This window comes from Pygocentrus nattereri, chromosome 8, assembly GCF_015220715.1.
Source record: "Pygocentrus nattereri isolate fPygNat1 chromosome 8, fPygNat1.pri, whole genome shotgun sequence".
Taxonomy (NCBI): domain Eukaryota; kingdom Metazoa; phylum Chordata; class Actinopteri; order Characiformes; family Serrasalmidae; genus Pygocentrus; species Pygocentrus nattereri.
Window position 1 is genome coordinate 21,482,475 of NC_051218.1, and position 60,948 is coordinate 21,543,422.

The following is a 60,948-nucleotide window of genomic DNA, read 5'->3' on the forward strand; positions in this document are numbered from 1 at the left end:
TTTGTTGTCATGGGCAGCTCTCCCACCCTCTTCTCCCACATACCGCATCCTCATCAAGGGCGTTGGGATTAAGAGGCCAGGCCTGTAGATGACCGCTGACCTGAGGCCTGGCTTTGATGACCGACCTCGCGACCGAATAGCCAAGGTCTGGAGGCTGATGGGAGGAACGACCTCCGACCTGCCAAAGTCACCGCTGAGCCGCAAGGGTTAACAGCTATCAAGGTCCAGTGGGTGGAGGCAAGCATTGAGGGCCTGACGATCCCATTCCACAAACAACACCAGCAGCTCTTTAATCAACAATCAGGCCATTAAATCACTGTTTCAGAGAGCCGGGCCAAAGAGCAGTCATTTCCATTTTAATGAGGCCATCACAGCCTAGATACACGCTTGTTTTTCACAGAGCAAGAACTAGAATTATGAAAATTCAAAGAGTGATTAAACTGTTTAGGAACTAATATGATGCAGCGTATTTGCATAGAAAAGTACATTATCGATGTGTACAAACGCTTTTAATTAATCAAATCTAATTTGCATTGATTTAGCAAGTAGCAAACAAATTAGGAAACAATGATAATAGGGCGTTGATGCACAGATGGAGATAGCGGCAGACAAAAAGAGAGATACGTGAGGGAGACAGAAAAACACAATCAAATGGACATAAATCTTGCCAAAGTGCTCCAACCTGATCTTTTGCTTTCTTTCACGTTCTAGTGCTTCTTCGCTACCAAGCCTCGGGAAGGAGCACTGCAGCCTTTTCCAGGAGGCCAGGCTGAACGTGCCATACTTCACCAGAAGGTCCCAGAAGGCTTCAAGTGTCTGGTGCGTGTATGAGTGGGTGAGTGGTTGGGGGTGTAAGTCATATAGATCTGGTGCCCTGAAGCACTAAGAATGATGAAGAGCCTCACTTGCGAAAACAAGGGCCCCAAAGACGGAGTGGCTTCCTCTCCTGTCCACCATGTTTCATATCCACACAATTAAAGAAGTCAGCTCGACTGCGCAGGTCTTCACAGGGCGAGCTTAAATTCAACACTCGTCTTATCTGATCCATTATTAGCAACATTCTTCAACCTAAACAGCACAGCTAACACAACGGCTCGATAAGGTTATCTGATAGCACAGAGTGTTTACATGCGAAGTTAAGTCTGTGGGTGAATGAGGGAAGTATGGAGGAGCATAACTCAAGCTGGGTTAAAAGAAGGACGGTTATGAGACTCCTAAGAGATAGCTTAAGTTGGAGACAGACAATTCATAGCATAGATGGTACCTCAGGAGAAAAAAAGAAAAAAGGGTGGGCAGGGAAAATGGAGAAATACACAAAGAATGAATTAGACAGAGCAAATGATTTAATCATAGATTTTAACAAGCTCATTATGTTAGGCACTTAAACAGTCAGGAAAAATGCTCAAGCCTATTGAAAGATACTATTTGTATGTAAAGGCACCCTTAAAGGGGAGATCCACCAATTTTTTAAAAGGTCTGCCTAATTGTGATGTGAAATGTGCTGTGTTAGAGAAACTTACTGAGTCACTGAGAACTTTTCGATAGGAACCATTTAATATCTTTAACGATGTGCTCTTACTTGGCAAACTTACCTAGTGCGATTACTCCAGTTCCGCACTTTGTTAGAACAAATGTGAACCGTGGTGCACGCCAGATAAACTGACTGAGACCCCCTAAGGAGGTCAGTCTCAGACTGCTTCCAGGTGGACTCTGGAGCAGTTTCTTTGAAGTATGAACGCAAAATGGGCCAAAGCCGTCTTTAAGGACCATACAGAGAATGAACAGTCATCTCCTCTCTAGACACTCACAAATGCATAGAGTCAGTTTAAAAACTGACTGAGGAACATTCAAAGTGGCTGTTATACTCCGTATACACACACATAGACTTCTAAAGTCATGACGTCGTTCTGCAGTATGGTGTTAAGCTGATTGATATGTTTTGCCGTACATTTTCCTCTGAGCATCACCAGATGCTCAGAATTAGGTCAGTACTGCTACCAGCAAGCTAATACTGCTGTGCATAGAATCGTTTTGGTAGTTAAGTTGTTTTGACAGTAGAAGTCTAAAGTTTGAGTAGCTGGTGTTATTTCATACCATAGCTTAACAGGAGTTTCTTTAGTGCAATGTTATTTCAATGACCAAGATTGTTAGCTTGTTTGTAGACATAGGAAAACTTCACACCCCCAGTCAAATTACATATACTGGTAATTTAAAATAAGCAGTAAAAATAAATGAACGCATTTTCTACAGGAGGCAAACTTAAATATAACATTTTTCTGCCAATTTTATTGCACGATTACTGCTCAGTTTAACATATTGGGGGCAAAAAACAACATGGCAAATGTGCCATACCTTTGGCACAGTCCACATTTCACATGTTATTTTTTCAGTATGTTAAATTTAGCAGAAAAACAGTATTTAAATATTAAACGTATAAAAATGTACTTATTTTTACTTAATTTGATGAAGGGCAGTCAAACCTTTGTGACCTCATAATTCAGATCTGGTCACAGTTGGGAGCGGGACAGGGGGGATTATGTATACCAAATAAAATGTTGGTAACATTTTTTTACTACAAGATGCAAAACCAGCTATTTTTGAAAAATGTAATCTATTTTTCTACTAAATGCATGACTCAAGACTGAATTTACTCCACGGGAAAACCACAGTAATGCAGTCTTTCAGTGTGTTGCTTTCTAATATGACAAGACAAAGATAAAAACAAGACAGATAAAATCTACAAACTCATTTAGTCTAGAGTACAGCACGATTCCAAAAGATTGCCAGATATACGTCAAAACAGCTGGAACTACATTCCTTGTGAGTGTCAACATACAAAGAAATCTGATTCTGATAAAAATCTGGCCAATCAACTGTGACTTTTTCTGCTTATAACTGCATGTGTATTTACAACTTTTGGTTCAGTATCAAATATGTGAGCCTGAACGCTACGTGAACAAGAACTAGTATGCAACTATGTGGACAATTTGGATTAAGGGAACCAAACTTACAGATGTAAAGTCATCCCAAAAGTTATTACACAAAAATGATTACAGATATGTGGCCTGAAGACAAACATTGTTTTACACTAGTTTTGCAGTTAGGCATTGGGCTGAAATGCATGCAGATCATTGCAAGGACAAATAGTACCCAGATTTAACACCATTTTTACCATTACCAGCCTAAGTTCACTGGTCATTTTTTACACCAAATAAAATTGCTGTGTTTTGTGTTGTAGACACCACAATCCCTGGTTCCCATCAGCAGCCTGTAAAGAACTCCAGAACTTAGCAAGTTTCTCTACAATAAACCATTTCATATCAAACCACTCTGAATGACTTTGTTTATATCTCAATGACTGAACAATGCAGAAATAAAAAAAAAACAACAACATGAATTCACATCAAAACAAGCCAATTAAATGAAATAATGGACACTATAATAGATATCCCTGAAACAGGCTGCTTCAGGGCTTGAGTGTGTATAAACAAGGCTTACTATCAGGAGTCATCCAATAGTGTTTTGGACAGTGCAGACTAGGACAAAGGTTAAGAGGATGTAATTGGTCAGAGTTTGAGTGTGGTGTGATGAGAATCAGCAGGCGATTCAACAGAACCATACGTAAGTGAGTGGGTGTGTGCGCATGAGCTGTGTTGTAGAAGATTGTGAGGGTGTGAGTTGGCCAGTGATTCTGACCTACAGATCTCTAAGGCATAATCTCAGACAGAAACCCTGATACTGGATTCTTGCCTTGAAAATTCTGGATGCTCATCTTAGATACAGATACAGAACCTCCCACCACCACAGCCACACTGCACTTTCAGGACTGTCTTTCAGGACCTGAGATTACATGCCACTGACTGTTGCAAGCATTATCAATGGTCTGGAAAGACAGACCAGATGCCATTTATCTGTTGTTGGAGGTCTGCATTTGCTCAAATGACTGCGTGTCTGATGCTTGGCCTTTTTTTAGCTTGTCTGACTCACTTATACGGCTGAAGTAAGTTTATATTAGCTTTTCACTTTCTGCATCAATCCACAGGAGAGCGTCTGTGTCTGGGTCTCTCTCTCTCTGTCCCCACTCTTGTCCACTCACAGGTAGCAAAGTCTCTCCTCCTCCTCCTCCACCAAACCCCTGGGACACAGAAAGAAGTGAAACAACTCAAGTCACATTGCAGTTTTTTTCCATCCTAGCCCAGGGCAAAGGGACACTCATGGCTGAGCAATGTTTCAAACTTCATTCCAGAACATTGACTTCAGTCACCAGCCAAGTTTGACCTTCTCCAGAGCAGTGTTAGGGCAGTGAAAGTCCACTCAAATAAAACAGAATCTTATTGTAGGTTCAGAATCACAGTGACCACTCTGAAAGTGGCCAAAGTATGGTGTCACTGGGGTCTTTAGAGCCCAGCTGTCTAAAACAAAAGTCTTGATACACTATGTGTTCCAACATATCCAGACAGCTGTCCTAATTAGTAAATCAGCTTCTTGAAGGTGCACCCATTGCTCACATGGGTGTTCAATTGCACACCCAGTTAATAATAACCAAGGAAAAACATTTACAATAGAATAGAGCACTAGAATAGCCCCACATGAGCCAAAGATCACCATGTCCAATGACATGGTATATGTCCTCCAACATAAAACTGTAATGGAGCATCATCAAACACCTTTGGGATAAGCTGGAGTTAGAGTGTTTCAATCCAGATTTAATCATCCAACATCAGTGCCTGACTTCACTAAGGTGGGGTTCTCACTGCATTTTTCTGAAGATGGACATAATTTTGCCATTTCATAATGTACAGGCAGATTTTTAAACTACTGCTCAATAAGCCAGTGTAGGGTTGCTAGCAAAAATAAGATAAACAAAAAATAAACTTTTTGTTCATGTCGTGATTTCAATCCATGTAGGACTGCAATCACTAGTCCCTCGTCCATAAGAATTTAAATCCCATCTTAGCTTTCATCTGATTGGTTAGCACAGGACAAAAAATACACTCAAGACATAGACTATTTGATCGCTTTAAGATGAATTTTCTCAACTCAGGGTGCCTGGATAGCTCCACACAAAACAGAGCACATGGAATGAGAGGCGTCCAGTGCACAAAAACAGCTTGCAAAAGACGTCCCATCCACTAAAAACAACAAAAACAGTCTGAACCACAGTTTCTACTAATGGTTCTACCTAATAAGGGACATAAGCAGCTGCTTAGGGCCCCACGCCCACCAAGACCCATAACAATTTCTGTGTTATTAATGTTGCTGTACCACTTTGATACTCCAGTGATGGGGGAAAAAGCAACTGGTTAATAATGTATCAAAAAACAATAAATGCATCTGGAACTGAGAGACAGAAAAGAAGTAGAGGAGGTTAGGAGAAAAAGCTTAAACATCAAGTTGTTATTTATTTACTGTTTTTGTTTTTTTCAATGTTATATATTGTGCCATTTTGTAGTTAAACAAGTTAAGTTAACAAGAAGTAGTTGATCTATTCGACCATTTCTTTCTAAATCTCTTCGAACACAGAGCAGTTGCTTTAAGTACTTTATAATGGTAAAAAAAGCAGTGCTGTGAGCCCATTTGCCTAAGACCACTGCTCATGTCAGCTACGCACAGTGGTGTACAAGTGTTGAGTAACACTGGGAATATGCCTGATTCAACTGAAGACCGTTACAGGGCGCACAGCCATGCTGACGTGCCTTTAGTCAAACAGCTTTCAGGAAATTTCGTTGGTAATAGCTGTATGGTGTAACTGGGGTCTTTAGAGCCAACAGCTGTCTTATCAAGGCAAGGGTAAAATAAGTTGTTCATGCTTTTAATCACGGATGACGGGGTTTTTTTTCTCTTTTAAATAGCTTGCCTTTGGAGCACACTGTTTAGTACAGCTTTGTGGTGGAGCTGCATTTTGTTGTTATTACAAAAAAAAAGTTAAAGTAAATTAAAAAGTGCAAGCCTTGTGTGTTGTGCCTTAGTTCTTTCCTAAGCTTATAAGGAATGAACCAAAAGAGAAGTTATTTTAATTTGCACTAACAGATGCTCTAAATGTTTTGTCCTTCTCTTATTAAGTTTTAGAGATACAAAGTTTTCTTATGTCAGTGTAGATATGCACAGAGCTGTAACATGAACAATCTGGCTGGCGCGAGAGGAGGCTGCTGGCCCGGACAAGCGAGCTCCCCCGTCCATATTAATGAGCCATTGTGTGCAAGGTGGCCACATCCTGTGAGGAGGATCCTTTGGCATGTTTCTGCTACCGTCTGGGGGTCACCGCAACAAACTCCTTTTGCAGGAGGTCACAAAGGGCTGCGTGCGTCATGCGGCATACCAGCAGGTGAGCCATTCACAATAGAAAGGTGGTGTAGAAGCACGCGCCTTCAAGGATACAGGAAATGTCATCACGGTTTCTACGACTGCACATGGGTGTTGTTTCCTGCGATCAGCCTTGGCTTCGGAAGCGTGACTGTTATTCTTAAGAATGCCTTCATCCAAACAGTGGTTTAATTCAGGTGCTCTCTTAAACAATGACCTCATCTTTCCTATTCTCACTCTCCCTACTGGGAATCTCATTTTAACACAGCAGGAACTTGGATGTTTCCTCATATTTGATGGAAAAAGATACTGTACTGAAAACAGTAAATACTATATTTTAAAGAGGAGGGTTTCTTTGTGAGGAATCTAAAACAATATTAGCATTTTATACAACAGTTAGTTCACACAAGCTCATTTTTTTAGTCATAACATCACTATCACTCCACTGAGTTGCTAAGCTCCTTACTTTGCCACAAACAGAAAATCGATACTTTTAAGATCACATTTGACCGACAGCCGATTTGGTCAGTCTCTGAAGATGAGACTACACTAAATTCCCAAACTGTCAGCTGGTCTGTGTGGAGCTGGAGAACGAACTGCTGGCTGTGCAGCGAGTGGTTGGAGCTCGTTACTCTGACGTAGCAACAGGCTGCTTATTAAGGAGCTATAACTTGGCGGGAGGAATCGCTAACATTAAAAGATTAAAAGAAACGTTCACGGCCCAGTTTATCTATTTATTATTTCATTTATGTAACTGTATAACAGCAATAAACACACAAGGCTGTGTGTTATCGCTATAACATCAGGGCTGTGAGGATCTACTACCACAGCCGTTTTTGCGATAACACACTCCCTCTAATGTTCTATTGCTTAAGTAGCGCGAAGACTAATGTACTAGTACTTATATTGATTGTTACCTGTAGGCAGCAATTTCTATGTCCAGTGCCATCTTCTCATTGAGTAGCTCCTCATAGTCTTCAGTCTGCTCTTTTATTTGGCCTTGCAGGTCAGCTTCTTCTTCGTCCAGCTGGCAGATGCAGGCCTAAAAAGACACTGTGTGTGAGCAACTGGTTCGTGTTAGAACACAGCAGTCTGGATGGTGTCAGTGTAATGGTCAATGTTCTTACCTCCAGGTCCTCTATCTTCAGAAAATGAGCCTCTCTCTTTGCTTCAATCTCTGCCTCCAGTTCCTCACTGTACTTCTCCAGCTCAGCTACTTCCTTCTGCAGTTCAGCAATCTAGACATTTAAAATGGTTATACGCAGGTCTAGGCAATAAAAGCGTAACAGTGATTACTGAATCCGTTTTATGTAGATAAGCAATTTAGCTATTTTTTTTACTTGATTATGCTGTTCTTAGTCTGGTTTATGAATGGCAGGGTTTAAAATGATTTGACTTTTACTTGAACAACTGAATAATTGCTACACATTTGTGACACATTCCCTAGACGAGGTGGGACAACAAGTCTACCTGTTCACTTGTAACAGCACAAACAAGTGTAGCAGGAGGGTTAGGAGAGTTAGCTAGCTATTTTCAGTGTTGAAATTACCAGGAGTGTCAAAAAGGCAATACGTTGAGGTCTTGGAACAAATGAAGGCCATGTGCTCTCTAACACAGAGCAACATAGAATAAGGCTTTTTTTCTTTTCTTAGTGTGTAAAAACACTACTCACTTTAGAAAATGCCTATAATATCATCAGCAATAATTTTTGAGTACAAATAGGCTTGTGAGTTTGCATACAATATACCATCATCGGTGGGGTGGACAAGCCGGAGCCACTGTCCAAAAAAAACAAAAAAAACAAAAAAAAAACAACACCACAGCTTATGTGGTAACACCACAAAATCCTTCTTAAAACAGAGAAAAATACATTTCAGTTTCTGCTCAGAAACATGTAGGCCATGTAAACTTTGTTCTTGGTATAGTTTGGTAGTTCTTGAGCTTGTTTGGTAGCCTTTGCTATACTCTGTATAAATCGCTTCTTGTTAAAACAATAATGGTTAAAGCAGGACCATGACATGCACACACCCACTCATAAGACTGTTATCAATACTCGTAACATTCAATCCTCTGTCCGTCCGATTCTGTGTATGTAGCTTTGCACATGGGATATAAATTGGTTTTTATAGTCTTGCACAGTGTCACTTTAAGCATATCGCTGTTGTCGGAAGAAAAACTTGTCTCCAAATATCCAAAAGGTAACTTTAGATCAAGTGACCCTTATTAGTCCCAGAATGGGGAAATTTCACCTCCGCATTTAACCCCTCCATGAAGTGAAACACCACATACACTCTAGTGAGCACACTTGCCCGGAGTGATGGGCAGCCCAATCCGCAGCGGCCGGGGAGCAGTTGGGGGTTAGGTGTCTTGCCTAAGGACACCTCAGTCATGTGCTGTCGGCTCTGGGGATCGCACCGGCCACCTTACGGTCAGGAGGCTGGTTCCCTAACCTCCAGTCCATGACTGCCCTAACTTTACAGGAGAAGGAAAAAAAAACCTACTTTACTTTTAATGTAAGTCAGTGGAAACAGAAGTCATTCTATTCGTTTCTGTTCTATGAAGTCAGACTACTGTTATATTGTAGCTTTCTTTTACTGTTGCTTTAGCTTATTATAATCATTACTATGCTATTAATAATGGTAAATGGCTTTGTCTTATTTGTTTTTATTAACTTTAATGTAACCACAATCGTTTAACCCCATTCATGTTTTGTGAGGGAAGCCGTGCCATTTGTGGAAAGCTGCAGCATGGTTTTTAACAAGCATGGTCACAGTAAAACATAAAAATGTGTTGCTACAGAAGCCACACAGGAAAATGATGTTGAAGTCAAAGATTTCAAGACAAATAGGATTACTTTTAGTAAAGGCACAGACATCACGTTTTCTCACACTTTCATTCACCTAACATGATTGGCAATCACAGCAGATGGAGTCTCCTAGTGATTCATGACACTATTGGCAGTTGGCTTAAGCCTAATAATGAATGATATGGAAAAATATACCGTTTGATGTTTTGGCCGTATCGACCAGTCCTAGTTATACAGCTAGGCTACTGCATAGAGTGCAAAGCAATACAGTGTTGACAATGCAGTTTGTTTGTCAATGAGTGATGCCTAATTCATCAATACAAAGGAATGCATGTGCATATGAAGCCCACTGGAATTTCAGGTTGCCTATCCTCCTTACAACAAACAGAATGCAGAGAGCTGTCTGCCCCACCTCAGGGCAATCCCTTGCTGTGAGTAATTACTGTAATCAGGTAAGCTAAACAGTCAGCTGGCAGAGATGGATGGAGAGCGTGGGCTCTGTTTCTCTTTCAGGTAGATCACAGGAGGCTCTGAGCTGCCTTATTAACGGGCTGATGAGCTGCCCGGCGGAGGTGGCTGTCCCTCTTCTCTGGGTTTCAGGTGTGATTGGTGAGATCTGGCTGTCTGCCCTTTGTCTGTACAGGCAGAGAAAAATACACCAATGCCTCCTTCATAAAGTTCAGTACAACAAGAGCAGAGCAGGCCTAATTTCACCATTAGCAGTTTGTTTAGCCAAGCTATGTCTCAGTGAGAAACCAGCCTGCAGACATCCATCACTGACCACAGGATAAGAGACAGAGACAGAGAGAGAGAGACGGAGAGAGAGAGAGAGCAGAGAGAGAGAGAGAGAGAGAGAGAGAGAGAGAGAGAGACAGAGGGAGAGCGAGCGAGAGCGAGCGAGAGCAGAGAGAGAGAGATGGGATACAGAACAAAGAAGGTGCAGAAAGCACGCTAGAGATAAGGAGGATGCGAGATGGGTGACGGCAGAGAGTAAGAGAAAGTGAGGGAGTGTGTGAGTGCAAGGAGAGTAAGACGGTAAGCGAGAAGGAAAGGAGGAGTGGAGGAGAGGAAGCAGAGCAAGGCAATGCAGGCTGTCCATCATGCTGGTCCGCGTGTTGCAGATTAAGAAAGAACATGCAGTGTTATGAGTGCAGGCAGTGTGGTTTCAGAGGAACCGTTTATTTTCGGAGTAGGGTATGACCACAGCCAGCTTAATTAGAACCAAACCACTGTGTTTGTTATTGCAAATGAAAAGGTGTCAGCTGTGACCAACTGATGATTTTTCTGCCCTCTAGAATGTAAACTGAGGGCGATGAATGGTTCCTAATCATGTCACAGTGAAATTCTTCTCTGAGAACTCCAATGTGAGTAGAAGAGAAGCGACTAATGATCATTTCCATAATTGATTCATCTATCAACTACTATTCAACTAACTGAGTACTCCAACGATTATGCCCACTTCTGTTCCTCTCCCTATGCTGCCACAATTGATTTCTGCTTTTCTGGTGTAACAACACAACAGAAGCTGTTTCATCCCCAAAGGCTTCTTGTTAGAACGACTGCATGCACAGTACTGTATAAAAGACCACTTTGTTTTTTTCATTTCCATGCAAGACAGCCACTATATACAAGTTATTTAATTTTAAGCATTAGGAAAAAAGGAGAAAGTATATATTTAAAACAATTACATTTACTGTGTCCAACCTTTGCCTTTATTAAATTTTTTTTTTTACATTTTTCATTTCCACAAGACTTGCATAGATATTTGCAAGGAAATTTTTTCCCACCCCCATAAGATCAGTCTTAGAAGTTTGTATTCATTGTGTTTTCTGCTTCTCTTGATCCATGTGATCTTAAACACATTCAATGGTGATGAGATCTGAGGCCTGAGCTCTGGGAGGAGCACTGTTCAGAGAACACAAGCAGCTTCTTTGTTTGATTTGCACATTTTCTTTTTTTGTCTATTTCTTCTTGGGAAAAAAAAAAAAAGTTTATTGACAGCAAAACATCTTTTCAGACACATGTTGTTGAGTTCTCACAGAAGAAGGATGGACAGAAATACCTGTCCATTTTTTTGAAGCAAAAAGTGATGCTTAAACTTCTCCTGTTTCAAAGAAGAAAGCTTTAAGGACTGTATCTGATGACAGTTTTGGGGCTTTTCCAGGTCTAGAAGTTCTGGAAACTTATGATGATATCTAATCTAATCCAAAATATCTACCTAATTGCTGTTTTGGCTAAAAATGAATGTAAGTAAATGAAGGGCAATCTCTTACTAAGACTTGCAGCACTAGTGAATAACACTAACGTGTTACTACTTTGTCTTCTTGCTTTTTCCTCTTTCCCTTAAAACAAAACTTCTCCGTGAGAAAGTGCAGTTGACAGGTGAGGTTTTATTACCGTGCCTCTCCTGAGACCCTGTTGGAATGTGTGAAGTTTATGAAGTTTACTGGGGGGAGAAGAGCTGGCAGACTATGAAATGTATTGTTCATAATGGAAGACAGTGAGAGAGATAAACACTGCAGCCCTCACATCTCCCAGCGCTATCTCTAAGTGTAAACACAGCGGTCAGCACGAACACTGCGGTCTTATTCCCTGCCTGTCATTCTTGCTGACGGCCAAGCACAGAGGAGCCCCTCCTCACCTATCATAGTTCCTAACCGCTCATTTACACGATTACACCTGAGACAGAGACGGACAACCGTTGTGTCCAGGAAGAGCTATGGTGGGCTCCACATCAGGGGAATCATTTGTGTGAAAGGCCAGTTGGCTCGAATGCAGAGTCACTCACCAAATCTTTCAGAGCCTTCATGTCAGTCACTTTGGAGACATCCTTTATTTCCCCTCCAGTCCGTTTTTCCAATTGCTTCCCCTTCTCCTCCCCTCTGGCTGTGATGGCGGCAACTGCAGAGGCCCTAGACTCAAACTGTTAACACAAGTGTGCTGCATCAGTCCAGCCCAATTGCTCAGATCGACCTACTGCACAAAATGACTCTGGTGTATACAAAGACGGATAATGTGGACGGATAATTCATCTCCACTTACACTAGCTCACTCTCATTCCCAATTAACACAAGCGTAAATAACAGTGAAAGGAAAGCAAATGAAGCTCATCAGGTAAGCCATTGTGATGAGCCAAAAATCAGCCTGTAATCATCATTAGTCCAAGACCCAATCGTTATCAATTGTGAATGACACAATTGTACCTTGTGCAATGGTAATGAGGCCCAGACCCAGCGCTAGACCCTGGGTCCAGCTGGCACACAACAAGAGAGAGGAGGGCAAAATGAAGCAAAGGCAGGAATTCGAGAAGAGTTTAAGGTACGTGTTCAGTACAAAAGCTAATGTCATTATCTTGACCTAAATCTCTTTCTTATGCACACACACAAAAGTTTCTTTGTGAGATTCATTTCTTTGTGGGATGTTTCCATTCAGTTCAATCAATTACTGTAGCTAAATGCAGCTATAGTACCCAGCCTTAACCTCAGAAACAAAAATCCAATCTTTCTGCATCTTAAAGCTGCAATTATGGGGGGCTAACCAAATGTTCTCACAACTTCAAAACCCACAAATTTTATGACATTTTTTACTTTTTGTTCCATCATCCTAGGGATATTTGGTCTCCACAAAGAGCAAAATAATAGGGCTGCAAATTACAAATACTTTTTTTTATATTAATTGACTAACCTAACAACTATGTTCCAGTCAGAAATATTTACTTAAAATTTATTTAAAATGTATTTAAATTTTATTTAAAATATCTGAATTTGAAAATTACCCAGTGAAACATTAAAATGCTTTCATTTACATTACTGCTATAGTTATTTTTTAGTTGAAACTGTTGCTGAATCAAGTATGATTAAATAAGTGAATAGTATGAATAAGTATGATTGAATAAAAGAAATTGCTGAGCTCAAAAAATAAATGTTCATTTTTATTTACTAGCGCCTCCAAACAATAACAATCTAAAAATAATTTCATATTACCTCTTTGTTTATCAATTAGTAGTTATTTGGTAATATCTGATACATAATTGGCTGAAGGCTTCTCCATAAAACATGTTTTTGGCTGGCAATAACTCTGGAATTCCTAATGCTCAAAAGTACCATAAAAAAGATTTAGGATCGTCTCATGCACTACTTTTATCCTGCCTGGGGCAAATGGATGGAGTGTGGAGCATTATCAATTCATTATTGAATTGCTCCTTCAGTACGACTAATTACTACTCTGTGCTTACCATCACTGAAATGCTGATCTCTTTCATGAGATATTCTGTTTCGCAAACATGTAGCCTAACGTTGCATTTCCTGGGCTGGCGTCAGCTACTAGGCTTGTTAGTTACAGCATGCAGAATGTGTTGGAATTCGTGTGCTTTCATTTAGTTTGTGCATCAGAGATTTAGTGTTGTACTGCAGAGAAATACGTCTGCTTTGTATATGGTGCACTGCACATTGTGATATGCCTAAACATTTTGCATTGGGGGCCAAATAGTGGGCCAAAAATACAAAACAAAACACTATATTTTGTTACTAAAATCCTTACAATATAATTGAAAAGAAAAATAAGAATTAAATAAGTGTAAAAGTATGTTTATTGAATTACTGGTTGAGGGGGTGGGATTAGGTTAACTTAAATTAAATGTCCTGGCCAACTTTGCCCTGTAGGACACACTGCTCTGGACTCTCCTGCAGCCAGCCTCCCAGTGCAGCAGCTCTCTTCCCTCTCAAGGCCCATGCCGCCAAGGAGCCTGGGAAGGAGGCCAGAACCATGATTACTGGCTGTGACCCCGGTGGAGAGCAGTCATTCTTGGGGCAGGCAAGGTCAGAGGGCACTGGTGCTAGAGGATGACCTTTGAAGAGCCCCCTCTCCTCATAAGCCACTGAGCACACAATAAAGCTCTGTGCTGGAAAAGAGCAGTGGACAGAGCTCCTCTACAGCGGGTAAAGTGGGAAAGAAAACACACATGCCAATCCCTCCAAAATGTGTGAAAGCTCACGTTTAGACTTGGTGTGGGTGCTGCTTAGTGCTGTAACACTGAATATACAGTAGGGAGAGTGAGGAGACTTATGAGGACAATAAAGCATTTTGCATGTTAAGATATTTTCTATGTATATAAACATGGTTACATAAGAATGTTGACAACATAACCATTTGATTTTGTGTATTTCAGATCTGTGCAATATATTGGATAGTAGAATTGAGCCAGACATAGAACTAGAATTGTAGTGCAAAGAAACTATGCCACAGAACAAAGAGACATGCCTCCATAAGAAGAAAATGTCCCCAAATTTCAAAGTATGCTTATTTATTTTCTATAAGTCACGCCATTGATTCTGAATACAAGCCGTAGTCTACCTAGGTTTCAAACATCTACTAAACAGCGGTAGCTCTGTGCCAGGACTCTACTGGCAGTGTCACTGTAAAACTGATACATACAAGAGAAAAAAAGTGTGTCAACATCTGTTACAGGCTTCAAATAAAACACACAGAATGTCTTTTTCAAGCTTCAACAATTTGTGTTTATTATATAAAGCCTAAAAAAATGTTTGTGCCCCTGCGTCAGTTTAACACTGACACAATATTAGAAATGTGTTAGAGGAAATTAACACTTCCATAGGACAGTTTTGTTTTTCTTGTTTTTTCCCACACTTTATGGCCTCACCAAAGGCCTCGCTCTAATAATCATGGGTCACCAATGGAAATAGCTACAAGTCAACCAAATTTGAGTCCTAATGTAGGCTAATGTTGAAGTGTATTATTACCATAGCTATAGTCATGGGTGTAAAACTGCACTCATGCAGTCCAGTAAAGATGTTAGGGGCTAGGGGCTAAATTGCAGTTTGACTGCCCACCTGCACTGGTATTACGCCAAAGGACTGAACAACTGTAGTAGGTGTAGAAATCTTAGTATCAGCATAGAGCAGACTATAAATGCATCCATAATGTACCTGTAGGCTATCAGCCAGCTGGCAGTAGTACTCCTTGATATCCATGATGGCTGGAGTGATGTCAATGGAGGGGAACTGCAAAGCCACAGTAGGAGCTCCCTTATCTCCAGTCTGAGGTTCAGACAGGGTCTCAATCCTCTGTGGACCAACGCAACATTAAGAGGTTACATGTTTGTCTTCAAGTTGCAATACGTGGTCCTCTAAGAAAGACTGCCATGTTCATTAATCTTGCCTGAATGCAGCACTCGTGAAAAGAATATGCAAACTAGCACTCAGCCTGGACCCCTAAACATTAATAATAAGCTTGCAGCAGATTCATCAGGGGAGTATGGGGTGTTTGGAATATCCCGATAATGGTAGCTGTCAATTATATTCAACTGCATGTCTGTTTTCATTTAATATTCCAGAACAGTTCTCGGGCCGTGAGTTATGGAGCGTGCCGCTAAGGGAGTGTGTTAAATGTGGGATGCCACAGTGATGCGGGGAGAAAAACACACACTGATGAAGTTTCCTCTGCCTCAAGCACTCCTCTGCCCCTAGCTCCCAATGCTGATATGAGGGACTGGGCTGTCTATCACCTCTGGAGGAAAAAGGAAATAAGGGTGGAGAACGAGAGGTGGGGCGAGAGAAAAAGAAAGAGAGAGAGAGAGAAAACTGGTGCAGCGGAAAAAAGGTGCAGAAGGCAAGGTAGAGATAAGGATGATGAGAGGTAGAGAGAAAACCTAGGAGAGACAGAAACAGAGAGATAGAGGAAAAAGGGAGGGTTCAGGGAAAAAAAGGTATAGAAAGCAAGGCAGAGATAAGGAGAATGAGAGACAGAGAAAGAAGACAGAGAGAAATCTTTCTTGTTATGTGGGCCAAAGCTCTATTATCTGTGACATCTAACTCGCCCAGGCCAGCTCTTGGCTGCTGTCTACTCTCTCGTTCACTCTCTCTCATGTCACCCTGTAATGGAGCGCGCTAACAGCTGATGAGAGTGGCCACTGAGCACAGTAGCCAACTCTTTGGACATGTGGATGGGCAAGTGGTTATCTTACATATAGTGCAGTCTAACATCAGCCAAAGGTTTACTGTCCAATGAAACAACAGCTTCACTGTACATGCTGCTTTGAGGGTGCTACCCACCACTTACTAGAGTTTAAATGTTGCGTAATGAATGTGAATTAGAGAAAATGCCACACAATCATCTACTGTTTGAACAAGGCTTACAAAACAAAGTTGAGCGGTAATAGCGAAACTAGCTTTACATTGATCTTATAATCTTTACTGGCATGTTTACATGTGTTTATATATAATCTTTAGTGAGATGTTTACATATGTTGCTTATTATTTCAACCTCAAGACCGCTGGTCTTAGAAACTCCCTGCACTGAAAAACACGTTCTTTAAATGGTTGATTCCTCTTGGTATTCAACGTAATGTTCAATATACTAACGTATGCTAATATAAGAGGATTAAAACGTGGTGACAGGAAAGTTAGTGCTACAGAGCAAGCAGTAACATACCCAATGCAATATTTGAAGTGTTTGGACTGGGTAGATTGCTAAAATAGATGTTTATAAATTATGTTTTTTTAAAATTATGATGGTGTCACAAGTATGTCTAATAAACTTAACAAATGTGTTAAAACTTAACAAATATGGCCTGTAGAGCTGTTCTCTGCAGGTAAGAGTAGTTTAGGTTGCTGCAGCTTAACACACCACATCACAGGTTTGATTCTGGCCCACTGCAGCTTCATGGCTCCCCCTTTTAGACTCAAATCAACGGGAAGAAACCAATGTTTTTGTGTGTGGGGACATTAGCTTAGGTACTCTTTCTCCACTATACTATCCTAGTTAGCATCAAAGCATGCAGATTAAAATAGCTCCATCCACCACAACATATGTTGAACATATGCACGGTTAGAGAGTAAAGACTGATCAAGTGAAGTCGAGTGACAAGTGTTGGATTAAAGAACAGAATCTACTCTGTGGTGAGTTTCTAGCCTGTTAACAAGCACTATAATAATCAGCTCCACTGTGCTCTCCTCTAGTTCTGCACTATTAAGCAACTGTTACTGGTTTAACATTTTTTGGTCAATGAATTACTATCAGCAGGGCAGGGCTGGGAATTGTTCAGAAAAAGAAATCATTCCTTGAATCTGGACAATTGGGAATCAATTGGACTCAATTCCACAAAGTGACGTTTAGGTCCAAATCAAATATCATTCTCAGTGCCAAAACGGTGACTCAAATGAAGGAACTGACAGGAGAATCAGGTAAATAAGCTAAGCTTATTTAGCTGGCATTAACACTCCAAAATATCCTTGCTAAGGTCAAGAATCTTATCCATATTGAAGTCTTTCTGATGTCTTGAGATTATCGTGTAGAACAGACTCGTTGCGTTCACTCCAATTCCCTTCAATTGGAATCATAATCAGAGTCAGCTACAAAATTATAATCAATTAGCCTTACTGCAGGGTAGTGGGGGAAGAGGTGGGATTGGAAAACTACAATTTGCATAATTATGTATATTCATATTTCTTCACATTCTTTGTTGTACAGGTTCAGGAATGCTTTTGTGTCATTGTGGTAGTTTCCTGACATGACAATAACACAAAAATAAGTTCTATTCCATTCTATTACATATTATATTTTAGCTGTAAAATCAATCTGAAATCAAAATGGATTTTTTACCTTTGTTAATTCCCGGTCAAAATTAATCATTTAATGTATAAAAAAATGTGTGTGTGTGTGTGTGTATTATTTATTTTACTGAACCTGCTCATAACTCAGAGAAACTCAGCACAGGAAAAAAAAACATAAAAAAAGAATAACACATACATATATATATATATATACATACACATATATATGTGTGTGTGTGTGTGTGTGTGTGTGTAATATATATATATACATACACACACACATACATATATACATACACACACACATACATACATACATACACACACACACACACACACACACACACACACCCACCCACACACCAACTTACCAGCTCTTGCTGTCTTTCCATTTCAGCCAGCTGCTCTTCATAGATGGCCACTTGTTCTCCGAGTGCTAGGCAGTCGGTAGTGACTTCATCAACCTCCTGCAGGGGGCAGCAGAGATTAGCAAGCAAGTCATTGTACACTCAAACACATACAATCGTCAGTTCCACCGCCACTCTGTGCCTAGTGCTGAGCTACCACCTCTCCACCACCTGCTGTTGCACACTGCAATGCAGGCAGCTCGAGCAGGAGGAGCTTTGGACGCATGGCCAGCAGCCACGCACACAGCCTGTCCTCCGCCCGTGCGAGACAGAGCCGTTTTTATTTAGCTCATCTGGGCTTCTTAAGTGCCTGATTAATTGGCAATGAATTCAATTACTCCAAGCGAACAGCATTTGCATGTGAATGTGGCTGTGCTGCGGCAGGCCGCGGGAAGCAGAGGAAGCGCGTTCCCCCACCCACCACCAACACCCCCAGCCTAGAGCTGGCACAGGGGGCGCTTCTGCACCATTATCTCAGTCCGAACACGAGCCTAGGACTGAAGAGAGTCTAGACGCTGTCTTAGCGCTGGGGCTGAAGCCTACATGATTAGCTCTTCTCTTTATTGGTGCTACGCTTCAGCACCATCCTCATGTGAGCAGCCTGAATGCTAACCAGGCCAGCGCCTGCAGCCATGTTTTCCATTTCAGCTGAATGCGGTCATTAAATCTTCAAGGCAGTGACAGCTTCAAACAGGAGACGGGGGAAAAATCAGCAAGAAAAACGCCTTTGAAATTTGACATTTCATACAATGGCCGAATCAGCTGTGTGTATTAAACGGTATATACCGCCCTTTCACAATTTAAATAGATTCATTTCGCTCTCTGTAGTTTGTCCCTACTTTCTAATACTAACCTAATTACCACGTGTTATGATATGGGGGATTTAACCCGTTTCTCAATCGTTCAGTACAGCTGAACCCCTGCCGCCTCTGTTTTTCACTGCTCGGAGTCTCCACCAGGTCTTTCATTCTCTGTGTATTTTATAGCTCTCTCTCTCTTTCTCTTTCTCCCTCTCTCCAGCTGTCCTCCATTCAGACCTCAGCCCAGCTCCACTCCGTACTGCATCTGGCAGCGAGATATGAGAGCCTGCATGAGTGAATTATGAGACGTAGTAACAGCTTTCCCACATCTGCTCTTTTACTGGAGGAGATGTGCGCCGACATGTGTGGAGTGACAGGCCGCTTTATGCAGGCAGCAGCTCGTGTTTCAGCATGGCCGCTGGCCCAGAGTCAGCGTGAGACTGCTAATCAACATCCTCCAGAACAGAACTGTGAACAGCAGCTGTGCTGAGCCACTCCTGGAGCAGGCAGTCAGTCTTCTCTACTGGAGGCAAGCCACAGGCAGGGCGATGTCGCTGATCCCAATGCGCAGGCTAATAGTGCCATCTACTGGTAAGAGTCATTTACTTACTGGATGTCACAATAGCCTCGCTTAAAATGGCAAGTTTGGATGATCAATTCTACACAGTTTCTCTTACCCCAGACAGAGCCAGTCTGCCGAGAATGGTTGGAGACTGAAGTTTGCTTCTTTAGCTTTGCAACGGAGCAAGGAGGCAAAATAACATCTACCACAGCATTGTGCAGAATGCCTGAATATACTCAAATCCACATCAAATAGTCCGAAACAGACTTATTAATGAGGTTCCTGGTGCTGTATGACTAACCTTTATGTACAAAAACGGACAAAAGTTGCTAAGAACAGCAGCAAACCCGAAATGAAGCATGCATTTTTAATGAGGCCTATTTATCACACCAATATAAAGCCCTATTCTGTCTTTTCTTGCATATTCTTTATGCATTTTCAGTTTGATGATTTCTTTGGTTTATTTTTAAATTTTTCTCCATATTGTCTATAATGAACATGAGTTAAGATGTAACTGATTTACAAGTAAAGTTTCTAGCCTACTAAATGTTCCGCCAATGTGTTACAAATAATACTACGAGAAAACAACCTGTTTTCATTCACTAGTCACAAATGTTATGCAACAGCACAACAGTGTACTGTCAGAAACGACATAGTTCTATTTGAGATTAGTGCCTCGGTGTGGTTTAAAACAAGTGTGTAGTGATGTAGCATTACGCTACACTGGTGGCTATGAGCCTCTGTTACTTGTTAGCTATATAGCTACACTGGACCCTAATGCAAAACCTTAAACCAAACAAGTTGTGTCTGATAAACTACATGGAAAATTGCATATGTTTTTTTTTAGCTTAACCATTGCATTAAGGCTATGGATAATAGACTCTTGTATGAATGACATGTAATTATACTGGATGTAAAGTCAGAAGCTTAAGCCTCCACAGGATTACCACAGCAACATCCTCACGCTCCAGCTGGATGAGACTCCGCTCCTCCACAACCTTGTCATACTTTGTCTGCACAGTCCATAGCTCTGTCTTCAGCTCTTCTGTGTCGCATAAAATCTTCTCCTAATTAAAGCAGATGGAAAAAGAACCCCATATAAGACCCAGCTCAACAACATGGGTTGCCTACCTAAGGGCATTAATTAATACCCCATTTATTAGTCTATGTTTATATGAACTGAAAAACCTCATGGGAAAATGTTAGATGGAATAATTGCACTGCACACTTCCTTTTAAATAACCGACTCCTTTTTTGTTAATTGTATGAAACTACACTGCTCATAAAAATAAAGGGAACACTCAAATAACACATCCTAGATCTGAATGAATGAAATATTCTCATTGAATACTTTGTTCTGTACAAAGTTGAATGTGCCGACAACAAAATCACACAAAAATCATCAATGGAAATCAAATGTATTAACCAATGGAGGCCTGGATTTGGAGTCACACACAAATTTAAAGTGGAAAAACACACTACAGGCTGATCCAACTTTGATGTGATGTCCTTAAAACAAGTCAAAATGAGGCTCAGTATTGTGTGTGGCCTCCACGTGCCTGTATGACCTCCCTACAATGCCTGGGCATGCTCCTGATGAGGTGGACTAAAGCATCTGCCAACTCCTGGACAGTCTGTGGTGCAATGTGGCGTTGGTGGATGGAGCGAGACATGATGTCCCAGATGTGCTCAATCGGATTCAGGTCTAGGGAACGGGCGGGCCAGTCCATAGCTTCAATGCCTTCATCTTGCAGGAACTGCTGACACACTCCAGCCACATGAGGTCTAGCATTGTCCTGCATTAGGAGAACCCAGGGCCAACCGCACCAGCATATGGTCTCACAAGGGGTCTGAGGATCTCATCTCGGTACCTAATGGCAGTCAGGCTACCTCTGGCGAACACATGGAGGGCTGTGCGGCCCTCCAAAGAAATGCCACCCCAGACCATTACTGACCCACTGCCAAACCGGTCATGCTGAAGGATGTTGCAGGCAGCAGATCGCTCTCCACGGCGTCTCCAGACTCTGTCACGTCTGTCACATGTGCTCAGTGTGAACCTGCTTTCATCTGTGAAGAGCACAGGGCGCCAGTGGCGAATTTGCCAATCCTGGTGTTCTCTGGCAAATGCCAAGCATCCTGCATGGTATTGGGCTGTGAGCACAACCCCCATCTGTGGACGTCGGGCCCTCATACCATCATCATGGAGTCGGTTTCTAACCGTTTGTGCAGACACATGCACATTTGTGGCCTGCTGGAGGTCATTTTGCAGGGCTCTGGCAGTGCTCCTCCTGTTCCTCCTTGCACAAAGGCGGAGGTAGCGGTCCTGCTGCTGGGTTTTTGCCCTCCTACGGCCTCCTCCACATCTCCTGGTGTACTAACCTGTCTCCTGGTAGCGCCTCCAGCCTCTGGACACTAGGCTGACAGAGACAGCAAACACTTCTTGCCACAGCTTGTATTGATGTGCCATCCTGGATGAGCTGCACTACCTGAGCCACTTGTGTGGGTTGTAGAGTCCGTCTCATGCTACCACGAGTGTGAAAGCACCACCAACATTCAAAAGTGACCAAAACATCAGCCAGAAAGCAGAAAGGTACTGATAAGTGGTCTGTGGTCCCCACCTGCAGAACCACTCCTTTATTGAGTGTGTCTTGCTAATTGCCAATAATTTCCACCTGTTGTCTATTCCATTTGCACAACAGCTGTGAAATTGATTGTCAATCAGTGTTGCTTCCTAAGTGGACAGTTTCATTTCACAGGAGTTTGATTTACTTGGAGTTATATTGTGTTTAAGTGTTCCCTTTATTTTTTGAGCAGTGTATGAATGTACAAGCCTAAATTGGCCAAATGAGCTGTTTAGTTATTTTGCTTTGTAGCTGTCGACACTTAGAAAGTTACTAACTTAAGTTACTCTTTTTTTTTTTTTTTTTAAATCCGCTTTATGATAATGCTCCTTGTATGTTTGCCATGGATAGCACCAAGTTAGCGGGGTTAGCTCAACACTGGACTCAGTTTTGATTATTTTACATACAGACATTTTAAGCTGGCCATGTATCCTAGCAAGGTTCCCAGGGCCTTTGGAGGAAAAACAACCCCAAAATATCACAGATCCGCCATCATACTTAACCGCTGGATGAGGTTCTTTTCTACTCTATTTTTGTTTCATCTTACCACAGAACATGGTTCCAGTCAAAGCTCCAGTGGCACCTTGTGAAATCCAGGCACTTACGTTTTTAGTTAGATAAATGAAAACGTTCTTGGGCATGCCTTTGTTGGCACAGAGGAGCATCTAATTGCTATTTTGTAGAGCTAGTGGTCCCAAAATGCTATCATCTACCTCAAACTATCCTCTTCACTGTGCACTGAGGGTAAAACAAACATGCATCCTCTTCCAAACAGGTTCACTATAGCTCCAGTTCTTTAAACTTCACAAATGTAAATATAGTGGCTGTTGTCTGATGGTAATTTAAAAATGAAAAATATAAATGCAAACATGCCTCAGTTAGATTTTGCTCATAAAAAGGGCTGCTAATTAAAAAAAACAAGTTATTTAGAAATATTTTAATGCAAAGCTTCCATGGCCTTTTGCCAAAAGTGTCAATAATTATAGAGCTGTCCCAGAAAAGTGTATTATAATGTAATGACAATATTTATGATGATAACAGTCATATTGCCCTCCCTCACTGCAGTACCTTTTCTCTGCGTAGTCTCTCAATGACGGCCTCCAGGCTGGAGTCCGCGGGGCGGCTGTCGCTGAGGGAGGTGGAGGAGCTCGGCCTGGCTCCCAGTCTCTTCTCCAGTTCAATGATCTGAGACTCCAGAGACTCGTTCTCCTCCTCCAGACAGCGTGCCTCAAAGACACAAAACATGCAGCTATATGAGTATTGTGAAAGGAATGACCCCTTGGGCGTCATTGTACATGAAACTGATTAAAAAGGCACATAAAGCAGCGCAAACAGCAATTGCTATAAAGTGTTCCTCCTAAAAATGCAGTTTAATTAACTCTTCCGACCTCTCCATCTAACGTGTGAACTCGGCAGTCATCGTATATGAATAATATGATAATCAGAAGCCATTACATTCACAGCTGCTCAATAAGCCCTCCTGACTCTCTTTGCCTGATGGAACGAAGAGCCTTGAGGGTGTGTGACATGTGAAGCATTTCATATATGAGCAAACTATTCTACACCCAGCCTCAAAGTGCTGCCTCTCCCAGTCTCACCACATCGATAAGGCTGGCCAGGCGATCGTTGAGGGCGGCGATTATGGAGCGCTCTTGGGCGAACTGCACCACACCCTCCCTGTTTAGAGCACGAGCTGCAGCAAAATCTGGCTCCATCAGCAACACTCCACCCCTACCAAACACAGTCATCATCTTAATGTACAATTACTGTTTGAATGACTGTTTACTTGCTGAAGTACTGTTTATTTGGTGATTTTAACATATTTGCGGGGGAGAAAACATAAAATTATGTCTGTGCAAAGGTTGTGGCACATTTTATATTGTATTATATTTTTCTATTCCCCCAATGTTAAAATCACCAAATGAACAGAAGTGATGCACTAAAAGTTTGTATTTTAGTGTGTTCTCTGTAGAGAAGTGTTAACTTATTTTCATTTAGAAAATCAACAAAACATGTTATTTGACCAATGGTGTTCAAACCTTTGCACATACCTATGTGCCATAGTTCTTTGTTTTTAAACCACAGGCAAATAAAGAACAAGAGCAAGCAAGAAAAGGCTTGTAAATTGAAAGAGCCGGACCATTCTAGTAATTCTGTCATCTGACATGGCTACTCACAAATACATTTAGTCAATGGAAGTGCAGATAAAAATATAAAATACATTATATATTACACACACACATACATACACACACTATATATATGTATATATGTGTGTGTGTGTGTGTGTGTGTATATAAAACATACTGAACTCTCTTTCTGTCAGTACATTCAGCTACAGTACTGAAATGTACAGTGTACTGTGTACACAGCACAACAATTGGAATTAGAGATGGGTAATATGACTACTTATCAGGATAATTTATCATATTGTTTTTCTAAGCATACTCTGAATATTATCAGTACTTGAAGAACAACGACCAACTACGTGTTGAATTAAAAACAAAGCATCATTAGCCTTGTTTAATAGGATTTCATTAAATATGTCATAGTATTTATAGTTTTTATAGTATTTTTTGAAATGTGGCACCACTGTCTGTTGGCAAACTTCCAAACAACTCAATATTGTAATGCATAATTGCAAAAACTTTGAAGTGTTGTATGTTTTGGCCTCTGCCTGAAATAATAAACAGGGATGTTCCTAAAGGAAAGCAAATCTTCTACCCTAATCTCTATACACTGCATCTGATTACCATGGACAATAATGTCCTTGTACCTGCCCTCTTGCTCCTATAACAATTGAGGCTCCGGTCAATGGACTCCCTGTTCTTTCAATAAAAACAGGGAAAAGCATAAACATTACTGTCCAAGTTAATTGACTGTATTCTGCAGATGTAGCAGATAGACTTTAGTCTGAGAAATGCTAGAGAACACTGGCAAAAAATTAGATTACCATAGCAACACTTTGAAGTCACTTTCTTTTTATACCAAAATCCAAACACTGGCACAGCACGAAATCCATTTCTCTCATTGCATAATGCCCCTAGCTGTGAAAAGTAAGAGTGGATGTGCTGTTCCACAGGTACTGACCTGCCAGAAGAGCGCAGGAGCTGGGCTCCACAGCGCTGACTGACTGTTGCAGTCTGGCTCCACTGCTCCTCTTCAAACAGCTTGCGGTACGACGACACTCTCAGCATAGTCACGGCTGCTCCAGAGCTGTCCAATAACAGGCAAAAAGGTGGCTGCAGCTTCAGCCTGGAGACTTTATACACTGCAGGGCTGAGAATGTCACACACATATATGAAGATTCTCTCGCTGAGGACTGGACAGACTAACTATAGGAGCGATGTCAGCAGCAAAATGTTTCACATACAGCAGAAAGAACTTGACCATGGGATCAGTATTCGAAAACATTGCTTAAGGTATCCTTGAAGGTGCCTAGGACTGAGACAGAGAGAATACTCCTAATGTAATAGTAGTAAAAGCATTTAGACTGGTATGGTGACCTGTAGGAGACTCCACCATAGTTAAAGCTACACATGCCTAGTAACTTAAATGAGCATGCCATGATTTTTCAAGATTTTTATTTCCATAAATGCTCTGTAAAACATGTAAACATTCAGAGTGGCTTCATAGGAAATCGTACATTGTAGTGAAACAACCAAAAAAAGTTGGTGAAGACAGAAACCAAGGGTCAGGATGTGTATAATGTAAATATAGCCCTAACCATTTTATGCAACAGCTTTTAGGGAGGCAGCTTTTAGAGACATTAAAATGCTTCAGATGTCTAGCTCCCATTGTAATTTCACTTTGATTTTTAATTGTCATGAATCTTCTCATTTAAAATCTATTGTTTTGTTTTTCATTTCTATTCACCTTCAGTTTCTTTTTTAAATTATAATTTTAATTATCTTTGCATTTTGAATTTTGAAGCACTTTGAATGACCAGTTTATGAAAAGGTGCTATATAAATACACTTCCTTGCCCATCACCACCATGGTGAACGGCTTTGTGTATAATTTCTCTAGCGTGCAGCACTTCACGTCAAACAACACTGAATTCCCCTTTATAAAGGACTACTGCAATCCCTCTTACTCAGGAGCAATCGAGAACTTGCACAATGTTTCGTAGAAAGTGTTGGTGTGGTTCAGTGCATTTATTTAGAGAACTCATGCAAATGAATTCAACCGCCCCAGTTAAGATTTTACAGTTTTATTTCCATTAAATAAGTTAAAAGTACCAAAAAAAAGGAGAAAAATGACAGATCTGCAAGTATTCTGTAGAATATGTACCATGTATAGCACAATTTTGTAGGACCAAACAAAAACACAAAAACAGAAGAAAACAAACAAACAAACAAACAAACAAAAAAAAGGTACAAGACAACGCAAGTGACTCATCCTCCAATTAAAATTTCCCAGAGAGTGTCTGGAGTGGGAATGGTGGCCACACAGACCGAAAAAAGCCTCGTGAATGAGAAGTCCGTTTGGAACCTCGGTTCCAGTGACTCAAGAACAATGGAGCTCATTCCTTCCAGAGACGTCACACACTGGCAATGCTGAGCAAGCGCTTTAAGCTTCGAGTAAATCAGCAGTCTACTGCCAGGCCCTCTTCAGGAATCTACTTATGGCTTCAGCCTTTGAGGAAGTTACAAAACAAGCAGGCTGGCTCAGGAGATGACTAAACCTAGCGACAGACGTAGGCTTTTAAGAACAGCAGACGTGGTTAAGAGGTCAGGCACAGCAGAGATCAGCAGGGCTGAGCCCGAGGCAGTTATAAAGTGGGCAAGTAGGAAAGGAGTAGCATCCAGTGGCAGTAGGCCATAGCTGTTTTCGAGGTTGACAAGAGGTTGTCATGTTAGGAGCTTTCAAAGAGAAAACGATGCATACTGAACTTGAAATGATGTGCTGAGGTTCTTTTTCTTATCTTTTTCCATGCTATTTTCAGCACGTCTCTGTCAAAACAAACATGTTGTTGACTTCTGAGGGAGTTTTCCACTGAACAGTTTTTACATCACAGCGGCCTGACAAGGAAGGTCTTCAGCATTTTGTCCTGATTTTTTTCCAGTAACCATTAGAACATTGACTCAGTTTCCTACGCAAATAATTCTGATATACTATGAATGGGATATACTTTAACTTTTTACTTGAACCAAAATATCTGCACAATTCAGTCATTGAGATGTCAATAATGCCATTCAGTGAGTGATTTAATGTAAAATAGAGAAACTTACCAATTTACACATCTTTTAGGTAGTGATAGGAACCAGAGTTCATAAAGCTTACATCGCAAATAGCAGTTTTATTTACTACCAGTGAACCTACACATGTGTTTTTATATATAATTTGAATAACTGTAAAATACTGGAAACTCAAAAATTAAGCCTTACGCTGCTTTGCATGTGCCTTAAAACATTAAAAACTAATGTAAATCAATATCTCAGGCATCTGGCAGTGTCTTTGTAACATACATGTTGAGGTTGAATTCTGAGGTTTTCATCACTACTCCTGTGAAGAATACTAACTTGGTAAGTTTTTCTAGAATAACTCTAAACTTAATTTACATTTAAATAAAATTATGGAGTTTTTAAAATAAAATCTGAAGGAATTCACTTTTAAAGTTAAATCTTCTGGCAGCTGCTTATTATTATTCCTTCACAATGTTTTACTTGTTCATACTTTTTTTATTTCACTGGCAGATAACTGCACTATTTTAAATCAAATATTATTTCTTTAAATATGCAAAAAGACCTGCATTATTTCTCAAAACAAGTAAAAGTATCTGTCAACAGAACAAAACACTTTCACTAGATAAAAACAGAAAATAATCATATCCTTACAACAATTTCAAAATGTAAAAACCATTACACACGTTGGCTTACTTGAAGATGGTTTCACTTGCTTACACAATTACATACTGCAATCTTGCCACCCAAAAAGAAAGAGACATACAAGCAGCAACACAAACTCCCAACGGAACCAATGACACAAAGACAATAAATAAAGTACAGTGAAAATCAGGAATTTCAACTTTCCTCGCCTTTGGTCAGTAAAACCCTGACGTTTTTTAGGTCAGTGACATCACGGAACATTTGCAATTCTTTTGACAACTTTTGTAAGTGACCCACTATACTGCACTTCACAGCAAGTCTAAAAATGACTTTTTTAAACTAAAAATTACAGACTGGACTTCATAAACTGAGCTTCTTTGAAGGGGGTAGCTTATGCTGATTAGTGTACTATAGAATAAATGTTCAGGCACCTAGAAACCACCTGTTAGCACCACCCTCTTTAAGTAAGAGCAGTAAGGAAAATGAAACACAGAAAAATGAAACTCTCCCTTCACGTGACTGGGTGCTGAGTGTACAGCAGCCGTAATTTATGTAAATGCACGCATAGTAATGCATGGGAGGACACATTTTGCATCAAGATTAACACACAAGACAGGACACAGTCACTACAGGACAACACATTTACATCAGGTAAGATATCAATGAGGTATGACACAGAGGACACACCTGGTTACAGAGTTAACCACTGGAAACATGTTGAGCTTAGTAGACATAAAACGGACACACCCCATAGTTTTCTGGACTGTAATGATTTCTATTGAAGCAGAGGCTCAGTGTCACATTGCTTAAAAGAGCCCAGTGTTTTTCAAACTAATCTCTGCTGCAAACGTAGCCTATAGTAGATTAACATGAACAGTGATTATGAATACTCCAGTACCTGTGATTCAAGTCAATGTTTTATTGAGCTCTTCTCCTATGCATTAAGAAATGCATTAAAATTAGTGCTGCACTGACATAAATACTGTATTGTTATCAGCTCGATACTGGCACTTGAATACAGTATTGGTATCAGCAATAAAAAAGTATTTGAAGTCAGCAATGTGTCTTTGTGGGATTATTTCATGTCTGAGACAAGCAGTATTAGTAATCACTACAAGAACTGTAATGCCAGAATGCCTGGGGAGGCTCAAAAACCAAGTGTTCCAACCAGTGAATGTCATTCATTCAAACCTAGCATGTTTTATTAAATGCTTTGGTCAAAACCTATTTCATTATAAAGTAGAAATTTCAGCATTGATATGTATGTATCGAAGTAGGCTAAAATGGTTTTATATCAAATATGCAATTTTACAGAAGGTAATTCTAAAATGCCTAGATCTGCAACTTTATTATAGGTTACATTTATCACGAATATTGCTTTAGCAAACTAAGTGGGGAAATGTAAACAAATAACTCAGAGCTTGTTTACCATCTCTAGATGTGTTAGAGCAATCATACACAACCAGAACCCCCACCTGCTGTGTACAACAAGACCACAATCAACTGCCATGCTGTCACACTATATTCAGTGTTCAAGCCTCAAGCCAGAAAAAATTGGTATGCTGGTCGCCTTTCCCAGAAACAATGCCTGGAACTCAATAGAAAATAATCACAAAACAAATTGCTATCACAATACTGGTCAGAAAAAAAATGCAATTACATATTTTGCCCAAATCACCCTATTGCTGAGTAGTCAGCTTAGACAGAGTTTGGATCAGTAGCGGCACTCAGAATCGACAAATATTTGAGGATGAGGTATGGTTATCGTTATTAGTAATGGAAGGGAAAAAGTGGTATCAGTGCATCCCTAATCAGAATTATTGTTCATGGTCACTGACTGTATGCTACAGATGCAGCAGCATTAGACTGATAAATGCAGGAGTATAACAGCATTGGTCAGAACACTGAAGAAATATTATGAAGTAGCTACAGCATGATGGAGGTTTCGCCAGTATAAATAGTCTAAACCAGAACAAACGTTTAAGAGTCATCTTTGATCCAAAAGCAAATTCCAATGCATCTTATTGAAGGAGCTCTGAGAGTTCCCAAAGCAGAAATATCGAGAAAATGACAGATGTGAGAGAGCACAAAAATATATAAATAACAAATTTTACACTACACCAGACATACACCACCATGATTCAGGTACACTCACAGAATGCTGTCCTCCAAAAGGTAATCGATTGTCTAAGTCACCTTTCGAGAATCACATGACCTCCTCACCCACTGATGTTACACGGAGCAGGACAGTCTTTGTACAGTTAACATGATCTCTCACACTGCTTGGGCTGTGTGATAGAAAGAAACGTGCTTTGAGCTATGACTTTTCCATTAGAGAAAGCATTCAGAACAAATGCAGCAATCAAACACTGCTCTTCCTTAGTGTACAAGTCGTTCTCTCTTTGCAGGTGCATGTGAACGCATACATTATTTCCATATATATATATCCATTCCACTTACACCTCAACAGTTTTTGGTTTTGGCATTGAAACATCCCACCAGAGGTCAAAAAGTGCCAGGCTAATTATGAAGCCATTAAAGCTCTCAGAGCTGGATTAGTCCAGGCTAAAACTGCATGATTCCAGCAATGGAGAAGGCTTCAAGAGACGTACAGCACAACAGAGCCAACAGGCACTGTCTGTGCAAAAGGAGGCTCAATGCAATGCTGTCCTCTTGCTATTCCATCAGCCATTGTAGTGCAGGGTGGGTCCATTGATATCTAGTGAGTTAAGCCACTCACACACACATAGACATAAAACACACACACACACACACACACACACACACACACCTAAACCCTCTGGCTTCCCCAGGGCACAACCTGGAGGAATATATGGCCCATCATCTCTGCAAGGCTCCTCAGTCCTCATCACTGCCCATTAGAAACCCTAGAATGAAGTCATTGGCTCTCTGCCGATCGTTGGATGTTTGCCTGCCAGTTAGGTTCGGCGGTGGCCGGATGAGAAGGCTTGCAAAGAGGGTAGCTGTATAAAAAGAACAGCAATGGAACTAAAATTAACAATGGCACATACATATGTGACTGCAGTTAGTGTAGGTTAGTACAAGCGTGAAGTGACTGACCTAGGAGATTGGCAGTGAGGTTGTTGTCGATTGAGTACTTGAGCAGTTCTCTGAGGAAAGCCATCAAGTAGCGGAATACGTTGCGGTGAGCTCGGGGGAGCTGAGATATTAACTGTAACAGAAAAAAGGAGGAAAAAAAACAGCTTTGTTTTATTCTAATCAACTTTAATGCTTCTTTAGACAGAGCAGTGAGAATGGAATAAATGTATATACAGACAGGTGACTGTAAAAAAAGGTGACTATTTGGATCCATTTTGGAGCTTTTATTTGCTCCAGCCCCTTGCATTAATATCTGCCAGCTGTTTTGTTAAACACTAGTAGGAGAGTAACAGTGAGCTAAAGTGTTCACGACCGACAGAAGAAACCATAACCACTGACAAAATGGGTTAAACACATGGAAAACAAATCCATACATCCTAGACTCAAAGTGTTTCCCTGACACTGTGAATTTACACTCATAAAAGTACCATAGCTCTCCACCTCCTTGTGCTGCTTCTTGATAAATATTTTGGTATAGTCATCTGTTAAGTAAACATTTGACCCATCACTAACGTAACTGCAACTACCGGCATTATTTTGTACTAAGAGAAAGCAAATTTAGCCAAGACAACCTTGCTAGTTATGTGTAGTATGCAACCGTTAGCAGTCAAATCCAAAGCATGTTTTTTTTTTTTCAAAATAGATTAATAAAATACTTTATTTTTTTAATGGTTAAAATATAGTTTGGGTAGGTGCAGACATACACCAACTAGCCACTTCATTTCAAACCACCTCCTTGTTTCTAGACTCATTGCCCGTTTTATCAGCTCTACTTACCATATAGGAGGACTGTAGTCCACTGGTTTCTCTGCATGCTTTGTTAGCCCCCTTTTACCCTGTTCTTTAATGGTCAAGACCCTCACAGGAACACCACAGAGCAGGTATTATTTGGGTGGTGGATCATTCTCAGCACTGCAGTGACACTGACATGGTGGTGGCATGTTAGTGTGTGTTGTGCTGGTGTCCACTCTATAAGAAACTCCAACCTTGCTGGTCCACCTTGTAGATGTAAAGTCAGAGACAGTAGCTCATCTGTTTCTGCACATTTTGTGTTGGTCATTCTGTAGTCCTTCCTCAGTGGTCATAGGATGCTGTCTATAGGAATGATTGGTGGACTATACTCAGTCTAGCAGTGACAGTGAAGTGTTTAAAAACTACAGCAGCACTGCTGGTTCTGATCTACTTATACCAGCGCAGCTCACACTAACACACCACCACCAACACCACTGTCAGTGTCACTGCAGTGCAGAGAATAATTCACCACCCAAATAATACTTGCTCCGTGATGGTCCTGTAGGGGTTCTGACTATTGAAAAGGGTGAAAGGGGGCTAACAAAGTACGCAGAGAAGCAGATGAACTGTGGTCCGTAATTGTAGAACTATAAAGTGCACTTATATGGTGAGTGGAGGTGATCAAATGGACAAGGAGGTGGTTTTTAATTAAGCAGCATCACCAAGTCTGTGTACTGAAAATACTGGAACATTTTTCTACCAAAATATTTCCTTGATTGACATTTTGATAAGGGTAGTAGAAAGTGCTAACATCTGGACTGAAACCATGCCAACAAAATTGCCTCCCACAGTGCTACCTAACCTTTCACTGTAAGCGTCAAGCATTCAGTCCTGTACCATTCTCTTATTGCATGGCACACATGCTCTTTCCCACTTGGATAATGTGGTGAAAGAGGACTCATCCAAATGTGTGACTTTTTTCCACATCTCTGTAGACCAGTGCCTCCAGTTCCTACGCTATGGAACTCATATGTGCATTCGTCTTTGCAACAAGGGGTTTATGCACAACAACTGTAATATCCCCCTCTATGTAGTTGTGGACAGATTGCACTTGCTGACAGAGTCTGATCAGGTCCTGAACTGACATTCAGAGTATCAGTTTCTCACCACGCAGTTATTCAATGTACACATTCAACCACCAAGTTAACTGATTAAGGAAGTACACCTGAAGGCATCTGCATGATGCTTCTTACTTATTCATTCAGCACTTCAGTACATATAGTTAATAGCTGTTGTGTGTATACCTGTTTACAGAGGCGGCTGTCATGTGAGCATTCGAGACATCGTTGGTAGAGCTCGTAACACACCACTGGCTCAGGCAGAGCCTCCAAGAAGATCAACAGAGCCTCAGCCACTGAATGGTTACAGCCAGCTGACACACACATTTAGGGAAAACACAAAAACTGAACACTCATCCAGACATGGTCTCACTGCGGCCTTACCGCTAAGGAGGAGCCATGGAGACCTCTAATACAACTGAAGAATGTAGGACAAATTGGGCTACGAGGACATCCATGATAATGTGCAGAGACAGGCCAAGTGAGAGCAGGAAAGAAAGGAAAAAGAGAGCAAGCCAAAGGGTTCAAACCATGTTACGGTAGGACAGAAGAGGATCTAAGGCTCTTTGCCAAAAACACTCAGTCTAAGAGGAGTCAGGTTACAGAGTGCTGAGTTGAATTATATGGAAGAGTACAGCTTAGGCAGAGCACTTACAATGAGCGTTCTCATTTCACATTCAATAATCTGGCAGAGACTGGCATTATATTTCTACAAGTAGAAAAATGTTTTGCTGCAAATGCTTGTCTGACAGTACAGCAGCACACAGTGCAGTTCACATTTACTAGGAAACATTTTTATATACTTCACACTGTCCACATATAAATGTATGGGGACAACCGTCCAGTGGCAAAGCCAGGCACTGAAATCTGACTGGCCAGCCTGGGGGCCCTCCAAGTTTTCTTTCACACTAACCAGCTAATTAGAATGCATCCACCCACTTATTTGGGAGAAAGTTTCAGTGCATGACATTACAAGCATCCTCTAACAGAGCCAAGCAAAACTGTAACTTGCTTGTAACATTTCTTACCACATCCATAATCTCTTTCACATGCATTCATTTCTAGGAACTTGACTGTAGTAAATGAGAATGGGTATTCATACTGCTTACAGTAAAGCTCTCACTGTTTTCAACCAAACCTAAAACATGCTGTTTGTGAGAGAGAGAACGAGGATATATGGGAGAGAGTGCAGATTAGACCTATTTGATTTTTTCAGCACCATTTAAGGTGTAAGAAAATATTCAAATAAGAAGGTAACTTCAGCTTTGTTGTGCACTGTATGGTTATCTTTGTTCAAATAAAGAAGGAAGATGTTGAACAGGCCACTTCTCAGAGACATTTTTAACAACTTTTTTTTTTGAGTCAACATATTTTCTGGGTCATAAATTACATGTTTTGGGTTTACAGACTTTGGACTCGTTAAAATGCCGTTGATCACCTAATGGACACTCCATGTATATAGTCCTAGAATGACCACTGCGATGGTCCAGTAATGGTATAGGATGGATGTGGAGTGAAAGGATACGGATGAAGTCAGGAATACTGGTATCCAAACAGTCAATGATACACTGCAGCTCATCTTGCAGGCCAGGGGTCTGGAAAAGCTCCTCCTAGAAACAAAGTATAATTAATTCAATGTCTGATACAATGAATTCCTCTAAAACTATTGCATTCAAACAGTGACTAAAAAGTTCACCTGCTGACAGGCCTTGGTAAAAAGATGGTTAACCAGTAGCCAGATCTCCTTGGGGATTTTTAAGGGTTTGTCTTCTGTGTTAGTGCTTTCCAGTAGGAAGTTCATTCTGGATTTTTCCTGGGAAACGGAATAACGTTAACATGTTAGGAAGAAATAAACTACTGCGCTTTTATCAGAATGTTTTTGACTTTAGTCGAGACATGATTTAAGGGGGTACATTTCATACATTAGAGGTTAGAGGTTAAGAGAGTCACACATTATTTACAGGGATAAGCGACACTGAAGGAGGGCCATTTTGTACCAGACCTATCACATTCCTTTAGACACTGGTAAATGGATCCTTGCGAGCTTTGGCACAGGGCCAAAATAAGCCCTGGGAATGGGTTTACACACACATTCCAACTAGAGAGATGCTAAGAAGAGAACAGTGCTGGTCCACAGATTCTCAAATGCTGGGAGTTTTCAGCTTTTGATAGCAATGGAGATTGGTGAAACATCAGGCTTTGGAGGAGGTTTTTATTAGTGTGGGACTGACAGAAAAAGACTAATGGTGTTGGAGTAATGGTGTCCCAACAGGAGCCTAAACTTTCATTAGACTTACTCACTGCCTGAGCAGCACACTGAACTGGCCCAATGTGGAAGAAATATAGATGAGCACAGAGGAAAAAGGCTGGCATCTAGATAAACATGTTAAGGAGGCTTCAAACCAGCATGTGACAAATATTATACACAGTAGACTTCTGCAGGTTGAGTATACGTTTGCAAGCATGCAAGACACAAAGCAATCACACATAACCACACATACACACAACACAGTTGTGTGCAGTTTTGTTCTGGGGCTTCTAGGGATAAAACACTTTAGTAGTCCTTCCAGAGCTTTACCTTTTCCATGTAGCTATCTTCTCCCTGAGAATCAAGCAGTCCCAAGAGTCAATTATTGGAAAAGAGGAAGAGATGAAAGGAAAGACAACAGAGAAATTGCATAACTAGTGAGAAGAATTGCATAAGAAATGGTAAGCACATTTCCCTCACCATGAGTGAGAAGTCAGAGAAGCAGATCAGCAAAAATGAAAAACTATTTAAAGATGGCTACTACCTAAAAAGGATCATTCAGTCTTGCATGTATGGAAAATAGCACAGTGATGAATGCAGACAGAAATTGGGAGTCATAGGGAGCATGATGAATAATGGCTAATAGGAATTGAACATTCTATAACTTTGAAATAGAAGTTTTCATATTCCTTACATGACTAAAGGCATGTCAAAACAAGGAAACAGTGACAATCTTCAGCTATTCAAGAGTGTGAAATACAGTACTGTTCGAGAGAGAGAGCCTACCCTTCATTTCTTTCATTTTCAGTCAAAACAGCCAATGAATACAAGTCATTAATTTTTTTACAGAGCATTCTGATGAAAATGAAAAAAAATTGCATCTCAATAAATGTGTTCTACTGAACAAATACAAAAAAAAATGATGAGCAGTAGAAAATTCAACCAACTTCTATGACTGGACTTTGGAGGTATGGAAAAATATCCCTGTAGCTTTTTATTTAAAAAAAAGTCATTGAAAATATGTCTCCCAAGTAAAAGCTGGACAAAACTTTAAGAATAAAGTCAAACCAAATGTTGCATATTCATGTTTTCTGATTTTTTCCTTAATGGCTGTTTTGACTGGAAATTAAACACATGAAGGCAAGTCTCTGACGTTTTTCACAGAACTATATGCAGATTCATTTCCATATAATGGAAGGGAACTGTAGAAAGCATTTTATTTAAAACAATCGTGGGCAGTCACGGGCTGGAGGTTAGGGAACCAGCCCTGTGACCGGAAGGTTGCCGGTTCGATTCCCTCGGCTGACAGTCCCTGACTGAAGTGCCCTTGAGCAAGGCACCTAATTGCTCCCTGGGCGCCGTGGATAGGGCTGCCCACTGCTCCGGGCAAGTGTGCTCACTGCCTCCTAGTGTGTGTGTGTTCACTAGTGTGCGTGTATGTGGGTGTTTCACTGCATGGATGGGTTAAATGCAGAGGTCTAATTTCACAGTGTGCAAACACAGTGACAAACGGTTGTTAAATCTATTCTTCTACTCTATCATTTCATTTCTGAATTAACCTGCATGTAACTCTACATGTAGTCATGCAAGACGTCTTGCATCCATAACCTTGCATTATTATCTATTTAAAGCAGATCATGGTAGTTATTAGCTAATGGTTTGTACTGATGGATTTACAGTTTCAACCTTTCTAAAAAAGTCTTAGTCATTATGAAAATAACATAATTCCAATAATAATTTATGGATTCTGATTGTAAAATCACTGAGGAAACATACAGAAAAGAGCTCTTTCTTGCCGATACAAAAGTACAGCTGAGTGATAAAGTGAAAAACACAGCTGCGTGTTACACGGGACACTTGGTGTATTCAGATTACCAGCCTCAAAAGTTGTGTGGTCAAACATGGGGACACAAGAGGCATGCGTGTGGCATTAAAATCTATATCTGAAATGAAGCTTGATTACTATAGAGTAACATTAAACATAGCCTAAAATGTACCATTATTCGCTCTCTAAACGAAACTATAGTTTGAAAAGCCTGTGACAGTGGCCTATGCCTCACCAAGTCGATGAGTTTGGTGATAGGAATTTCACGGATGGGCTTCTTCATACGGCACAGGGTATCCAAAGAGGTACCAAAACAGCTGGGCAAGTAGTTCCCCGACACAGTGATGAAGTAGTCTTTCCCTCGGTCCAGGTGCAACACTAGGATGTCTTCAATTTTATCCTCTCCAGAGTTAAGCAAAGTTACAGAGTCTTTACTCACATATACCTCCAGGGCAATCTCCATTGTCTCATCTGTAAAAGAGAGCATCAACGAAACACCGCAATCAACAGTGACCATCATACTAACTACTTAAGCTTTCAACAGCAAAACAACACACCTTAACTTTTTGCTGATATTGCGTATGCTGTCTAATACTTTCTTCACATTTTGGTTAAACTGAACTACAGGTGCATAAACAGGTGGATAAGTGTTAAAGACACTCACTAGGATCCAAGAGGCCTTCACTGGGGTCAGCTCGCAACCAGGGTTTGCAATACTGGGAGTCTGTGAGTTTGGGGATGAAGGCGAAAGTACAGGGTACCTGACCATCATTAGTGATGAGAAAACTCTGTCTCTGCAGCTGACGGAACTTCACATTCTCAAAGGTGAACTGCACAAGATGAGAAGAAAACACAGATGAACTCAAACACAAAAACAAGTTGTTCTTACTTGCTAATGAACTGGCTCCATGAAACAACCTAGGTAACATGAAGTGACCCACACATTCAATTTAAACTCAAGTAACTTTTTGGATATATGCAGTGCTGAGCAAAAGTCAGAGGCCACTCGTCATTTATTTAATTTCCAGCCAAATCAGCCATGAAGTAAGTAAATTAAATATAACATATTTATATACTTATATTTAATATAAGTAAAGTAAATATAATATATTAGATAAGATATTTTATATTAGATAAGCTAAGGGGGAAAGTCAAAGGACAAAAAGTGTGGAAAAAAGGAACTTCCAAAACTGAAGTACAAAACTAAAAATATTAAAAGATGTAGAGAAACCATGTAAGACCATCAACACTGTCACTATCAAATAAACAATATTTAAATCTTTCATCTTTGAGAGCCAGTAGAAAATCAAGCTCCAAAAAAAAAAAAAAAAAGTGTTACTTTCCATGTAAAGGTGACCTCAATGCTCAGACCTCAACATTACTAAATGTGTTTAGGATTACTTTCATGAGAAGTGAGACCAACACTGAACCAACACTAATATTCCTGCAGATTTTTTTCTTTGAAAAACTAAAAACAAGTTTCCTGAAACAAATGGAAACTGTAATAAAAGGTATATAATGTATGTGTACACTTCCACATCACATCTTTGACTTAGTGATATTGAAACTGGTTTGCTTTCACTTCAATGTATTTAGCTTGCAGCACAGATGGTGCAAATGATGAAGACAGTTTCAGTGCTGAGAGTGTCTTGTAGCACGCTACTGTTGATCTATTTTTGATATAGACGTGTCACTTATACAGCTAAAGCAGCGCACAGGATCGATGTAGTGCAAGTGCACATGATGATGTATGCTAGTGTCTATTGCCATCTTCACTCACCTCCCTTCGAGTCAATGCCAAAGAGGGCAGGAAGTCATTCTCCATCCTATCCATGTCACGTACTATCTCCTCAAATACCTTCTTATAGCGCAGTTCATTCACCATCTTCACCTGTAAAACACACACACACGCAAAGTACAGACTTTGAGAATGACATTCAAAATGTGCCTTTAAAACATTCAAAAAACATTTGAATGAAAAGGGAAAAAACTGATAAAACCTGGCTGAAATATCACTCATCAGACTGAACTACCAACTACCAGAACTAACCCCAACCATCTTTATTATATAGTGCTTTATCAAGGACCCAAAAATGCTTACAATTCAGAGTAGATAAATATCACACAACAGTGCAAAGAGGGAAGAATAAGTGAAACAGGCAATCTGTACACGTGTTGTGTTGTGGAATGTCCAAAGGATTTGCATCGATGGACTGTTTGCATAAATGTTTGAATAAACAAATAGACATAAAGGCAGATTAACTTGCTTGCTAGCTCAGTAACGCGTGCTCTGTAAGCATTTGCTTCATAAGTTATTCAGACTTAAGACAGACCACAGGGGAACACAGATTTGATAGATGGAACTTGCAGGTTTTTCCAGTGGCAAGACATACAATTGCACATAAACTTACATATACTATGCAGAAATAATTGAAGAAAAAAACAGACATAAGTTAAAGTAGAAATAAAAGTATATCTATTTGCATATTTACATAGCATATAAGACAGATTTATTGTATTTACATAATAGCAGACACTAAGTGAAATGAGGTAAACTAAAAGCACTATGAGAGACATAACTAGGAGGTGCAGCAATATTACAGTGTAAAGTGCATAGTGAAAGTGTCAGTGTCATTACAGTAGCACATTAAGGTTTTGTAGGAGGAACAATCCTGTAATTGAATAGAGAACTGCTTATGTGTATGACACAAGTACACAAGATTAGAACTGCCTAGTTCACATTGAAAGACAAATTTTGCCAAACCTTCATCCATTTTTAGTCACTGGACAGTTATTCAAAGGACATACTAATACAATGTGCCCACAACAGCAAGACTAACCTATTTATGAAGAACACACTGTTCCCTGGGGCTTGAAAAAGTAAAAATTAAAAGGGATATTAGAAGACTGAGCCTCACCCCAACGCTAAAGAGGGCGCTGACAGGTTTGTGGTCACTGGTCTGTAGCTCCATATGGCTTCGGTAGTGCAGCTGCTTAACATTAATACCTCTCCACAGGACACGGTCACACCAGGCTGGAACTCGGCACTTCCCACTGCATTGCAAAACAAAGAGTACACACAAAACCAATGGTCAGACAAGCAGTTTAAGAATTGTGTGTTCTGATTTATCTCAGTGGGATAACTCAGAACATGCACTGCGACAATCTAAAGTAATACCTTGAATCCCATCGGTCCGATTTTGCATCATATTTGTAAGTGGGGATAAAAGTGATTTCTCCTTCCATGAAGTCAGTGAAGGCTTGCTTAGTATGCCTCTGAATGTTTAGCTAAAAATTAAAAGAGAAAAGAAAAATGATTGTGCTCATTTTTGGGACAAGAATCTCTGCTCAGTGTCTAAATATTATAAATAGGAAATGGGAACAACAACAGCAACAACAAGGGATTCCACTCAGTGACTGAATTAGAGTTCCCAGACAGATTGCAGAACTGAGAAGCTATATTTTTACTATGTTTGCAATTACTTCCCTTCTGTCACGTTACTATTTATTTTGAAACACAACACACTCCGTCTCTGTGCTTACCTGATCATACTCCTGGAGCCTCCGCAGCTCATTATCAGCAATGAGCCTCTTCACTTCAGCTGCATCATATAAACACAGTCTGTAGTTTAGATCTCCCAGCCAAATCACCACACTGAGAAGAAATGTGGACAAATGTGAGACATATAATTTATATATATATATATATGTATATATATATATATATATATATATATATATAATTATTTCAACCAAAGTCTGAAAAGTCTTTGTGTATGCAAAGATAAATATGCTGCATATACAGCACTGCGCAAGTGTCAAAAGCCACCATTTCATTTATTCTGTTTCAAAAAGGCCATTACGTAAAACATTGTCATTTTTCTACATAGAAAATTACATAAAAGCCTCCAATACTAAGTATAATGTCATATACGTCAGTATTTAATTTGTCCATGCTTTACCTTTGTGCACCCTACTGCCACTTTAACGTTAAAACCAACAAGTTACAGCTGGGTTCTTCCATCAAAAGCTGTTCCCAAAGATTTTTATTCTTAATAGCTATTATTCATTCACTTTCTGTGCAAATTGCAGGTGATTAATGCATAAAAACCTGATTTTCCTAATTTATTTCAAACTTTTTACGTTATAATGTCATTTCTCACAAAAACTACTGTCACATAAGTTTTGATTTATCAATAAAAAATGTTTTTGTCATGTTTCCATTTCTGTGGCCCTCTGGTTTCCCCATAACATACTAATTAGGACATTCTAGTCATTTATAAAAAAATAAAATAAAAAAATTATATTTTTGTTATTAGAGATCACTTTTGTCTGCAATATTGGGCTGTCTGGGCCCCTTCCATTTCTGTACATCTCTCTTTAAGAGCTGAAAAGTAGCAGCATAAAAAATGCTCTCATCTCCTCTTTAGTCCTGCTACACATCTCTGCCAGTGTTTTTGTGTTTGTGTGTTAAGTGAGGGAAGATGTCACAAGATGCTAAATTCATGCGCAAATATATTATTTTCTCAAAAACAAACAAACAAAAAAAAAATCCCCAGTGTAGGTTTTTGCAACATTTCAGGTGTTGATAAACAATGTTTATGCTAAATTGGAAAGGAAAAATGTTTCTGAGAATTTCCATTTGTACAGCCTTCCAGATGCATTTGTAGAAAAAAAAAAAGTTTGGATGGAAACTCACTTACGGACATTATGTTCCCCCTCCAACATTACCACAGGCAACTACCCAAACACATCTTATCTACCTTGCAGCTAAGACAAAAAAATCTATTAGCACAAAGATGCAGGTAGGCAAAGCAACAGAAGTGAAAAACAAAAGAGTTTCCAAAATTGGAGTTAAAATTTGTTTTAAATGATACAGAAAAATATATGGAAATATATCCCTGCAGATTTCTTTGAAAAACTGAAAGCAAGTCTCTTGAAAAGAGTGAAAGTTAAAGGCAATGGATGGACACACTAATACAATAACTGATTCATTAATATATGTATTTATTTTAGTATAATTACTTATTTAGTTGTTGAGGCTTCAGTATACCAGTATACTTATCTGTTGAATATATTTTCTACTGAAACTCCCTTCTCATTGGTGTCCCTTATAAAAGTATCTGCCTTTTTCAGTATTTACCCAAGTCATCTGCCTAAATACTCTCTCAATCAAAATAAAAATAAAATAAACAAACAAACAAATAAATAAATAAATAAAAATCTGCTCATATCACCCCAATTCTGTCTGTTACACTGGTTACCTGTCCTACTTTGTATCAAGTTTAAAGTCTTCCTGCTAACTTACAAAACTCTACAAGGTCTTTAGTATTTAGCCAAGCTCCTGCACCCATACTGTCCTACCTCAACACTTTGGTCCTCTGACAACAATCGTCTAGCTCTCCCAAAATTTAGACTGGTAATTGATGGAGGCAAATCTTTCAGCGTCATGGCTCCAAACTATGGAATACATTACCGCAATCTCTCTGGGACTATCAAAAATTTTGACCTATACAAAATTCTTAATATCTGAACAGACTGAATATCCTATATGCAACTGTCTTGGGTATAAATATAAAAAAAAGGGGTAAGTGAAGATAAGTCAAATCGGGTTTTACTATAGAGAGAGTGGTTAAACTAAAGGTAACTCACTCATGTTTGACTATATTGAGGGGTGGGTGCTCCATGAGGTGAAAGCTCATGCGGGCACAAATGTCCTTGTAGTCCTGATTCCGCCGCTCAAAGTCCTCCACATGGGCCGCAAGGTGAGAGTTGACAATGCAGAAGCTGGTGTTGTGGAATACAAACCGCACTGCCACGCCTCCTTTATTGCCCTATACATGTGCACAGATAAACAACTCTATTCTCTAGTTATATGATGATATTAAAGGACTCTCACTGCATATAAATATAAATCACAGACACTAACATTTCCTGTTATGACAAACCTCAGCACAAATGTTATGCTTACCATTTTATTCATGAGGCCAGTTCCCACAGATTCAGCAGAGACATGTCTGATGTTGTTCTTGTGCTCCTTTTTGACAAACACCACCAGCATCATACCCACTAACCGTATAATGCGTACCTGAGGAAAGAACGAAGGACAGGATGAAAAATAATTTTAGAATCTGTTCTGTAAATAAAATTGGTCAGGTTGCATTCTTACTTTCAGAAATTCTACTAAAGTTAGACCTTTCCTATCCTACAGCAATGCAGAACAACTTTTAATTGATTACTGTAAATGTACCCATATGCTACATGTATGTTTTAAGGTAGATTTTAAAGTTCTATCAGTCTCAATAGACTAGCACCAGCGTATTTCACTGAGTGTCGGTTTATGTTAGTATGTAAGAGAAACCCCAAAACATGTAATTAAAAATTAGATTTAAAAGACAACTGTCATGCACACCAATTCTATTACTGCCGCATTCAAGTAATTATAATTATTGGCAAAACCTGCTGTCAGTCAAAGATATGGTAAAACATCTTGACTCCTGAATTGTAGCCCTGATCAGACAGTAACTTTAGTAATGACTTACCCGTTTATACTTGGCTTTGGGATGAAGGCTTCGTTCTACTGCATCAACCCATAGCTGCTCTTTGGATGAGTCCATGTAAAAAAAGGCCTCTGTGCTCAAATCCAATTCTTGAAACCTAACAATTCACAATAATTAACTTACAAACAGGGGAGGAAATTTTTGCTGAAAGCGACTGTTAATTAAAGGAACAGCTATATTAACATTAATTGCCACTTGCCCTAAATTCATTCAAATCAGCCATAAACAAGCTGAGTGTCCAAATTTTGCTTCTTCAATTTGAACTGGAGCTACAAGCCTAACAAGCACTGGAAGTCATCAATCACCCAATAATATCCATAAATACATGGCTGAAACTGCTTTCAACAAGCTCAAACTACTTCCAATTCTAATTTAGGTGGCACAGACATGTTAAGACGATTTAGAACAGAGTATGACTTTCTGTGTACTTCAAAAATGGCAAAAACGTAGCTAAAACAAGGGGCAGACCTTCTGGGACAACTGGAATCCTTTCTTTCTTTAGCACAACTTTGTATCATTTCGCACAAGAAAACAAAAAGGAGGTTAAGAGCATTCACAACACAGACGCACCATAGACTAATGTGGGTAGAAACACATGAAAATGCGTCAGCTGCAAGTAGGACCCACACATGACACCTTGGACCCACTGTTCAGCATGAAGCTCAAGCTAGCTTTATCCAAATATCATGGTCACACCATTTAAGGAATAATGGAAAATTCAGAATGTACCAGACTACCAGAGATCTCTATATTCTGTTTTGGCAAAAAGGAATGCAACACCCAATTTCCGTTTATTCTGTTATTCGATGCATAACTTCTCTCTTGAAGCAAGCAAGCTAGCCTTAGCACATCCTGTGTCAACACTTTGTACCAGATGCTTTATAATGCGACCCTGTGCTACACTCTCAAAGTGTGAAGACAGAACAGTACCCAAGTGTGATGCTATATAGATGATACTGTAGTACAAATTTAGCCTAAATGTATAAATAACGATCCACTCCATTTTACTAGTCATTTGTTTTAAAAAGAGAGAATGTAGGTTCAACATAATTTATAACACATATCAAGCCTTTATCATGCATTTATGGAATGGTTTTGATTACTATTCATTTCCAGCGTTTTTAGCACTGTTAGCCAAACATATTCTGTTCTAACTTAAAGAAGCAAAACTTGGACACAAATTATGTCTTGGCTTGTCTGACTGACTTTGGCAGAGGTGGAAAATCATGTAAATCTGAATTTTTTTAATGAACTAATCCTTTAATAGTCACTTACATGAATTGAAAGCAAAAGAACAGCATACAGACAGATGCGACAAGATGCCAATGCCAAGCTTTAGTGTACAATGCAGGATGTATATAAAGATTTCTAATACTGACCCCAGTGCATACATATCAGGAGGATCAGGGTCACAACACAACCAGGGATTCAAACTGCTATCAGGGGACTGACCGTTCACATTCCATGTGCCTGCAAAAAATCTAAGAAATAATGGAAAAAGTTGCAATTTAAAATACGGTAGGGAGTACAAATGAAAAACTAATTTTAAGTAGCAAGCAGATGAGATTAACCTGAAGTTGTGTATATCCACAAACTCCTTCTCCTTTTTGCCTAAGCGATATTTGAGAAGGCCTTCTCTCAGGCCTGACTGGCTGCTGAGCATAGCCTGCCTCATGCTGTGCGTGGTTGGGCTGTCAGACCAAGAGCTAGATCGTTCTGAAGAGTGACTATACCTGAAGAATCAAATAACAGAATGCATCACTCTAAATGCACTGCACAGGAACAATCGCCCTCAGAGCAGATCGTCACACTTACTCTTGTCTGATGGGTGTGCCAATTTGCGTAGGGGGAGGTTTCTCTTTAGGAGGTGGGCCAGCTACTGGAGCTGCAGGGGTAGTGTAGGAACCTTTTCGAGGAGGAAGGGGAGGTACAGGAGGAGGCTCCCTCTGGGCAACTACCCGGTTTTGCTGATTCTTCTTTTCCTCTACTTTTAAAGCATGGCTGAAATTCTCCTCAAAACCAAAATCTGTCACCAGTGAGACTGCAGGATCTACAGAATCTGGGGAAAGCACAGTAATGTCTATAAAGTGTAGATCTCTAATAATAACAAATAAAAATAAAAGAAGAGTTAAACCAGGCACATAATTAAGATACAAGTACATTTCACATACTTAAAGATTTTCCTGTATTGCTGTTGCTTGTGCTGCCTTGTAACAAGTTCTTAGAAGCAGTGACTGGTGGTTTAGAGGTTCTCTGAGGGGGGACTGGGACAGAAGGTTTGAGAGGGGCAGGCACAACTGGCTCCATCTTCCTAGGTAGTGAACTTCTTCCTTCAACTGGGGGGAGAAAAAAAAGAATCAAATTTTTTGACAGTGTTACATGAAGAAAATGTTATTTTTGAGGACTAAGATGGCAGCAATAAAGTATACATTTTCACAAGAGCAATACATACTGATCTGATACATCTGAACACAGAACATGTGGAAATCACAATGCATGATTTTTAAATAATTTATTTATGTTACTGCTGCAAATAAGTATTTGAACACCTGTCAATCAGCAAAAATTCTGGCCCTGAAAGACCTGTTAGTCCGCCTCTAAAAAGTCCACCTCCACTCCACTTATCAATCAATCAATGTTAATATTTGGTATAGTAGCCTTTGTTTGCAATTATAGAGGTCAAACGTTTCCTGTAGTTTTTCACCAGGTTTGCACACACTGCAGCAGGGATTTTGGCCCATTCCTCCACACAGATCTTCTCCAGATCAGCCAGGTTTCTGGGCTGATGCTGAGAAACACGGACTTTGAGCTCCCTCCAAAGATTTTCTATAGGGTTTAGGTCTGGAGACTGGCTAGGCCACTCCAGAACCTTGATATGCTTCTTATGGAGCCACTCCTTGGATATCCTGGCTGTGTGCTTTGAGTCATTGTCATGTTGGAAGACCCAGCCACAACCCATCTTCAATGCTCTAACTGAGGGAAGGAGGTTGTTCCCCAAAATCTCGCAATACATGGCCCCGGTCATCCTCTCCTTAATACACTGCAGTTGTCTTGTCCCATGTGCAGAAAAACACCCCCAAAGCATGATGCTTCCACCCCCATGCTTCACAGTAGGGATGGTGTTTTTGGGATGGTGCTCATCATTCTTTGTCCTCCAAACACGGCGAGTGGAATTAAGACCAAAAAGTTCTATTTTGGTCTCATCTGACTACAGAACTTTCTCCCATGACTCCTCTGGATCATCCAAATGGTCATGGGCAAACTTAAGATGGGCCTGGACGTGTATGCTGATTTAAGCAGGGGAACCTTCCGTGTCATGCATGACTTTAAACTAGTGTATTAGTGTATTACCCACAGTAACCTTGGAAACAGTGGTGCCAGCTCTCTTCAGGTCATTGACCAGCTCCTCCCGTGTAGTTCTGGGCTGATTCCTCACCTTTCTTAGGATCATTGGTATGCCACGAGGTGAGATCTTGTATGGAGACCCAGTCCGAGGGAGATTGACAGTCATGTTTAGCTTCTTCCATTTTCTAATAATTGCTCCAACAGTAGGGGTGTGCGATATTTCCAAAACATGATATCTCGATATTTTCTGTAATTTTGTGGATAACGATAATAGACGATATTTTGCATTATTTAAACATTTGTTTAAAGCCATTATATATATATATATATATATATATATATATATATATATATATATATATAAAAATATAAATATAATATAAATAATATTCTTATATTTTTTAGCTTGCACTTCTTAAATGATATTAATTATTGCTTACTAATTATATTAATTGAAACAATATACTTAATGCATTTTCTTTTTTTAAGGCATATTTTATTTCAAACAAACAAAAACATTGAAATCAATAGTGCAAATAGAACAAATATTCAACAGACACAGAAACAAATACCACATTTGTAAACAAATTACTTGCTTCAAGTCTGGTCAAATTGCACAAAAGGCAAAAAACTATAGCATGTTTAAGTAAATGAATAACCTTAATACTGTATAATTGTTATATAATATATTAATATATATAAGTATATATAATTTTGCACATACATAACAAAAAGTATTAAACAAACTGAAGAACTTGCCAAAAAAGGTGCAGCACTTCTGGGGAAAAAAGGTTTTTAAAGCATTTGTAATCCAATGACTCTAATGTTAACAAAGTCTACAATTTTCAGACAAGAAAGTAACATTGTCTTTGTATCAAAATGACAGAAGGACAGAAAAAATAGCAGCATTTTCCAGCATCAATTTTAAGATGCACTGGGCTTCTTGGGATTTACCTCAAGTTGTGTGACAAAAACGCCAGCCTGTCCACAGCATCTGGCTTCAAAGCAGCACGGTTACATGTAATAATATTTCCACCGGTGCTAAAAACCCTCTCAGAAGGGCTGCTTGAGGCAGGGATGCACAGGTACTTTTTCGCAAGCTTACCCAATCTGGGGAAGTTTACTTCTTGCGTTTTCCACCAGTCAAGTGGATTTACATCACTGTCCACTTCTGGTATCATCAAGTAGCTCTTGATCTCCTTTTCAATTATGGTGTGCAGGGACTCACCTTCTTTGAATTCCTGCAATTTCTTAAAATAACTGCTAAAAGACTTTTGTGTCTTTGCTGGCTCTCCTGTGTCATCATCTCCTCCAACTTTTGCTGCTGATGCCTGAGCTGAAGCAGTTGAGAGACCTTGGGTAGGGCTGTCTTCCTCTGTTGCTATAGCCTGTAGTTCTGCTGTAGCTGTTGTCACAATGACTTTGATTGTGTCATCATCATTGTAGCGATTTTTGAACCGGGGGTCAAGTGTTGATGCCAGACTCAACAGTTCGTCCACACAGTCCTCTGTGTATTTTGTGTTAAGGTACTCAAGGATAGTTTGTTTGATTTTTTTGGTTAGGTCTGTGTCATCAGATTTTATCTTCAGGACTTCAGTGTTAAACAAAGCCAGCACAGATTTTAGGTAGGAAACTGTTACAAGTTTCTCACCTGAAAGAGCATCTGTGAACTCTAGAAGAGGCCCAAGTGCTTTGCTGACCGCTTCCAGCACCTCCACATCCTGCCTTGTTGGGACAAGGTGTCTGTGCTTTTTGTCTTCAGCCAACACATGACAAATGGCCTTTTCCTGTTCAAGGAATCTCTCTATCATGCGCTGTCTTGAGCCCCATCTTGTTGGTGACTCTGTGATGAGTTTATGCTCCGGAAGCTTCAGCTGCTCTTGTGCATCAGCAAGTTTTTTCTTTTTTTCCAGCTGTTGGAAAAAGCTCCGACCACCTTCTTGCAAACCCCAATGACTCTGTCTATTCTCGGATCCCGCATGCTCCTCTCTGAAAAATGTAATATATATATATATATATAAAAAACATTACAACCTATTATATATTACATTATATTTAAATGTCATGTACTATTTAAAATATTGTTATTTGCATACAACAACAGCTTTGCTTTATGTTACACAATGTACATAACATTTTCACGTTTGCACACACTACTGTAACAAAGTGTAACTTCAATTGCATTATATAAAAGTTACTCACCAATAGCAATACGTAGTCTGTGTCCTCTTCCATTTGTTTATCCGTAGTGCACTGACAACATTAACCCCACTGTCTGTTGTCATGCACACCATGCGGTCTTCTTGCAGCGACCAAGATGCCAGCGCATCTTGCAGACCTTGGGCAATTAACTCTCCTGTGTGATCTTCAGGAAAGTATGATGTTTGCAAACAGTAGCTTTGCAGGTGCCAAAATTCGTCTATGAAACGCGCTGTCAGTGAGAGGTATGGCTCAGACGTTCTGCTTGACCATAAATCCGCCGTGGTGGAAAAATGTGCGACTTTTAGTCTTTTAGTTTATGCGCCAGAGTTTGGCGACATGATTCATACAGTTTGGGCAAAGCGGTTTGATTGAAATATTTTCGGCCAGGCAGTTTATATCTTGAATCTATAGTGTTTAAAAGTTGTTTAAAGCCATCTCGCTCAACTACTTGAATAGGCATGTCTTTTGCGATATAATATGTGACCGCGTCTGTTATCTCTTGCTACCTGCTGCCTTTTTTGTCGTAAGGCACTTTTTTATTAAATGCCTCCGTTAATGATTGCTGTGTGCGTGTTTTACCAGACACATTAGTTGTTTCAGGGTTGTCTATGACAGCGGGCTCCCGCAGCTTTTCATATTCCTCATAATCTTTGCGGTGGTTTGTTCGGAGATGATGGAACAGGTTAGTTGTGGAGCTTTCTTTTACGGCAACCGCTTTCTTACAAAGTTTGCAAATTGGTATCTTTTGACCAATGTCAGTCTTTTCAAATCCAAACCATCTCCACGCGAGTGAAGATGATCCTCGCCTAGGAATTAAATCTAAGGCGGTAGATTGCGAGGCTGGCGCAGTGTCTTCACTCATGTTTAGCATTAGGCATTTATGCTAGCGCACAGTATGGACACTCTCAATGCGCACGCGCAGCAGCCGAGGCGCCCCCCCCCCCAGTCTGTAGCATACTCGATCACGTCATCTTACACATCGTTAACGCGGCAATTAAGATATTATCGTAGACGATATATATCGCACACCCCTATCCAACAGTTGATCTTTTTTCACCAAGATGCTTGGCAATTGCCCCGTAGCCCTTTCCAGCCTTGTGGAGGTCTACAATTTTGTCTCTGGTGTCTTTGGACAGCTTTTTGGTCTTAGCCATGTTAGTAGTTGGAGACTTACTGATTGTGTGGGGTGGACAGGTGTCTTTATGCAGCTAATGACCTCAGACAGGTGCTTCTAATTTAGAATAATCAGTGGAGTGGAGGTGGACTTTTTAGAGGCGGACTAACAGGTCTTTGAGGGCCAGAATTTTTGCTGATTGACAGGTGTTCAAATACTTATTTGCAGCAGTAACATAAATTATTTTTAAAAAATCATACATTGTGATTTCCGTTTTTTTTTTTTTTTTTAGATTATGTCTCTCACAGTGGACATGCACCCAAGATGAAAATTTCAGACCCCTCCATGAATTCTAAGTGGGAGAACTTGCAAAGTCGCAGGGTGTTCAAATATTATTTTCCTCACTGTATACACTGAAGACATCTGGGTTTGAGAATCTGAGAATTTCAGCTTTGATTTCCTGCATGTATTAAACAACTTGGAGCAAAAGAGCAAAAACATATGAACATGTGACTGACAGGTGTTTCTTGTTGCTCAGGTGTGCCCTTTGAGATTGATTATTTAAAACAATATCCTTGGATGTCTAATCTTGGTTTGAGCCCTTGTTTTTTTAAGACTTAATATGTTGTTAAAAAGAATAAATCAACATAAAGATCAGAGAATTGTACAAGTACTGGGGACAGCCAACACAACAATTTAAAATTTCATGAAAAAGAAAGAAATTACTGATGTGCTAAGAACCAGGCTTCAAACATGTTGACCAAGGGAAAAAAAAACAGCAATTGATGACAGAATTGTTGTGAGAGCTGTAAGGAAACCCCAAAAAACAGCAGTCAGTAACACCACAAACAACCTCTGCAGCCACAGGGGCAAAGGTATCAATCTCCACCACCTGAAAAAGACGTCCAGAGCAGAAAGATGCCACACCACTAGATGCAAACCAAAAGATGCATCAAGTCTGTAATGAACCACAAAAGGTCTGAAGTTTTAAGGAATAATGAGACCCAAGATTAACCTGGAGAAAGAAATATCTGTTCATGACCCACAACATTAGCTCATGGGTCAAGCACGGTGGAGGTAGTGTCACGGCTTGGGCTTGCAATGGAGTCTGATTTTCATTCATGTTGCAACTCATAATGGAAGCAGCAGAATGAATTCAGAAGTCTACATAAACATTGTGTTCCAATTAATAGAGAAATGCATCCAAACTAAGACTAACTTCTTCATGCAGAAAGACAATGACCAAAAACACAGTGCCAACACAAAGGACTTCATCATGGAAAAAAGTGGAAGGTTTTCGACTGGCCAAGTCAACATTTTTTTGATGTCAGTTCATCGCCAGCTTGTTGCAGTTATCGTAAGCAAGGGATGTGCATCCACATATTAAAGTATTAATTGATAAAACTTTGTTCTTATGCTTCTTCTCACCTATGAATTGAGTGTTCTGCCACCATATGTACATGTTCTAAGCTGTTTAGCTGAAATTCTTTTTTTTTTGTTTTGTTTTCAAACGCAAATGTCTCCAGTGACTAGCAAAAACAAAAGAACTGGCCTTGCTGTTTCAGTACTTTCAGAGGAATTCTACATGATTTTGTGAGTCATTTTGTGTGATATTTATAGCCTTTAAAATTTGTTTAAAAAAAAAAAAAAAAACTGAAGGTACATTCTCCATTTTATCAGAACTGGCAATCTGGCATGTTAATTTACATCTTAAAAAGCTTGTCTTTGTTAAACTATATCCTGTTCACACAAAACAACTGGGTGATAAAGGGCAGACTGAACATTATGTTAGTCTAGAAGAGAGCTTACTGCTACAAGAGCCGCTTTTATGCTGCTTCAGTTGACCTCATTAATATGGCATCATTAACAGATTAACAATTAAAACAGGGTATCTATTCGGCAGAAAGCTGGGAAATAGTAAGGCAAGTTTTGTAGGATGTGTCTGCCCAAAACTATTTATTTTCCTTGTTTCATTTTGTCAGCCATATTTTATTATCAACCGAAAATGCTCTGAAAGTTACTGAGAAAGCAAAGAGGGATCCAGATTATTTACCATATTCTGGTTGACTGCACTATTCTAAGAAAGATGTATGCACAAGGCTCTGAGTTTCAATCATCACATCACACAGTGAAGTAACAACTCCTCTGTTAACACTACAAACATTGTAGCGGTGTCAACATCTATGACGAACACCCTTAGTTTATTTTACAACACTTCTTTCCAAAGGTGGCAGATCAACTGAAAACACAGTGTTTATAATACAGCATGTGTCTTGGTGACAAGTGCCTTTTTTTAATGTTCAAATACACCTGAACCACTCAATGGACAGTCTGTAGGTGTGTTTAAGCAAGAAAATCACCAAATTGTGCTAGACTCTGGCCCTCCAGGACAGAAAATTAACAACCGTAGTTTAAGAAAAATGGCTCATGCTAAGAAACAGCTAAAGCCCAAGAGCACACTACTGTGCCAAAGTCAGAGAGCACCATTTATTTCATTAATTTCCAGTCAAAAGAAGCACCAAGGACAAGCTATCAATTTTCAGTGTCAGGAAAAAAGCAAAATATTTAACAGAAAATTCCACAGAAGCCTTTACATACTCTAAACATTACTTGCCCCCACAATTTTATCTTCTATTGCTTTTCCACTTTCTTATGCAAGTGGACATCATATTATACCTAATCCCCTCGGAAACATCTCCTGAAATATAAACAAAGGGCTTCTCAGCCACTATATCAATGATCTAAACTTTCCTGTTCCAATTTAAACACTGAGCATAGGTGTCAATGCTCTTGTCAGAAAAAGACAACTGCAGTGCAGAAAGCAACTTTAAGTAAAGTCCTTCATTTGGGCAGAGATGTGAGATCTCATATAAAGCTACGCCTCACAAAAAACTGCTAATTTCTCTGGGAAACAATGAAAACACAAGCAAACCAACATTACTCCTTTATAACCTTCAAAAAGTGCATCTCATATTGAGGGGAAATCTCTCCAGTAAGCACACGTTCAAAAAAAAAAAAAAAAAAAAAATATTGCAGCTGTTCAGGTTAATAAGTAACCTCTGTCAGTAAAACAAGGCAGAGGTTGTTAAATAATAAAGAGAGCCAGAGTGTATTCTCACCTTGTTGCTTGGCCTTCTTCACCTGCTGGAGAAATGTCCTAGTTCGCTCATCATCCTGCAGCTCCAGCAGCAGCTCCGGAGTCTGCTCCCCTCGAATACGGATCCTCAGTGTCGCTGCCGGACGAGATGGTAGTGAGAACAACTGCCAACAATCTAATGAACTTTTTATGTCAAGGGGTTTGTGATCTATCAAGCTATTATGTGCTATTAGAAGCTACAAGATAGCACAAAATAGAACTCCGTCGACCACACTTACTGCTTATTGAGATGTCTATAAGAAGAGCCTCCTCAGCTTCTGAATGAAGAATAGAAAAGCAGTTAAAGGCAGCTCTGAATCTGCTGTGCAAAGGTTGCTAAGGGCTTGACTACCGCAGAGAAAATATTTCCTACAGGCTCTCTGTAATGTTTATCTGACATTTACAAGGGGGAGGGGACAGGAACTTCTGAACTCTTATAAATGACATCGTTTTACATTAGATACAGGATGACTTTCAATGTCAAAGGATAAGAGGATTAAGGTGGGATAAGCTGCTGCTTTTTGTCATCATGCTCAGGTCCCCCTCCATCTCGTTACACCCCGCCCCCTTTCACCACAGGAAAGGAAAAAAAAAAAGATCACGCAGAGGAAGCTACAGAGGGCACAACCGGCACTTACCTCGCACTATCTGAAAGTGGCTAGTGATCGGTATGGACAATTGGGGCACTGGACTGGACACAACTGCCTCGGGATTTGCCAAAACTCCCAACCTTAAAAGACAAAAGTTAATTATTTAAATAAAGCTGCACATTGTACAACTCCATGTTTCTTTTATCTGGTCTTTAACTCTAGTGTAAATGTCAAAAGTGGAAAGTACTACTTGGGGAGTGTGACAAAATCGTAGAAATTTCCACAAAGCATGCTGTGAGCAAGATGAGTAATCTCAGTTGTTCCCTACAGATCACATTCAAGTGTCCCATCATATACACAGCTGTATATGATGGGACATATACAAAAGGTTTGGGCACCCCTGGTCAAATGACCAGGTTTGTTTTTTTTCTGAGTGAAAATAAGTTAAGACATCATCTGCTCATTTCAATACACAATTACTGTTTATTTGCTGAATTTAATGTAAAAGACTTGTGGTGATCGAGCATTTGAGGTTATAGCACTGAGATTATGGAATGCTCTGCCTGCTCTTTTAAGGTCTGTCGACTCTGTTGATTCTTTTAAAAAACAGCTGAAGACTTATCTTTTTAAACAGACATTTGGGTATTTGGTCTGTATTAGGTTTCTATCCTATGTGTACTTGTTTAATGTTTGTCTTTTGTTTAACATTATGTTTTTGTAAAGCACTTTGTGACCCATGTCTGTGAAAAGTGCTGTATAAATAAATTTTACTTACTTACTTAAAACATAAAATGCAGCCTGTGCAAAATAATGGCACAGATACTTTATTATATTTTCTCCAATTTGTTAAGCAAATACGAAAACACTACAGACAGGTGTCATATTTAAGCTTGCTTGATTTTTCATTATCTCTGCTTAAATTCAGTCATTGAGATTTTGATGCTGTGGTGTGAAATGGTAGACTGTGGAGAAACTTGACTTTATAAAAAATTTACAATTCTTACACGTTTCTCTAAAACATAGCATTCCAACAAACGACTCTGAGTGTCTTTGTTTACATCTTGTTGATTTAATTATGCCTTCAACCTGAGGCATTCAACCTTTTGCATAAGACTGCACTGACTATGTGCGTTAAAATCATAAGCCTCCTCCTGATGACGGTCATACAGAAATATCAAGTAAGCACACATTCATGACGGCTATACTGTTTAGAAGTTACTGCAATGTGTAGCAAATAAATTACATTGTCATTTTGACATTTTTGTCCATTTTGCGCAGGCCTGAACTAAAACACTGTGACAACAAGAAGCAGCTCTTATCAGCTGCTGCAGCATGATTCCACTAGAGAGTACACTGCAGCGTTCTGCTTCCAAACTTTCTTATCTCTTCAAACATACAGCCAAAGTGTGAAAGTCAGTATTTAAGATACATACACAGCGGAGTTAATGCATGCAGGGTTAATTACTGGGCACTCACAAGTATGGCTTGCAACTTGCCCAATCTTCTGGTTCTCTCAGCATTAAATTTGATTACTGTAGATCAGTGGGAAAACCTCCACAGCTACCTGACTGTGTGCAATTCCAAATAGAGCAAAAACTACAAACTCCTGTCCAGCTGCTGACCATCATCTCTTTGTCTGTACCAACAAACAGAAATGCAGCTGACAACTGCAGCACCAAATTCAATCAAAAGAAACAGCTGAATGCTTATGGGTTATTCATTACAAAATGCTTACTTACTGATGGCACACTGTGGGATGTGGTATGGGATGGCATGAAGTCATTTCATTACACAGTGACACAGTTTACTCAATGCTATTCCGGTGCATCTTTCATTAGGCTGCCATGGTCCCATATTAAATCACAATATGAGGACAACTTGAAGCAGAGCTCCTTCACTCTGTCTGTCTATCCTTTTGAGCTGGTTTCCTGGACCCAGTTTAAGCTTAATGAAACATGGTGTCAACATAAGTGGATAATACTGTAACTTTTAAGCTAATGATACTTGATAGAATTCAAAATTCTTATTCTGTGTCTTATTTCTTGTTTTTATTTAGCCTAAATCATGAATCAGTCAGATTAATTAAAAATTAAGAATCTAGAAGTTTTGACAGTAATCTTTAGCGCAACAGTGTAATCTTATTTGAGGAAAAGAGGCTTTTACCTATTTGGAAAGCAGGTTACTTATTGAGAAAAAAAAAACTCTCTCACACACACACACACACACACACACACACACAAAATAAATAAATAAAATTTTCAAGCAGGACATTGCATCAGTATTGGTTCCCTGTGCTCTTTGTTCAGTGACCACAATCGCTGCCCAAGGCCTTCACTTGGCTGCATAGAGTGTCTGTAACCTTTTCCACCTCACAGCACTGTTCCTCAGACTAGAGGGCAACTCAGCATGCACACTTTTAATGCAGTTAGAGAGTTTGTGTGCTCATGTGAGGCGTATTAAGCTTTAGGACACTGTGGTGGAATGCAGGATAATGGGCAGCATGTTGGCAAGCAGTGAAACCTCTCTCTCTCTCTCTCTCTCTCTCTCTCTCTCTCATACACACAAACCCACAGCCTGTGCAGCTCTGAAAACATGACTGTTAGAACACCTTCTGCCTCTCTGCACAATCTACTACACAATACTAACACACCTACAGCAACCACAACACAAGCACTGCTTTTATAAGCAGAGAAGTTAGCTTGAATGAGACTACAATAAACACAGATGTGCTTGTAATCAGCTGCATGAAAGAGTATCATTACATATGAAAACGGCACTTTAAAAACATCTAAATGACTGCTAGGTATTATAATGCCTTTGGGTTTGTGAGCATAGCTACTAAGTGCAATGGGGGAAAAAGATGCATTGAATCCTTAGGGAGTACAAAACACATTCAGCAAGAAGCAACAGCTAAACAGAACTAAATCAAATGAACAACACACTCTCATAGCCGATCACAAAAGAAAAGCTGGGCACATACTGAATACTTGACACAAACAAGAAATGGTCATGACAGACCTGAGAAGCATATACTCACGTAAACTGTCCTGAATGCTCCAGTAAAGTGAGGAGTCTAGGTTCTCGCTGGCCAGCCCTCAGCTCATGCCCCCTCACCGTCTGGATGTTGCAATTAAGGATTCAATGGCACGTGGTGAAGGACAAAAGGAAAAATAAGGCAGAAAAATTCCCACACACTGTTAAGTTTAACACCTGACTGATAAACAGTGCTTTTCCAGAATGATTAGACTTATTTTAAAGGAGAATTCCACCAGTTTCGGCATATTTCAATCACTGAGATGTAAACAAACTTAGAGTGGTTTGGTATAAAATGGTTCATTGTAGAGAAACATACAGACTCAGATTTCTTTACAGTAGTGGTGAGAGGAACCATGGGTCATGATGTATGCAGCTCTAACATAGCCATTATAATTACCATTCAAAACCACAGAGAACCAACAAGTGTCTTCGTTTTTTTTTTTTATTGTAATACAGATAGTGGTAAAGGTGGACTATTAAGCTGTTCAACATCCTGCAAATATCATAATTAATGGATTTCAAAATATGTTTTCATCTCAAAACAAAAGGAAAACTATATCCCTTAAACTCTTCAGAAGTCAAGCTCTAGTCAGCCCAGTGTGAACAATTTTGATTACAGAAGTTTCTCCAGAAAGCATTTAACATCAAACCATTAGGCAGAAAATTTTTAATTGCCCTTTGAAGTAGAGGTTTACCAGAGGTTTTTTTGCCCCTTTTGCCCCATTTATATGAAGAGGGTACCTGAATACATGTATACAAAATACAATGAAAAAGATTTAAGATCCGCATGACACTCAACTAGAAAGGTACATAATGATGGCTGATTCACTGGAAGACAAGCAAAACAGTTCATCTGAACGTTGACCTGACATGACAGCAAGTAAACTCTTCAGCTGCTTCTGCTGAATTTCCTTTCTTAGCTGCTTAAAGTAACATTAGTCCAAAAAGGACGGCTGACAAGATAACAAAAGGTTAGAAGGTGGTTTTGGTCTTTACCACAAAGACCAACTAACACTGTCAACTGCACCATTAGTGTCCAGTTATGATGGAAGTATTAAAGGGGGATTTTTCAAAACCGCTACATAATTAAATGGTTAATATGTAAACAATGTCGTTCAGAGCAGTTTGGTGTGAAATGCTTAATTTTAGAGAAACTTATGGAGTTAGAACTGTTTACAGTGGTGGTGACAGGAACCAGCGTCCACTTCAAAAAGCTCCCTCACAAAGTTCTTACATGACTTGTATATAAATACCCAGCCAGATGTCAGAGACATTGGTTTACGGTATTCCGTGATACAGTTTTGGTCTAAAACGTATTTTAATCAATCCGTTTTTAACTATTCTTGGCAGAGGAATACACAAAGTGTGTTCAGATTTACCACTACATTAGTTACACACACTATATTTCCAAAGGTATTTGGTCATCTATCTTCACATAATACAAAATTGAGTGCGATCCCGTTCTTAATCCATCGGATTTAATATGATGTCGGCCCACCTTTTGCAGCTATAACAGCTTCAACTCTTCTGGGAAGGCTTTCCACAAGGTTTAGGAGTGTGTTTATGGGAATTTTTGACCATTCTTTCTGGAAACACACTTGTGAGGTCAGACACTGATGTTGGACGAGAAGGCCTGGCTCGCAGTCTCCACTCTAATTCATCCCAAAGCTGTTCTATTGGGTTGAGGTCAGGACTCTGTGCAGGCCAGTCAAGTTCTTCCACACCAAACTCACTCATCCATGTCTTAATGGACCTTGCTTTGTGCACTGGTGCGCAGTCATGCTGGAACAGGGAGAGGCCATCCCCAAACTGTTCTCACAAAGTTGGGAGCATGAAATTGTCCAAAATCTCTTCGTCTGTTGACGCATTAAGAGTTCCTTTCACTGGAGCTAAGGGGCCAAGCACAACTTCTGAAAAACAACCCCACACGATAATCCCCCTCCAAACTTTACACTTGGCACAATGCAGTCAGACAAGTACCGTTCTCCTGGCAACCGCCAAACCCAGACTCATCCATCAGCTTGGAAACCCATTCCATGAAACTCTCTACACACTGTTCTGGAGCTAATTTGAAGGCCACAAGAAAGTTTGGAGGTCTGTAGTGACCGACTCTGCAGAAAGTTGTTGCGCACTACGCACCTCAGCATCCGCCGACCCCGCTCTGTCATTTAACGTGATCTACCACTTCATGGCTGAGTTGCTGTCGTTCCCAATCGCTTCCACTGCCAGTTGACTGTGGAATATTTAGTAGCGAGGAAATTTCACGACTGGACTTGTTGTACAGGTGGCGTCCGATCACGGTACCACACTGGAATTCACTGACCTCCTGAGAGCGACTCGTTCTTTCACTAATGTGTGTAGCAGCAGTCTGCAGGCCTAGGGACTTGCTTTCATACACCTGTGGCCATGGAAGTGATTGGAACACCTAAATTCAATGATTTAGATGGATGAGTGAATAGTTTTGGAAACATAGCGTATATATAAAAAAAGCTTAGAAAAAATGGTGGCAAGTTTCTTCACAAATGAAGCATTTAACATCGAACCACACTGAAATGACTGTTTACATCTCAAACACGGCGTTTGAAAAATCGGTGGAACTCCCCTTTAAGTTTTACAGCCACAGCAGGGTTACGCTGACGTGTGGAAAAGACTGTTTACCATCATAAAACTACACCTTTTACTAACATACATGAACTTAAACGCATGTCAAATATGGAGGAAAAACGGCCAGTGAGGCTTCCTATAGCACAACAGAGGACATGCTATGCGCTAAAGTTACCCGAAACAGTTAAAGCCGCACGTTTGAGCGGAGATATCAGGCTGTCGAACTGGATTAGTTCATCCAACCTTGACAAGCTAACTTGCTAGCTGGCTAAGTGACAAAGCTTCTCACAGCTAACCAGCTCGTAGCCACTGTCCCATAAATTCAGACAGCCGCAGCGTTGGTGGCTGTAGCTAAATTCACGTACAGAATGAGCAACTTCCAAAGGATACCGCCAGGCATTTCTCCTCACAGAGTCCGAGAGAAGAATCCATAGTTTACGTGGCCGGTTAGCTTTTCGCCATATAACTTACTCCACGCTATCTACACGATCAGGCGAAATATTTCTCCAAATGTTTTCTCCTCCAGTCCAGTCCACCTCGGAGTGTTCCGCCGTGTCGGCCTTCTGCTGTGGATACCGGCTCGGTGAAACGCTTTAGGAGGGAGCTTGTAGCCAGCTAACTGGAAAACCACTACCGTAACCTGACCCGAGAAGAGTCCGTCATCGATAAAACGCACTTTTGTTCATTTCGTCCTTAACGACGAGTCTGTACACGGACCGGCTGAGAACGGAGAGCGGCAAGAAGTCCGGACAGTCCGACCAGATGATGAGAGACGGTCAGCGAGAGAGGAGAGCTCCGCTCAGCTCAGCTCCGCTCCGGAGGAACGTCAGGAGGAAGCAAAACTCACATTAGACTCTCTCACGATTTACGAGCGGCACTGTCGATGACACCCTTCCACTCGACAGTTCACCGCCGTTTTCAGGCACGTTTCATTGCACGGCTATCCGTGCCGCCAGCCTGCGAGCTGTCGACAGTGTAGCTACAAGTTTAGCGTTAAATGTTAGCCAGCATTAGCCGAGCACCTCCACATCAGCGTGAGAAAACAGCAGGGCCTTGCGGGAAGAGTGTCAGGAACATGGAAACTGCGCAGAATTTGCGCATATTCACTTAACATACTGAATTGTCATTTGGCTATTAAGTCCTAATAGATTTACTCTGTCAGGGGGCTTTATTTTATTTAATAATCAAGATTTTGTACTCTTACACTATATTATAATCTATAATCTAAGCGCTTTCTCTATCTATCTATAGAAATGGATGTGACTGCGTTGTAATATGTTATCTTTTCTGTCTTTGTCCTTGCTGAATAAAAATATACGGACAAAGCATTATCCTTCAGTGGAACGATGGAGCCCAAAAGCCTGAAAAACAGCACCACACCATTCTCCCTCCTCTACCACACTTTACTGTTGGCACTAT

General features: G+C 40.1%; 2 protein-coding genes across 3 annotated transcripts; both read right to left on the reverse strand.

Moving 5' to 3' along the window:
• Positions 1 to 1,321: 1,321 nt before the first annotated feature.
• vimr2 (vimentin-related 2) lies at positions 1,322 to 25,462 on the reverse strand. Its single transcript, XM_017698295.2, has 11 exons — positions 25,443 to 25,462; positions 25,160 to 25,348; positions 23,668 to 23,800; positions 23,138 to 23,296; positions 20,396 to 20,515; positions 18,051 to 18,146; positions 15,055 to 15,192; positions 11,898 to 12,032; positions 7,431 to 7,541; positions 7,221 to 7,345; positions 1,322 to 4,135 (listed from the first exon to the last, which is right to left on the reverse strand). Exons 1-11 carry the CDS (start codon positions 25,460 to 25,462, stop codon positions 4,093 to 4,095), a joined length of 1,269 nt encoding a protein of 422 aa, XP_017553784.2. The 3' UTR covers positions 1,322 to 4,092.
• An 803-nt stretch (positions 25,463 to 26,265) lies between these two features.
• ocrl (OCRL inositol polyphosphate-5-phosphatase) lies at positions 26,266 to 60,594 on the reverse strand. 2 transcript variants are annotated; one of them, XM_017698342.2, is made up of 24 exons: positions 59,920 to 60,594; positions 56,927 to 57,006; positions 53,938 to 54,029; positions 53,539 to 53,577; positions 53,283 to 53,396; positions 45,674 to 45,838; positions 45,318 to 45,561; positions 45,074 to 45,235; positions 44,882 to 44,983; positions 43,485 to 43,599; positions 42,914 to 43,030; positions 42,595 to 42,776; positions 40,486 to 40,597; positions 40,121 to 40,230; positions 39,861 to 39,996; positions 38,723 to 38,833; positions 37,607 to 37,772; positions 37,178 to 37,413; positions 35,448 to 35,471; positions 34,566 to 34,682; positions 34,395 to 34,479; positions 33,056 to 33,183; positions 30,981 to 31,092; positions 26,266 to 30,883 (listed from the first exon to the last, which is right to left on the reverse strand). In XM_017698342.2, exons 1-24 carry the CDS (start codon positions 59,959 to 59,961, stop codon positions 30,759 to 30,761), a joined length of 2,916 nt encoding a protein of 971 aa, XP_017553831.1. In that variant the 5' UTR covers positions 59,962 to 60,594; the 3' UTR covers positions 26,266 to 30,758. The 2 variants fall into 2 exon arrangements, with proteins under 2 accessions (XP_017553831.1, XP_017553832.1); XM_017698343.2 differs by lacking the exon at positions 35,448 to 35,471.
• Between the last annotated feature and the right edge of the window lie 354 nt (positions 60,595 to 60,948).

Bases quoted from the DNA above. Each gene is read 5' to 3' on its own strand.
- vimr2 (XM_017698295.2), bottom strand. From the start codon at position 25,462: ATGGTCAAGTTCTTTCTGCT. The intron at 23,297-23,667 runs GTGAGACTGGGA...TGTGTCTTTGAG, and splicing joins TGGCCAGCCTTATCGATGTG to GCACGCTGTCTGGAGGAGGA. The intron at 18,147-20,395 runs GTAATCCTGTGG...TGCCCCCTGCAG, and splicing joins AGCGTGAGGATGTTGCTGTG to GAGGTTGATGAAGTCACTAC.
- ocrl (XM_017698342.2), bottom strand. From the start codon at position 59,961: ATGGATTCTTCTCTCGGACTCTGTGAGGAGAAATGCCTGGCG. The intron at 39,997-40,120 runs GTATTACTTTAG...TTTGCAATGCAG, and splicing joins TCGGACCGATGGGATTCAAG to TGGGAAGTGCCGAGTTCCAG. The intron at 38,834-39,860 runs GTGAGGCTCAGT...TGTGTTTTACAG, and splicing joins GCGCCCTCTTTAGCGTTGGG to GTGAAGATGGTGAATGAACT.